The 71,160-nt window shown below is 45.7% G+C and overlaps 1 protein-coding gene, 2 long non-coding RNA genes and 6 other non-coding genes across 14 annotated transcripts in view; 8 read left to right on the forward strand and 1 right to left on the reverse strand.

Moving 5' to 3' along the window:
- Positions 1 to 17,451: 17,451 nt before the first annotated feature.
- KDM1A (lysine demethylase 1A) lies at positions 17,452 to 41,393 on the forward strand. Of its 4 annotated transcripts, none has more exons than XM_075603750.1 (20): positions 17,452 to 17,916; positions 24,770 to 24,844; positions 25,378 to 25,543; positions 27,252 to 27,385; positions 27,875 to 27,953; positions 28,046 to 28,138; positions 28,719 to 28,825; positions 29,604 to 29,685; positions 30,858 to 30,952; positions 31,887 to 32,029; positions 32,436 to 32,526; positions 32,798 to 32,932; positions 33,937 to 34,010; positions 36,436 to 36,547; positions 37,009 to 37,141; positions 37,744 to 37,931; positions 38,493 to 38,607; positions 39,086 to 39,213; positions 39,747 to 39,893; positions 40,695 to 41,393. In XM_075603750.1, exons 1-20 carry the CDS (start codon positions 17,587 to 17,589, stop codon positions 40,878 to 40,880), a joined length of 2,613 nt encoding a protein of 870 aa, XP_075459865.1. In that variant the 5' UTR covers positions 17,452 to 17,586; the 3' UTR covers positions 40,881 to 41,393. The 4 variants fall into 4 exon arrangements, with proteins under 4 accessions (XP_075459865.1, XP_075459867.1, XP_075459864.1 ...); XM_075603749.1 differs by having other exon boundaries at positions 17,454 to 17,916; positions 31,881 to 32,029; XM_075603752.1 differs by lacking the exon at positions 24,770 to 24,844.
- A 3,103-nt stretch (positions 41,394 to 44,496) lies between these two features.
- The window catches only part of LOC142496802 (uncharacterized), an 80,516-nt gene continuing 53,852 nt past the window's right edge, over positions 44,497 to 71,160 (reverse strand). For 2 of the 3 annotated variants that reach the window (XR_012802110.1, XR_012802113.1), the window contains exon 4: positions 70,346 to 70,460. This is a non-coding gene — a long non-coding RNA (uncharacterized LOC142496802). Of the gene's footprint in view, positions 45,101 to 70,345; positions 70,461 to 71,160 lie in introns of those variants that run through there. The other variant, XR_012802111.1, reaches the window with a different exon arrangement.
- Positions 60,189 to 67,563, forward strand: LOC142496800 (uncharacterized). The gene is made up of 7 exons (XR_012802109.1): positions 60,189 to 60,355; positions 61,162 to 61,190; positions 63,855 to 63,889; positions 64,679 to 64,737; positions 66,163 to 66,197; positions 66,624 to 66,667; positions 67,484 to 67,563. It is a non-coding gene; the product is annotated as an uncharacterized LOC142496800 (long non-coding RNA).
- Positions 60,422 to 60,563, forward strand: LOC142498240 (small nucleolar RNA SNORA16B/SNORA16A family). The gene has a single exon (XR_012802413.1). It is a non-coding gene; the product is annotated as a small nucleolar RNA SNORA16B/SNORA16A family (small nucleolar RNA).
- LOC142498241 (small nucleolar RNA SNORA16B/SNORA16A family) lies at positions 63,248 to 63,386 on the forward strand. The gene has a single exon (XR_012802414.1). It is a non-coding gene; the product is annotated as a small nucleolar RNA SNORA16B/SNORA16A family (small nucleolar RNA).
- On the forward strand, positions 64,397 to 64,533 carry LOC142498201 (small nucleolar RNA SNORA44). Its single transcript, XR_012802385.1, has one exon. It is a non-coding gene; the product is annotated as a small nucleolar RNA SNORA44 (small nucleolar RNA).
- Positions 66,024 to 66,093, forward strand: LOC142498210 (small nucleolar RNA SNORD99). Its single transcript, XR_012802393.1, has one exon. It is a non-coding gene; the product is annotated as a small nucleolar RNA SNORD99 (small nucleolar RNA).
- On the forward strand, positions 66,460 to 66,532 carry LOC142498207 (small nucleolar RNA SNORD65). Its single transcript, XR_012802390.1, has one exon. It is a non-coding gene; the product is annotated as a small nucleolar RNA SNORD65 (small nucleolar RNA).
- Positions 66,733 to 66,797, forward strand: LOC142498251 (small nucleolar RNA SNORD49). The gene has a single exon (XR_012802423.1). It is a non-coding gene; the product is annotated as a small nucleolar RNA SNORD49 (small nucleolar RNA).

Genomic DNA, 71,160 nt, shown 5'->3' on the forward strand with positions numbered 1-71,160 from the left:
GTCTGACAGCCGAGCAATGCAGCGTGGGTACGGTGCGTGTCTGACAGCCGAGCAATGCAGCATGGGTACGGTGCGTGTCTGACAGCCGAGCAATGCAGCGTGGGTAAGGTGCGTGTCTGACAGCCAAGCAATGCAGCGTGGGTACGGTGCGTGTCTGACAGCCAAGCAATGCAGCGTGGGTAAGGTGCGTGTCTGACAGCCAAGCAATGCAGCGTGGGTACGGTGCGTGTCTGACAGCCAAGCAATGCAGCGTGGGTACGGTGCGTGTCTGACAGCCGAGCAATGCAGCGTGGGTACGGTGCGTGTCTGACAGCCGAGCAATGCAGTGTGGGTAAGGTGCGTGTCTGACAGCCAAGTAATGCAGCGTGGGTAAGGTGCGTGTCTGACAGCCGAGCAATGCAGCGTGGGTAAGGTGCGTGTCTGACAGCCGAGCAATGCAGCGTGGGTAAGGTGCGTGTCTGACAGCCGAGCAATGCAGCGTGGGTAAGGTGCGTGTCTGACAGCCGAGCAATGCAGCGTGGGTAAGGTGCGTGTCTGACAGCCAAGCAATGCAGCGTGGGTAAGGTGCGTGTCTGACAGCCGAGCAATGCAGCGTGGGTACGGTGCGTGTCTGACAGCCAAGCAATGCAGCGTGGGTGCGGTGCGTGTCTGACAGCCGAGCAATGCAGCGTGGGTACGGTGAGTTGATGGGAACAGTCATTATACTGTTTACCAGGGGGGCACGGGATTTTTCTGGGGGGGCGCGGCAGTTGCAGAGGCCTCCGCGCTCTTCCCAAGGCATTTAAATTACATTGCGAGGGATTGCATGAGGCCTCTGCAATATCAACTTACCTTCACTCTGCCGGCGTCAGGACTCATCTCCATGGCAACGTGGGGCCATGTGACGTCACACGCGGCGTCAAATGATGCTGCGGGTCACGTGACATGACGTTACATCACCCCCGCCACGTCATTTGACGCCGCATCAAGGTAAGGAGGGGGTGCAAGCATCAAAGGAGGCAAGGCAGGGGGGCGCAGCAGCAAAAGTTTGCGCTCCCCTGCTGTACACCAAGGGTAGGCAACTCCAGTCCTCAAAGGCCAAGAACAGGTCAGGTTTTCAAGATATCCCTGCTTCAACACAGGTGGCTCAATCTTCGATATATATATATATATACAGCCTAACAGGGCTGGAACGCCCAGCAAATCACCCGCTCGGTGAAGCTCAGCTCCACTCCATCCTCACCCAATGACGTCGCAGCATCAAGTCTCTGCCCTGCGCGTTTCGTGGCCTGGCTCGGCAACTTCCTCAGGGGCATTAATGATGAAGGGAAGACAGGAACTAGATTACATCTGCAACAGTGTCCCAACATTCCCAACTGACTGCGCATGAGTGGCATGGGGATTTGAGACTCCCCCTATCACTCTTTTAATATTGGTATACTACATGTAAGGATCTAAACGACCATTAACTTAGATCATACCAAGCACTCTTTTATACTACATTAAGTACAGGTACCTTGGTCCGGAGCCACCAATTTGTGCTTTTTGTAGCACTATAGCCCCTCCAACGCACTTGATAGTTGGATATACCTCTAAGGGGATTGGTATCCTACACAGATTCCTTATCTAGATTTATCACACTAATGATTTGATTATCTTTGGTTCCTAACCATTAGTATTCGTCGCGCCTACGTTCTTTACCCCATTTATTTTAATTATTTACCATTAAAACTATATTTTTTTATTGTATCCACCACTACAATTTAGTATCTGTGTGCTCTCAGTATACCAGGGTTCTTTATTCTCTCTCCGTTCTCATCTCATATTACCCCGGAAGTAGCACCATACTTTACTACTTGGATTAGCTGAGCAGGGGTTCCATCCCCAATCCCGTCCATTCCCCTCTCCCTACAAACAGGAAGTCCACCAATGGGAGCAATCAATCCACACAATCAGTAAGAAAATGGAACCAGCCATCAGTCAATTAACCAACACCCATTAACCCAACAAATACATGCAGGTTTATATAAAAAGAAAAATACATTTCATATTAAAAATGCAATTAAAGAGATTGATGGTATGCAACTCACTCAACTATAATCAAAATCATGGGGGGGGAATGAGTTTAAAGAAAACAATAAAAAAAAAATTTATATGTAAAAAAACAAAATTCTCTATCTCTGCGCAGGTGAGGAGGTCCAGGGGGGACCCTGCTATATATATATATATATATATATATATATATATATATATATATATATATATATATATATATATATAATGTAGCAGGGTCCCCCCTGGCCCTCCTCACCTGCGCAGAGTAGCGGGTAACCCCGCATCATGTCAGGCAGTTGCAGGGGCGATCGCGGCTCCCGGCGGCATCAGTGACAGGACGTCGCCATCTTGTGCGCGTTTGCAGTCGCGGCGGCCATTACACCTAGCGCAGGAAAGTGTAGGGAGGCAGAAAGGTCGCGCAATGCCAGTTAGGGTGAACGGCGGCCATTACAGGTTTGCACAGGCTCCATGGAGAGTAGCAGCGGCCAATATAGTGCGCACACGCGGCCCCAATGTTAAAGAGGGCCATAAAGGACTACAATTCCCAGCAGCCTCTGGGGACTGCACTTTCACCTTGGTCACAGGCAGCCAGACAGCCAATAGAGCTTGCAACTTCTCCTGCTGGAGAAAGATACATTGTTGTGTGCAGAGTCAGGACGCAGACTGTGAAGCACATGAGTCAGTCAGACTTAGGAGACAGAGGGGGAAAGAAGGGGGGCAGAGAGCTGCGAGCTTCTGCCCTAGGCCAGAAATCCCAGGCTGGAACTGAGGCCCTGCTCCCCACTAGTGGGGGTGGGTGGTCACAGGGACAGGCCCTTAGGTAAGGACCCTGTGCCCCTTCAGCTGTGTGCTAGGCAGGGACCTAGTGACGGACCCTGTGCAGTTCTTTAGTGCAGGGACCCAGTGAAAGGGGTTTGCTGCATGTTCCTGTAGCTGTGTTGCTGATCCAGAGACTGTCCTTACGGTGGGACGTCCGGCGGGACCCCATCCCACGCAGAGGTACAGATCAGCGCTGGACCAAGCAGCGCCGGTAGACCCTTTGCGAAGACACCCAGGTGTAGAGACACCTGGGCAGGTATTTACAACCTTCCACACGTGCACCAACTTTAACTTGCTCCTCACATGTGACAGGCCTGTTCACACACTTGGGTGGGCTTGGACTCTTTGGACACGGGGTTGGGAAGGGGGTGTAAGGCCTCCTTCAGGGTGCAGGCTTCGGAGGGAGGGCGTGCTGACGTGCGAGCTGCCGTGGGACACAATGTATTCAAATTGAATACTGGTTGTCAGGGTAGCAGCTGCCCTGTCTCCGAAGTACGGAGTTGACGCTGGCTACAGTTTCAATAAACAATCCAAGTCGTTTTTTGAAGCTGCAGCAGCGTCACTGGGACCTCGGCAGCCAATGAAATCATTCTTGAGAATGATTTCATGACTGCAACTTGGATCCCTAACCTCAGGTCTGTAGCCCCGCCCCCTCCCCGCCTCCTCAACTCCTGAAACAGTCTGCTGGGAGGATGAACACACATCGCCCAGCAGACTGCCGCCCTCCCTCCCGAACGCCCGCTCTCCAACTCCTGCCTCCGGCACCCTGAACGAGGCCTAAGGGTATAGCCCAGTTAGTAGCCAGCTAGTGGCAGAGTGTGGTACATATATCTTGTTGTGTATTGCTGTTTTATGTGTTAAGTTATATTCTGCATATAGTAAAGACCATTGCTATTTTACATCCAGTGTATGTGTTCATTTGAATGTGTCCTGCGAGAAACAACTCCCGCTCTGCGGGGAGCCATCGCAGGTGGAGGCGCTGCACCATATAGTATTGTTCAGGAGGATACACCCCAGGCTCTCATTGGCGGAGGTTCAGGCCTCCTGTGAGCCTAACAGGTAAAGCACCACACTGGGTAATACATATAGATTCTCCTCATATGCACCCTATCTGCGATTGGGGGGGGGGGGAAGGAATATGGGTTACATATATAAAACGAGAAGAAGGATAAAGCAAAAATTGTGTATCATATATAAAGATTTTGCTGGAGAAATGTTTGCATTGCTGTTCAAAGAAGAGTTTCAGTGCACTCCAAGTAGGAAAACATGAGAGACAATAAACTGGTGACATTGTGTGATATAGGAGGGTTACATACGTGGTGCTAAAGATTGAATGGTGATGCAAATCCATGATTCCTATTCAATGTGCTGTATGCTGTCTGCTGCTTGCTCCTCCTAGCAAGAAATAAAGGCAGATGCCTTCACAGCACGTTAGACATAGGCCATTGAGATTAACAGGGCAGGCCCTTTTAGGACTAAAGTGTACTTCTGGGTAGTTCATTTATTTACCCAAATCTGACAGCAGTTATTTAGCATCACGACCATGCTCAACAGCCTGGGCCCAGGACAAGACGTTAGTCTGCTCTGTGTGTCAGTGTATGTGTGTGTATCTGAGTCAGTCTGCTTTGTGTATCAGTGTGTCAGTGTGTGTGTGTATCTGAGTCAGTCTGCTCTGTCAGTGTGTGTGTGTGTGTGTGTGTGTGTGTGTGTGTGTGTGTGTGTGTGTGTGTGTGTGTGTGTGTGTGTGTGTGTATCTGAGTCAGTCTGCTCTGTGTGTCAGTGTGTGTGTGTATCTGAGTCAGTCTACTCTGTGTGTCAGTGTGTATGTGTGTGTGTATCTGAGTCAGTCTGCTCTGTGTGTCAGTGTATGTGTGTGTGTGTGTGTGTGTGTGTGTGCATCTGAGTCAGTCTGCTCCGTGTGTATCAGTGTGTGTGCATCTGAGTCAGTCTGCTCTGTGTGTATCAGTGTGTGTATGTGTGTGTATCTGAGTCAGTGTGCTCTGTGTGTATCAGTGTGTGTGTATCTGAGTCAGTCTGCTCTGTGTGTATCAGTGTGTGTGTATCTGAGTCAGTCTGCTCCGTGTGTATCAGTGTGTGTGTATCTGAGTCAGTGTGCTCTGTGTGTATCAGTGTGTGTGTATCTGAGTCAGTCTGCTCTGTGTGTATCAGTGTGTGTGTATCTGAGTCAGTCTGCTCCGTGTGTATCAGTGTATGTATGTGTGCATCTGAATCAGTCTGCTCCGTGTGTATCAGTGTGTGTGTATCTGAGTCAGTCTGCTCCGTGTGTATCAGTGTATGTATGTGTGCATCTGAATCAGTCTGCTCCGTGTGTATCAGTGTGTGTGTATCTGAGTCAGTCTGCTCCGTGTGTATCAGTGTGTGTGTATCTGAGTCAGTCTGCTCCGTGTGTATCAGTGTGTGTGTATCTGAGTCAGTGTGCTCTGTGTGTATCAGTGTGTGTGTATCTGAGTCAGTCTGCTCTGTGTGTATCAGTGTGTGTGTATCTGAGTCAGTCTGCTCCGTGTGTATCAGTGTATGTATGTGTGCATCTGAATCAGTCTGCTCCGTGTGTATCAGTGTGTGTGTATCTGAGACAGTCTGCTCTGTGTGTATCAGTGTATGTATGTGTGCATCTGAATCAGTCTGCTCCGTGTGTATCAGTGTGTGTGTATCTGAGTCAGTCTGCTCTGTGTGTATCAGTGTATGTATGTGTGCATCTGAATCAGTCTGCTCCGTGTGTATCAGTGTGTGTGTATCTGAGACAGTCTGCTCTGTGTGTATCAGTGTATGTATGTGTGCATCTGAATCAGTCTGCTCCGTGTGTATCAGTGTGTGTGTATCTGAGTCAGTCTGCTCCGTGTGTATCAGTGTGTGTGTATCTGAGACAGTCTGCCCTTGGTGTATCAGTGTGTGTATGTATATATGAGCCAGTCTACTGTGTGTGTCAGTGTGATATCCTCAGTTAGCTTTCCTGGGTTTGTGACAATAATCCACAGATCTGGTTCACCAGTTTACTGTTGAATCCACATCAACAGCTTTTCAGCATAAACTCTGATATACAGGCATACCCCGCTTTAAGTACACTCACTTTAAGTACACTCGCGAGTAAGTACATATCGCCCAATAGGCAAACGGCAGCTCATGCATGCGCCTGTCAGCACGTCCTGAACAGCAATACCGTCTCCCTACCTGTACCGAAGCTGTGCGCAAGCGGGGAGACTATAACGCCTGTTACACATGCGTTATTTACATCAGTTATGCAAGTATATAACGATTGCAGTACAGTACATGCATCGATAAGTGGGAAAAGGTAGTGCTTCACTTTAAGTACATTTTCGCTTTACATACATGCTCCGGTCCCATTGCGTACGTTAATGCGGGGTATGCCTGTACTACTCAATTTAGGAAAGATCTACGTCTGCCATCTAGTGACAGAATATTATATAGCGCTTCATGTACTTATGGTCGTGCTCCATCTGTTCCTTTGCCAGTTATGGGTAATTCTTGGCACTCTTCGTGGAGTAAACACAGAGTCTTCTTGATTGCAATGATTAGATATATGCCCTGCACCCCCTTTGGCCAAGACGAGTTGACGCCCTCACTAACTGCCTTGTAATCCGATGTCCTCAGGATCGCAAGCAGTGGAAAACCTCCGCAAATGCAAGAACGTTGCAAGCTTTACCTTCTCCCAGCTTGACATTTAAAGAAGAAGCCAACGTACCATCCAAGTCTGAGGTTCCATCAGACACAGGGTAAACAAAAGATTAGACGAAAGTATCCTCTTTGTCAACACACGATTCTGAGCTCTCGGATTCCAGCAGACTTGGACAGTCCAGAGATACATTCGGACCACAGCCATCATTCAGTCAACTCAATTACAGTAAGGAAGAATGTTACAAACATGAAACGAGGTAGCTTCTTCCGCATCTGGTCTTCTTCTCAGTCCATAGCTGACCAGATATGACATTACTCTCTACAGGCCTGGAAATGGAGGATTATTCTTTGAAGTTATACCTCTTTTGCTATCAGATCTAAGATGTGTGTGAACATTCACCAGGTCGCCTACCCTAAAAGAAAGTTATTTTCGCCCTTGGTCATAATAGTACTGTTGGGTACGGTGGACCTTTTCCAATTGTGTCCCGACCAAGGCATAGGTGTCATCCAGAATTTAAGTAGCTGTGTCTAAACTGATTTACTGGGATACCATCTGCAAGGAAGTAACTTTTAATACTTGGGGAACAAAGACTTAAAGTTAGACTGCCATGTTTACAAGAGTCAAATGAGAATGCTGTGCCACACAGGCAGTATAACCCATATTCCTCTGGGAGGTAATGGATCTATGGCTGAGTGTTGTAACTTATTGCAGGAGAGGGAATCGGGCACTATATTCTCAGTCCCTTTTCTGTGGGTTACAGCAAAATCAAAACTTGAGCAGGAGTAAGCACCACCTCCCAAGTCTGCCAAACGGGTTAAACTTAGATAGGCGCCATTTAAGAGCACTATAATCAGTCAATAGCGTGAAGTTTGTCCCTTCAAGATACGACCAGAAATATTCCATGCTCCATATCACAACAAAGCCTTCACTTAGAATATCATGCCTCCAAAGTGGACAGCGTTCGACTACCATAAGCAATATTTAATTCCTTTGGCGTTTGTGGCGTGTTGAAAGAGTGCTGACTCTAGGCCACAGTCTGAAGCATTTGTATATAGTTCCATGTAGTAAAATAACAAAGGAGGAAGAGGGAGTAGGTGGTACGATACCTTTTTATTGGACCAACAAAGCTCCTTGTATTGACCCTGAATATATTTGTATGTAGTTATTATATCTCCTTTTAGGCGCCTCTTTCCTAATGTAAACATATCTAAATTAGCTAACATCTCCTCATAAATCCAATTTTACATCCCCTTTATCACTTTTGTGGCTCCTCTCTGCATTTGTTCTAGTTCCATAATGTTTTTTTTATGGAGTGGTGCCCAAAACTGTACTTCATATTCAAGAAGTGGTCTTACTAATGCTTTATACAGTGTCATAATAATGCTTACTTCCCTTCCATCCATTTCCCGTTTTATGCAAGATAGGATCTTAGTTCCCTTTGCAGCTACTGCCTGACCTTGGGCACTATTGCTAAGCCTGCTGCCTACAAGCACTCCTAAATCCTAACAATAGCAGATGATACTCGCCCTGCCTCAGCGGAATGATAGGTGGGTGCACTAGGGAGATGAGTACAAAGTAGAAAACAGAAATATCTCAACGTTCAACTCCTAAATCCTTCTCCATCAAGGATTGACCTAATTTTGCCCCTTTCTGTCATATTCTCTAGCCTGCTGTACCCATGCTTGGCCACCGGGACTGCTGCCACTCTCAATGTCTTGTTCTTGCCTGCAGTACCTATACTTGTCCACCGGGATTGCTGCTGCTAAACTAAGGAACATTCCAGACTCTGATACCTGACACACCTGCACCTGTGCTCCCTCTCAGCCTGCCTATATAAACCTCCCTTTCCTGTTCCTCCCTTGCCTCTGTTTCAAGTCAGACTCCTATGCACATGCCTCTGATCCTGATTTGTTCCTGTACCAGTCTCCTCGTTGCCGACCTCTGCTTGTTACCTGACTTCGCTATCTGCCGCCTGCCTCGGATCGCTGCTTGTGACCCCTACTACGCTCCTACTGTTCCGGCCACCGAGATCCTACCCGCCACAGGAGTCTCCCGTGACACTTGTATTTGTAACTCACATATTTATTCTTGTGTCCCAAATGCATAAACTGATATTTATCTGACATTTACCTGCCCAAGTTTCCAGTCACTAAAAAGATAACAGCAATTGGCACAACTGGGCCTTATCCTTAGCATCTATTTGATCTTAGTCAAGAGCCCCTTTAATATCCATCGCAAGATGATCACTGGTTAGTAAAATAGCTGGAAGAGATACCGTAACTATCCGTTCCGTATACAAGACGTATCGATTAACGGTGGTTATTGTGATAAATGGGGTGGAAAGAATTGTCTGATTTGACTTTTTGCGTACAACCCCATTCCAATCAGAATAGTTCTCCAGCCACATAACCTTACGAACAGTCACATACACCCTGCCGTGAAAATTCATGGGAACCTTGTACTTATACAGAAAGTCTCTGCCCAGCAACATAGGGACTACTAGGTTACGAGCGATCACTGCATCATGCAAAATCTGTATCCCGTGCCAGGTGAAGATCAAGGTAGTCATTTTATAAGGCCTACATTGTAGAAATGGTTGCCATTAGGAGTGGAGATCCCTTCTAAGGCAAATGTACCAGTCCAGGGCTAATGCAGTCACCACATCGCTGATAGCAGTAATCACTACATTTTGAGCATTAATCAAGACTTATAGATGTGGCCCCATAGCATTGTCCCCATTAGCCACTGACTATGGATCAAACTGAGATTGAATACAAGGAGTGTTCAGAACATTATCCATAGGCCTTCTTGCACATGGCAATGTCCCATGGGTTCCAGGTGATCCCTGATTTCTCAATGTTCAGGTCAGTGATGTGGGTTACATTCTGGACAAATTAGCTTTAACACATCGACCCTTCCACAACCACCTGAGTTTACCCCTTGCGGTATTCCCTTGCCCTGTACTGAGAAGGTGTGACTGCTTGTCCAAAAACTACAGTCTCATTGGTTCCCCCAAACTTGGCATATACTTCATAAGCTAAGAGAACCAGAACACAGAATCAGTAGCTCCAAATACTAAAGCAATATGAAAAAAAATGGAGAGCAATGTGTCGCAGGATAACATAAATCTGATAGATGTGCAGGTGAACTTTCCGACCAGATCACATACAAAAACTGGTACGGACTTATGATTTTCTCCGGTGTTGGGCCAGGATTGCTTGTAAAACTCAGCCTTCCTTGTTAGGTGGCAAGTATGCTTTTCTGTATAGGTTTAGGAATGTGTCACCATCTTTAAAATGGTCAAAGCAACATAGAACCACCACCTGGGATCTCCGTCCAAGAAATAAGGTATCCGAGTCAGCAACCAGAAGGTACTATTACCAAGCCTCTTTGTCAGGGTCTCCTAGACATCTTGCTCCTAGTCATAGTTCCTTTCTCTGTCCACCGGGTGTGCTGCTGGTTTCTGTCTGCTCTGGGGTTCTTCTGTCTGTCTGTCTCCTCTTGTTGCTCCTGTCCTTATAGTTCCTGTTTCATGTTCCTTCCTTGCCTTTGTTTTGTTGTCAGACTCCTTATGCCTATGCCCAAGCTTCTGCCTCTGCTTCTGTTCCGTGTTGGAGTCCCGTACATTATTAAAGGCGCTTGCTGGTAATCTGGCTAGTTCCTGTTTGTTCCCTATTCCCTGGTCTCAGTGCCTGTTCCCTAGTCAAAGTTCCTGCTCCCTAGTCTCAGTTCCTGCTCCCCGCCCTGCTCATGCCTTCTTGTGCTGAACCCTGCCTGTGACCACGACGATCCTGCTTGCTGCCTGTAACCGAACCCAGCCTGGGACCTCGACCACACAACTGCCATCTGCTTCCGACCTCTGCTTGTGACCCCGACCACGCTACCTGCCGCCTGCCTCTGACCTCAGCATGTGACCCCAACAGTCCTTGCCTTCCCTGTTGTTCCGACCACCGTGGTCCTACCCGCTCTAGGAGTCCCCCGTGACACTCTTGCAGTATTGCTGTAATGTCCCCTGTCATTTGGTCGCTGATGGAGGTCTATTATTATGACTAACTATTGTCTATCAGTCCTTGTAGTGTTTTGAAATATTATAGGATCAGCTGTGGGGGCCTTTGTAGGCCTACTAGTGTGCAATGACCTCAGGACATGTCTGGACAATGGAGTTTTAGGGCCCCATGTTAAATTGGGTAAGAAGCAAAATGTGACACTGTGTGCTCATTTGCATGTCAGTTTCCAGAATCCCTAGCTGCAGTGGAAGCCCTGTATGCTAAGAGATAATGAGGAAAAGCAAGGTTGCAGACCTGTCTGAGACATGTGAATGTGCTCACAAGTGATATTTTTATTTAGAGTCCCTATACCAGATGTAACATCCAGGTCTGCAATTTCTTGTGTTAGTTCATTGATTTTAGTCTGCAAGTTGTGCTGTCTGATCTGGTTTTAGTTACTGTGTGTCGCAGCTCCACGTTACTTTCACTTTCCAGGCACTGATTGGGGTACGCAGATATCTTGCCATTGCCCAAGATGTTAGGAACGCGGAAGTAATATTACCAGGAATTTTCACAGTGGAGCGTCACTGTGATTCCCTCATCTAGCTCTCTGGGATCTGAGACAATAATCCCCACAGATCTAGTTCACCCGTTGTAATTACAATATACATTTACACGGACAATGACAGTGTTATAACAATGACTATTTGTAAATGTAATTAATGTCCAGGGAAAGGAGCACTTGAGGTACTGTAGCTATACTGACACGGGTGTACATCAGATCAAGCCCAACGGCCACGAGAACTAGTACACATAAAAAAGATGTACTGCCAGTGGCGTAGCTAGACATGCGCGGGCCCCCGGGCAAAACAATTTTCAGGGCCCCATTAAATTAATACTGACTGCAATTTTTTTCTCCCTCCCCCCATCCTCTCCCTGATCCTCTCTCTCATCATCCCTCCTCCTCATCATCCCTCACCATCATCTCTCCCCGTCCTCATCATCTCTCCCCCTCCCCATTATAATCATCTCTCCCCCTCCTCTTCATCTCTCCCCCTCATCATCATCTCTCCCCCAGTCCCCTTCATCATCATCATCAGATCTCCCCCGGTCCCCCTCATTGTCATCAGATCTCCCCAGTCCACCTCATCGTCGTCATCAGATCTCCCCCGGTCCCCCTCATCGTCATCATCAGATCTCCCCAGTCTACCTCATCATCATCAGATCTCCCCAGTCTACCTCATCATCATCAGATCTCCCCAGTCCACCTCATCATCAGATCTTCCCCCCCCCCCTCCTCCTCCTCCATGCCTACCTGTGGTAATGGAGATAGGCGGGGGAGATGGTATGTGGCAGCGGGCCCCCGGTGTTAAGGGATAAGACGGTAGAAGAATCAGCACTTGCTACAGACGCAGAGCAAGACAGCACGAGGTGAGCACCTCTTCATGTCTTTCTCCCCCCCTCATGTCATTCTCTCTCCTCATCTTTCTCCCCCCATCATGTCTTTCTCTCTGCTCATCTTTCTCTCCCCTCTCATGTCTTTCTCTCTCCCCCCTCATGTCTTTCTCTCTCCCCATCATGTCTTTCTCTCTCCCGCTCATGTCTTTCTCTCTCCTCATCTTTCTCTCCCCCACCCTCATGTCTTTCTCTCTCCCCCTAATGTCTCTCTTTCTTCCTCATGTCTTTCTCTCCCCCCTCATGTCTCTCTCCCCCTCATGTCTTTCTCTCTCCTCATCTTTCTCTCTCCCCCTCACGTCTTTCTCTCTCCCTCTCACGTCTTTCTCTCTCCCTCTCATGTCTTTCTCCTCGTCATTCTCTCTCCCCTCATGTCTTTCTCTCTCCCCCCCCTCATGTCTTTCTCTCTCCTCCTCATGTCTCTCTCTCTCCCTCATGTCTTTCTCTCTCCTCATCTTTCTCTCTCTCCCACTCATGTCTTTCTCTATCCCCCTCTTTTATGTCTTTCTTCCCCCCCCCCCTCATGTCTCTCTCCCCACCCCCTCGTCTTCCTCTCCTCCTTCATATCTTTCTCTCTCTCCCCCCCTTCATGTCTTTCTCTCCCCCCCTTCATGTCTTTCTCTCTCCCCCCTCATGTCTTTCTCTCTTTCCCCTCATGCTGAAGCATGGATATCCATACAACCTGGCCTGTTGGTGGTCTTTGAGGACTGAGTTTGACACTCCTGCCCTAAACCCACTAGACCCGTACTGGTTGTCCCCCCTGTCGGCAGCCTAGGTGGTCCTTCTCAGACATGTCAACTCTCACTGATTTTACACTCATTTCTACCTTGTTAAAAAAATGAATGTTTTGCAGTTCTCCTGAAACACTGAACCCAAGCACATGGGCTTCTCACGTTTATCTGATGGCTTCATAATTACTTTGCAAAGAGAGATCAATTTACCTGGGACTTTGAGGAATGGGCTCATTACACATAAACACCATTAGATACGTGCCTCCCCACCCCCAGTGCCTCATTCAGCATAATCGTGCACATGTTAATACCGTATTTCCTCGATTGTAAGACGCCGTTGATTCTAAGATACACCATTGATTTTTTTTTTAAAATCGGTAAAAAAAGGTAACACTACATTAAATGTTTCATCTATCAGAGCTTTTTACAACCACGGTGTAACGCTTGCGCTGCCCACGAGCAAGACAGGACCCCGGTACTGAGTTGGGGAAGTATAGAACCACGCACCCACAGCAGCGGAAGCGTACCTGGCAGGCGGATTGTCAACGTAGCCGGGTCTGGGTTGGGGAGAGTGGGTTAGTCCTGATGCTTGCCAAGGTCTTGGGATGGAGAGGTTAGAGCTGTCAAAGTCCGTTAAGCCGTGGTCTGGGGTTGGAGAGGTCAGAATCGTGGAAGTCTGTATAGCCAAGATCTGGGGTTGGAGAGGTCAGAATCGTGGAAGTCCGTATAGCCGTGGTCTGAGTTGGAGAAGTCAGCAGAGTTGAGGATAAGCCGGGGTCAATATCCAGAGGGGTTCAGAAGTCAAGCCGGGTCGGTACTCGTAGAATCCAAAGTGCAAGAAACACAAGACGCAGGAGCTCAAGGCTACAACCAGTTATGCTCAGCAAAGCAGGAAGGGAAGTGCAGGGTATTTGTAGCTCACAGGAACCAGTAGCAAAGGAGGCGGAGCGGAGGCGCGGCCTCTGCGGAGGCAAGGATTGGCTGCAGGAGATAAGTGGGCTAGATGAGAACTTGCCACGCAGCTGGGGAGCGGTGCACGGTGTCACGTGAGAAGCGCGACGCGTCTGAGGCGAAGCTAAGCTCCGTGGCACACTAGAAGAGCTGCGCGTGCGCTCTGTAAGCAGAGCGGGGGTGCGCGAACGCACTGGTGCCAGAGCGGAGGTATGTGCTGTGACAGATAAGGAGGGAACACGTCGCAAAGGACATGTTCCCCGATTCTTACACGTGGCCATAAAAAGTATTCTCTTTGATTTGATTTTTAATTGTATAAAGTTACTAGAAATTTCATTAATATACTGCAGGACAGATACTGTATTTAAAGATGCCTCAGCCACCTTATACAATGTTTTGCTACAAATATAATAATATAGTTGTGGGAAAATACCTTGAAAGATGTGGAAAGGGATGCACTCCTTCCTATAGGAAATAATGCAACTACATACAGTACATACTGGATACATTTAAGTGTAGAGAGAATGGCACACCATTCTATTATACAATTAAAGCTTAAGTATTGTAAAAGGTAGATAGCAACTGACGCAGGTCCCGTGCGCACACCAGCCACCCCTTCCCCGGTCAGAGGGTCCCCGGGAGCTTAACAGCCGGCCATTTTAGAGGGAGAGGAGGAGTTCCGGTCCCGTTCACACGAGAGTCGGCGGGAAGGGGAGGAGGTTTAGCGGCCGTGGTCGGAGCTGCTGAACTGCTGCTTGACTGCCGAGCTGCTGCTGGGCGCTGGAAACCCTTGTAAGTGTAACACCCCTGTGACGGTATGGTTAGTTGGCCTCACATGATAAAGGTGAAGCCCGGCTGGCTGGCTGGCTCTAAAACCGTGTGTAACTGGCCGCTTATGTGAGCTCATATGGGCGGTACATTTTGTGTGGTGTAACCCCTTCCAGAGTAGAGCATAATCTCGGTGTGATCTGGGAGGGGGAAATCTGTGTTTATTGTGGGGGAACAGGGAATGTGAAATGTAAATACTTTAAAGCACTTTATTCCCTGTAAATTGTATTCCCCCAGCTAGCAAGTCAAGTACTGCGATTTATGTTTAATCATTTCTATGCAAGCAGATTCGGTAATTCAAGTAGCCGAGTTGCTTGCATAAAAATGCCGGATCCGGACAAAGGCTGGGAGTGGCTAGTTGTCAGGATATTTGGTGAGCAGGAAAGGGCGGACAATCGGGTCTGGGGATGGGCTCTCAGCGGGGTAGAGCCTTTGTTCCCCGCAGACTCTGAGGCGCCTACCTAGCGGGCGGTATAGGGCTGACTAGGGGAAGCCGTCGCCGGGACGGAGCCCGTAGGCGCGGTTTCCATTGGCGAGTTCGAATTTCCTGCTCGTCAGCAGACCCATCATCACGGGGCGGTCCTGAGTGCCTAAACTCGCCCTCTCCTCTGACTGGTGCAGCCGGGCGAGCACTGGGCTGGGGATTGGCTGCACCATCTCGATCCGTGCCCTAATTGGCCGGCAGCTCCTTCTCCATAGAAAAGATATCTAAGGTGCACTGCCGATCTGAGTACCAAACTAACTCTGGACTTTGACGGTGATCCAATTGGCGGGATTTTCAAAGCTGCTATTGAGAGAATAGCACTTTGAGGAACCAGGACGAGAAGCGGACAGGGTAAGCCTACCTGAAGCAGGCCCCTGCACCTAGTCGAGGCTAGTCTACGCCCTCCCCCCCAGGCCCCCAGTTGGTGAGTGTATTCTGTAATTCTGTATTTTGTATGTCTGCTGGCTTGCCAGAATAAACTCTGTTTATTCAACTTCTTTGTCCTGTCTGGGGATAGTGATCTCGGTGTTAAACGTTCTGGTCTCTCGTCACAACCCCTATCTACCGGCTACTAAAGATAGGGTGCACACAGATATAACACAGTCTCTGATGTTATTGACAGGGGTTTTAGACCTGCTCTCCTAGAGGTTAGCTCAGTGGTTTTACCTTTGGTCTCAGGGTCTCACCGTGGGTCCAGGACTGGGGTGTAGTCGAGTGGATCAATACAGGTAAAATAGAAAAGAGGCACCAGGAACTTTTAAAATAGTGATGGTCTTTATTGTGGTTCAGCATATATGGCATTCCTCCATAGAACAGATTTCAGCAGTAATCAGGACAGGTTTTCAATGAACATGGCATCCACCTTCGTAGCTATTCCCCCTCCAGACAGGAGTTCCATGCAGTCAATGTAGAATTGGATCCTCTCATTGAACATGGGGTCTGGATCCACCTCCCCCTCGCAAGAGTAGCCTCTCCTGGGCCTCAATGCAAGTACCCTACATTTCAGGAAACACATCCCTGTCTGTTGTAACAAGAAAGGAAAGCGTTCCGTTTTCTTCCTGCCTGAAGCATTGAATCAGCTGTGGGTGCATTCCCTGGAGTCCCCTTAAGATAAAAGGGATCCCCTATGCAGGGAACTCATATGGGGTCCCTGTCCTCCTGAATAGGCTAGCTGGAACCAGGACACACTCTCACCCCTGGGGTCTGGCCCCCCTGGGTAGAACTAAGAACCACCTCCAGGTGTCTGGCCCCATGGAGATGCTCAACCCCTCCCCCCCCCCTTGAGTAAGACAGGACTGCCTGTAATTTGGAGTCACATATTTATACTAGGGGAGTGGCCAACCCACCCCAGTAACTGGGCAAATCTGCCTGTAGCAAAGGCCACCCATTCTGCACGTGGCTCCATCATCTCCCAGACAGGAGGATGTGCCTGAATCTGTAACAATATAACATAACTGGGGATGTGATCTCACCTACCTAGCCTATTGACTAGTTAACCCTGGCACTGCCTGCAGCTTTACCAGGGCCGATATGCAGGGCAAGGGCAAAAAAATCTAGCAGGGTGCTACATTAGCATCCTCGCTGCGACTGCCCCAGCAGCCTCTTTTTTAAAAAAAAATTTAAACATCGATTCTAAGATGCATCCCAATTTCAGACGTGAAAATGGGGGGGAAAGGTGCGTTTTAGAATCGAGGAAATACGATATATGAATTTTGAATACCTTTAAGTTAATTCTGGACTATGTGACTGGAAAACAGACCCCCAAACATAGACCCTCTCATAACCCTCCCCTCTAGAAGCAAGGAGATTTTAATTGTGCACCAAGTCGATTTTGATGCAAAATGACAGAGCAGTTACACTACCCCACAATTAAAGGAGCAGGGCTGCCCCTGCTCTTTCTTTCTTAGGCCCTATTGTTTTTACACGGGGTGGAAATCGGGGGTCCTGAGTTAAACGCCACTATTTTCAGACACTATTTTCAGCTCGGGGGGGCTCGTCCAGTTTGCGCTATACATCCTGGTGGGTGAAGTTACAGTGTTTAAATCTACATTGGGGGGAGGGGGGGAATGGCTGCCAAATCTTGACCAATAGGAAGCTGCAACATCAGCGGCCGTGGCTTCCTATTGGACGGTCATTTAAATCCCCGTTAAAAAAAACAAAAAAAACAGGAAATAATACAGATAACTTCACCAGTAAGTATCTCCAGGGAATCCCCCATAGCTGAATATAGTGCGGGTCACCTTCAGCCTGGCAAGAACTGACCCTTTAAAATGACCTTTGACACTCCCAATCCCCCTAATCCTGGAGGTCAATGCCATACTCACCAGCAGAGGTCGCCCTCTCCCAACACCAACTGCGCATGCGCCACCTCTTGAGGATCCCCCCTGCTGGTTACGTGATTACCTCGCGCCGACCTCTCATCTAGCGCACACAATTCTCAATCCCTCCCCCCCCCCCCCCCCCTCTCTTCTACCTGGAGCGTCACGCGGGCACGTGCTAGGTGTTTTGTGTGCGCGTGCTGGCCGCGAGGCTGAGAGGCTGCGCGCGCACACCCTGCCCCCTCACAGCTCCGGCCGTTGGTGTGGCGCGTGACGCTGCATCCTCCGGTCCCTGGTATCGGGAGAGGCCGCGGCCTGCCCCTCAATGATCCGCTCCCTCATGCTGACCGGGAAGAAGTCCGAGGGCAGCGGGGGCAGCAATGGAAGTAGCAGCAGTAGTAGTAGTACCAGCAGCAGTATTAGTATTAGCTGCGCCCCGGGCGGTGAGAACGGGGCCGAGCCTCTGGCCCCAGCGGCCGGGACGGCCTCTCCCGACACCGGGGCCGCGTTATTAGAGAGAACCCCGCGGAAGAAAGAGCGGGCCTCTCCCGGGGCCGAGGCAGGCCCGGCCGCGCCCGGGATTTTAGGGGGCGGGGAGGGCGGCCAACCGGAGACCCCCGAGGGGCGGAGGACCAGCCGCAGGAAGAGGGCCAAGGTGAGGTCTACACACCCCGGGGGGAGGGGGGAGGGGTAGGTACGGGCTCCATATACCCCCAGGACCGTTTAACCCATTCACTACCAGCGGCCCTGCCGTGTACTGCAGAGCAGGAGCCCATTGTGCCTTTAAAAGTATAGCTATAGTGCTGTATACATGGTGTGTGTATACATTTATATATGTGTGTGTATGTATATTATATATATTTTTTGTGTTGTAGCGGTCTTGAATGACTGTCCTTTCCAGCAGCGCAGTGGTTAAACGAGAAGTCTGCGGATGGGTTTCCAGAAATAATCCTAATTTTTGTTATCTGAACTTTTTTTTTGTGACTGCGAAGACTGATCTAAACTGCGATTTTTAACATTTTGGAAGATCTGGATCTCTTAATCCCGGGGATAGGGGGAAATAAAGTGGCCGCGTGGGTCTTTACTTAAACGGCGATTATGACAAGGATAACATAAGAGGGCTATTTTTTTTTTTTTTTTGACTGCTGGTAACCCAAACTCTGTGGTGCCTCTTATTAAACCCACCAAGAGTTTGCCGTGTAAAGATCCCTGGCCCGAGTTAAATAACTTTTGATTTGAGTGACGAGCAGATAGTACGATTATATTCAAACTGACATTGTGCATTGTTCAACTAGCTGCAACCCCCAAAGGGGCTGTATTTTGATGCTCACCGAACATGAATCTGCTGTGCCACCATATAAACCTCACATAGCAGTGGAGGGGATGATAGAATTGGGGTCCAGTAGTAGCACACTTGGGTACCTTTTTATACTGATCACACGTGAAAGCTTTTGGTGCACATAGTCTGGCCACGTTAAAATCCTATCTTGCCCTAGTTGTAGCCGCTTTCATGACTCCAGCCTTGTGTCGGGGGAAAGAGGTGGTTTCATTGTGTGCCATCTGCTGCTGCTGCAAACAAAGGAACCATTAGGGAAGGCCCTGCTCAACCCTAACAGAAAAGGCCCCAGTGTGAAATCGCTACCGCAGTTTCCAGGGAGATGTAGCATTAGGGAATGTTCTATGAAAATCCATAATTAAAAAAAAAACGAAGTGCGTACTTCTAGAGGAGACTTCAAATACACATTTTGATCCTTTAATAATGTGAAGAAAATAAAAAGGAAAAATGGTCGCATGACCTATTTGCCACGCTGTTTTACAGTACAAGGGCTTTTGACTGGCGCCTGTAGAAGAACCCTCTGTAGTTTGAGAAACTGTGTACTGTAAGATACTTGGACCAATAAAGGGTATCATGCTACCTATTTTTTCCTTGGTTTTTCTTTTCACTGGTCAGAAGAAATTGGTAGCTGAAGGTTAAATGTACAATTTTTGTTTTGTAGGACAGATATTGCTTTTAACACAATACCTTTGCTAATATAGCATAGAACATGTCATGAACATGAGTGCTATATAAGAAAAGGGGGCTATTTGGAGCTTTTTCTTCTTGTATAACACTTGTAGTGTATGCAGCGCTGTACATAAGAATTTTTCTGGCACAATGAGTCCCTTCCCTGTAGAACTTACACTGTAATTGTGTTTCTTGAGGCACAGTGAACATGTCCAAGCTCGCAATGAGCGGACACTGGGATTCAGACCTGATTCACCTACTGCAAATACAGCGACATTACCAGGCGGTTACATCTTCACCTTTGACACAGTGCAACATTTCTGCTACGACTTCAAATGTCAGGAAGTTGGTTTGTTTATTGGATACTTGTCTTGGGTATATTGCCTAAGAGCATTAATGGTGCAAAGAGGAAAACTGTTCAATCACTCGCTTGTACATTTGCATTATTGGCACTTTCTAGTATCATGGACAGTAACAAACAGTCCCAATAACAATATTTAAAAAAATTGTCATCGCAATACAGAGATCTATTCAGTAGGAAAAAGACATTAACTGTTAATCATGTTTTCCATGATGGATGTTTAAAAATTGGTAATTTGGAAGGTATTCAGCTTCACATGTTAAATGTGTTTTTAAATTGCTTAATTATTTATTCCTGAACATTAGAGATGGGAAGGGACTAAGAGGGAAGGTGGTAAACACATGGCAATGTGATCTTCTTGGTAAGAGACGTGCAGCTATAACCAAGGAGGGGTGCCAAGATCCTGTTTACATTGGCAGTTCTGCCTTTTCCCCCTCGAAGCGTCCATGTCACCTGCTGTGCCTAAAATGTAGGTGACACCCACGGTAGGCTGATAGTAATAACGCAATACAAATTTTAAGTAGTGACTTATTTGTTGTTGCGATATTGCTATTCTATTAGAAATACTGCGCACCTCTATTTCCAAGTGATAATGGGTGTGGAATGGCATTGGAGAGAGTTGCTTGACTTGTGCATGATGGTAGGTTTTACAGTTCAATCTTTCTTTGCATTCCTTCCCCTACAATAGAATAATGCCAAAGCAGATCTAGCTGTTTCCATTAGTCTATGTGAGATATTTGAACCTGATGCATTCAAATTAGAAGCCCCTGTTATTAAACATGAAGTTGTCATGGACGTAAACGCCAACACACTGAGATTTTGGAACACGCAGACAGGTGATCTTAGTTCAAATGCTGTTTCTATCTCCTCAAGGGACATGCAGACCAAATTAAGCCAAAAACAGCACTTGCCTTTCTTAAAAATAAAATAAAAAAATGACCCAAGATGCTGTAACATTTTTGCTGCATTCTGAAAAGCTCCTAACAATAGCAACATGTCTCATCTTCTGTGATTATTTAGATTTTTTGCAGTTATGGTTTGGAAAGTAAATATCTTTCACTAAAACACAACCTATTTGATTTCAAGAAAACCTATTGAGTGCTTTAACTGGTGATGTGATATGTTGCTCAGTGGAATTTATGTTTAAATTTAATAATTTGTGTATCTATATTGTTAATCTCAGTTTGCTATCTGCCACCTAATAAATGTTACATATTAGTGGACCTATTTATTGTTACTGTTAACTGTTACTAAAATGTATATAATTCTATTACCAAGTGCCATTAATGCAAAGCTGCCGCATTTTTAGTAGGATCAATGGGGACAAATTTAGGGTAACGCATCAGTATATGGGACCTCTCGGCATGCTTGCACCTTTTGGTGTGCAGGATAATCCTGGGTGGACTGGACTATATAGTGGCTTTTATACACATGGCCTTAAAGCATGTGCTTATGGGTATCTGAGATCATCCTGGTATCCATTTACCTCATTTTGTGTTCTGTTGGAGATGACCTTGACACTAGCACCCCTGTGGCCATTATTACTTTTTCAGAATGATTTACTGTGTCAAAGGTGTGTAATCTCACATGGCCGTCCAAAACACAACTTTTTGTAACCTATTTTACAATCTAATATACTTCTGTAAACTAATCTAACCATGATAAAAGCAAATATTTGGTGTCTTATTTCTCTGTAAGTTAATTACAAATTGCGTTTCTTAAAGGCCTCTGAATGGGGGTAGTGATTGTCAATCAAGCGTTTTATACGTATAGGGTAAATAAGAGCCAATAAAGATAAATGGAGAGGGGGCTTTTCCTGTGCAAACTCTTGTTTAAGACTGTGACATCAGACATAAGGGAGGAGCCAGAGCAAATCTCCCAAGTCTCAGCTCACCATGTTTGCAAACTAAATACTTAAAGGTAGGGATGGGTGAAAGTGTCAAAATTCGAATCGCACATTAAAAAAAAAAAAAAAAAAAATGATTACCATCATTTTTCCTCTGTGTGAATATTATAAAACTCCTTCCCCTCCCCCTCTCCTTCCTTCTATTGCTTCCCCCTCTCCTTCCTTCTCCTACTCCCCCTCCCCCTCTCCCACCCCTCCTCCTCCCCCCTCTCTCTCTCCCACCCCTCCTCCCCCCTCTCTCTCTCCCACCCCTCCTCCTCCCCCCTCTCTCTCTCCCACCCCTCCTCCCCCCTCTCCCTCTCCCACCCCTCCTCCCCCCTCTCTCTCTCCCACCCCTCCTCCCCCCTCTCTCTCTCCCACCCCTCCTCCCCCCTCTCTCTCTCCCACCCCCCCTCCCCCCTCTCTCTCTCCCACCCCCCCTCCCCCCTCCCCCTCTCTCTCTCCCACCCCCCCTCCCCCCTCTCTCTCTCCCACCCCCCCTCCCCCCTCTCTCTCTCCCTCCCCCACCCCCCCTCCCCCCTCTCTCTCTCCCACCCAAACCCATATTTCAGGATGTGGAAGTTCTGGGTGAAGCAAATTTCATAATTGTAAACGCAGCCAATTCGAGTGTTGACCATAACATTTGCCCATCTCTACTTGAAGGCGTCAGATTTTGGTAAAGAAAAAAGGCATCAGTCATCCAGATGTAATCCCTTAAACATGTCACTGCCTTTAGTTCACTTTGGTCCTAGGAGGGATTGTTGTAACCAGTGCAACTGGACTTGCGTTCCCGCAGTGCCGTAATGGAAGATAACAGATGGAGAACATGTTATAATCGAGACTGTCAGTTGTCTGTTTTAGACCCTTTGGTTTCTCGGAGTATGAAGTTATTGTCCTGTGTGCATATGTGCTTGCAACCTAGCAACAGCTGCCCCCATGAAGTATATTTTACTTTCAGGATTGTTCTTGATCGTCTCGTACCCCAAGCAGAAATACCAGACCTTTCAGTTGCTTTATTTTATGATGTTTGTATGTAGAGTCCAATGTACAATAATCGCCTTACACTCAAAATGATGTACTGATGTAAGCAAAATGGCATTGCCCCAAATCATACATTGTGCTGGTATAGACATTGCATATCTAACTTGTGAGTCTCTATTGCTGCTAATGTCCCTAACCTAGTAACAAGGGGTGGGCAACTCCAGTCCTCAAGGGCCCCCAATGGGTCTGATTTTCAGGATATCCCTACTTCAGCACAGGTGGCTCAGTCAAAGACTGCACCAGCTGTGCTGAAGCAGGGATATCCTGAAAACCTGAACTGTTGCTGGCCATTGAGGATTGGAGTTGGCCACACCTGTAGTAACCCTAACCTTTTATCATTGCTCTAAGAAGATGCACTGCCTGCCTTTGCAATGCATAGTGTGTAGGAGAAGCAGGATCTTCACCCTTTTCTCTCCGTGAAAGTAAAAGGGCTGCTCTGTTGCGCAAGATAACCCATGTGCAACACTGCAATCAATGCCTCATTTATCTGCAATAACAGATACCCAGGGAGCCCTCCCAGGACCCTACTGAGTCTTTAATATTCCCCAAAGATTGCTCACTCTTAGTTAAGAGCAAAATCCATTTAACATGTTTCCATCTGCCTAACATAGTAGATTAGGTAAAAAAAAAAGACTTGTCCATTGAGTTAATTTTTTTTTCTTAAATTCTAACTGAGCGAGATACTCATGTTTAATGTTTGGATTTATGTTTTTAAAAGATTATTATTGTTTTATCAGTGTCAGGACCAAAATTAACCAGTAAAATGCTTAGCAGGTTCAATCTGGTTGATTGACACTTAAAAAAAATATTTACCAAATTTCAACACCTAGTTTAAAAATAAAATTAGTTTGTAAACACGCTGAGTGGAGACACGGGAGGGGTTTGATTTCCTCTGGCTGCTCCCTTCTGTCTGATGCTGCTGTGTTCAACGAGATTGCACAGGCAATGCCCCCTCTACCACCTTTATTGGCTGTATAATAAGGGATGGGTTGGATGAGGATTGATGAAGCTCCTGATAGTTCCACTCCCCCAGTTAGACACCTAGAAGAAAAGGATTATCTGCTAAATTTCAAAGAAACTAAATCTGCCAAATATTTGCTTTAAGCATGGTTACATTTGCTTTAAGACAGGCAATTGGATTGTTCAGTTATTTACAGAATTTTGTTTCTCTGGTCCGCTACCACATATTGAAGAACAAAACAAATGTGACGTGTTGCTTATCTTGTCACTTCCAGTGGATAGTTTTATATAAAAGCTGTCTGTTTTCCTCTTCGTGTTAAAGGTGCACTTCCTTTGAGATCCAAAATAAACCAATGGCAGTTGCGTGTTTAAGGAGTTACATCTAGGTGGTTGGCATATTTTCTATATTTTTTTTTTTTTGTCTTGCAAATGAAATGCTTGAGGATTTGGTCCCTGCAATTTGGTTTGTACACATGGAAGCTGAGACTTGGGAGGGGTTTGATTTCCTCTGGCAATTCTTCTGTGTGATATCACTGTGAGCTGAACTGGAGTTTGCACAGGCAAAGACCCTCTCTCCTCCCTCATCTTTATTGGCCTCTAACAAGGACAGGTTGAGTAAGCAATTGACCAGTACCCCTACCTTCATTCAGATGCCCTGATGACAAGAAAAGTCTTCTTGTAAAAGGAACCGAAACAAATTATTATTTGTTTAAGGAAGACCATTCAATTAAGTTGTCTTCAACAGTTATGTCTCCAACACCTGTGACATGCATCCATCACATACAGCTGTAGCGGACTTTTAAAGATGACATCTAAAAACATTTTGTAAACGCAATTTATCACGAAATTGGCTTCCTTAAACAAATGTAATCATGTGCAAAGCAAACATTTGGTTGGTTTGGTTTCTTTTAAATTTAAGAAAAATCTGATTATATATATATATATTTTTTAAATTGGGATTTTGGCTCATTGCAGTACGATCGGCAACTTCAGAGCTTGTTCATTAAGCCCTTTAATGTACTGATTGAAAATGCCCCCGACTTCATTACATTTTTCTCAGTTACTGTTGGACCTTTCTCATGTCCATTTTTAGGGACAGTCTCACTTAAACCTGTCATCTTTAAAGCAAACATTTTAACATTTCACTTTTTTTTTGTTTCTTTGGAAATGAACTTTTTTGTTTAAAAGAAAGCTCTGAAAGGGCCGTGTTAATTGTGTGTTTCCTCCAGCCTTAGTGTACTCTTTCCCTGTAACAGGACCAGTCAGGAGGCGGGGGGCTCTCTGCCTGTGCAAGGTCGTGCTCATCACAAAAAAGGAAGCGACTAAAGAAGGTTAAACTCCTCTCAAGCTTTAGCTTTAAAACGTTTTAATGTATTTACAAATGCATATAGGTGTCTGATTTTTGTAAAAACAAATGTCTGTACCATTGGTTTATCTTTATCCCAGGAGAGATGGCATCTTTAAGTTGGATAAACACATAGAAACACACTTTGACTGCAGATAAGAGTCACTTAGCACACATAGCTTTTCCATGTTCCTATCTGTGTCGTGTTAGTCTCTAACACCCCTGCTGGGAGGCTATTCCACTAATCTACTAATCCATCACCCTTCCTGTAAAGAAGTACTTCCTCACATTTCTCCCACCCCCCCATACACTCAAGCTTCAGAGCAGGGCCCCTTGTTCTAGCACATCTTTCCCCTGAAATATGCTTCCCCTCTTGTACCTTGTGAAACCCCTTAATATATTTGAAAGTTTCAATCAGTCCTTGTCCAAAGCTAAAATGACTAATAGGTTTTAATATTCTTTGTAAGCTGTGCTTTTTGCCACTATGCAGAATTGAGTCACAAGGTGGATCTCTTACAGGTGGAGTACAGAGAGATGGATGAAAGCCTTGCAAATCTCTCTGAAGATGAATATTATTCAGAAGAGGAGAGAAATGCAAAGGCTGAGAGGGAGAAAAAAGTTCCCCCGCCCCCTCCACAACCTCCTCCTGAGGAAGAAAATGATAGTGAACCCGAAGAACCATCTGGTAAGTTCCAGTACCTGCTTCCCTGCTGTTTGTTCAGTATGCTGTTACCATACGTCGGTGCAGGGGGGCTCAAGCCCCACCAGCAAGTCGGGCTTTTAGAATATCCCAGTCTCAGGCCAGGTGGCTTAATCGGAGGCTCGGTCGAAGACTGAACCTCTGAGCCGCTGGAGCTGGAATATCCTAAAAGGATGACTTGTTGGTGGGGCTTGAGGACTGGAGAGCACCCCTGCACCAGAGCTTTCCAACCTGTGATACTCAGGTCAAATCCATCCGTGGAGGGCCTGCCTAATGTTATGGGGGCTGGTCAGGCAGCAAAGTGCATTTCCCCCCTCAAAGTGTCTATCTGTGTGTGTATCTGTCTCTCTGTGTGTGTCTGTCTGTGTCTGTGTGCGTGTCTCTGTGTGCGTGTCTCTGTGTGCGTGTCTCTGTGTGCGTGTCTCTGTGTGCGTGTCTCTGTGTGCGTGTCTCTGTGTGCGTGTCTCTGTGTGCGTGTCTCTGTGTGCGTGTCTCTGTGTGCGTGTCTCTGTGTGCGTGTCTCTGTGTGCGTGTCTCTGTGTGCGTGTCTCTGTGTGCGTGTCTCTGTGTGCGTGTCTCTGTGTGCGTGTCTCTGTGTGCGTGTCTCTGTGTGCGTGTCTCTGTGTGCGTGTCTCTGTGTGCGTGTCTCTGTGTGCGTGTCTCTGTGTGCGTGTCTCTGTGTGCGTGTCTCTGTGTGCGTGTCTCTGTGTGCGTGTCTCTGTGTGCGTGTCTCTGTGTGCGTGTCTCTGTGTGCGTGTCCCTGTGTGCGTGTCCCTGTGTGCGTGTCCCTGTGTGCGTCTCTGTGTGCGTGTCTCTGTGTGCGTGTCTCTGTGTGCGTGTCTCTGTGTGCGTGTCTCTGTGTGCGTGTCTCTGTGTGCGTGTCTCTGTGTGCGTGTCTCTGTGTGCGTGTCTCTGTGTGCGTGTCTCTGTGTGCGTGTCTCTGTGTGCGTGTCTCTGTGTGCGTGTCTCTGTGTGCGTGTCTCTGTGTGCGTGTCTCTGTGTGCGTGTCTCTGTGTGCGTGTCCCTGTGTGCGTGTCTCTGTGTGCGTGTCTCTGTGTGCGTGTCCCTGTGTGCGTGTCCCTGTGTGCGTGTCCCTGTGTGCGTGTCTCTGTGTGCGTGTCTCTGTGTGCGTGTCTCTGTGTGCGTGTCTCTGTGTGCGTGTCTCTGTGTGCGTGTCTCTGTGTGCGTGTCTCTGTGTGCGTGCGTGCGCGTGCGTGCGTGCGCGTGCGTGCGTGTGCGTGCGTGCGTGCGTGTGCGTGTGTGTGCGTGTGTGTGTGTGGATATATAGATATATATGATATAGATATATTAAATACTTACATTTGGCAAGCATGTATACTATTTATACTATATTGTAAGTACTTACATTTTGATGTCCCTATTGAAACACGTACAATATTTGATTAACCGAGGGGTTCTTAATAGCACCCAACAGGTCAGGTTTTCAGGATATCCCTGCTTCAGCACAAGTGGGTCAGTCAGACAGCCTCTGAGCCACCTGTGCTGAAGCAGGGATATCCTGAAAACCTGACCTGCTGGGTGCTCTTGAGGACTGGAGTTGAGAACCCCTTCTCCTCCAAAGGTGCCAGCAACGCATTGCTGTGTAGTGAAGGGGTTATGAACGAACTTGAAGCCTCCCCACCTTTTATTTACTTCTTGTACCTTTTTTGATACCGTATTTTCTCTTTGTAAGGCGTGGAGGGTGCTGCTTTCCAGAGTCGGCTTCCGCATGACCGGATGACTTCGCAGGAGGCAGCCTGCTTCCCTGACATTATCAGTGGCCCGCAACCAACCCAGAAGGTTTTCCTTTATATCCGGAACCGTACAGTAAGCAGATCAATATAATCGTATCTTTCACACACTGCTGTTTACTACATTGGACAATACGGTCTTATTGTAGCAGTCCTTAGAATGGTTAACTACTGTCTTACTCCTGAGTGGGCAACGCCAGTCCACAAGGGCTACCAACAGATCAGGTTTTCAGGATATCTCTGCTTCAGCACAGTTGGTGCAGTCTTCGTCTGAGCCACTGATTGAGCCGCTTGTGCTGAAGCAGGAATATCCTGAAAACCTGACCTGGTGGCCCGCCCCTGGCATAGACTGTTTACACACAGACCATTCCCTTCTAAGAAGCTTTTTCAGAGCAATACGTTTTCCTTTTTGACATTACTTGGTTGAGTGAGAGGCACAATCAATGTGGGAAAAGGCATTTTAGTTTTGTGTTAGATAGCTTGTAGTAACCACTATATAGAATGCATGTACAATCTGTGATGGCTTTTAGACAAACTGAGGGTGCTCCTTGTTGTTTCAATTCAGTTGCAGTTGTGGTTGGACAACCCAAAAATTCAGCTGACATTTGAGGTGACTCTTCAGCAATTAGAAGCACCGTATAACAGTAAGTTGATTTTTCCTCTGTAGTGTAGTCGTTGTGTTAACATTTAGTTACATTAAGGTTTTTACTCTTGCACTTGTGTTTTTATTTTGTAGGTGATTCTGTGCTAGTTCACAGGATACACTGCTACCTAGAAAGGCATGGTTTAATCAACTTTGGTATCTACAAAAGATTGAAGCCGTTACCAAGTAAGTGCCAGTGCCTAGTAATACATCTGGAAACCAATGGAATGAGAATCTGCACGTGTCTAAAGAACACATCAATACAGCATGAATAGACTGATTTAGCATCATTAAAATTTGGATTTTATTATTTTTTATTTACTGGAAATAGTTTGGAAAACAAGGAGGCATTGATAAAACTACAAATTCAGGCTACAGTATCAATGCACAAAGCAAGGGAAGTTTACTTAATATATATATACTGATGTAGCGTCTGTGATGCTATGATGAGCAGTGATGCGGTTAGTGCTTTGTCAGGTTGGTGTGTTAATGGGGGGAAAAATGTGTGTATATATATGTATGTATGTATGTATGTGCTGTTTTTGCTTGTCTCTCCAAATGTTTCCAGAGTTCCTATTGACAATAAGAGCATACAGAGGTAATATAGCAATGCAGATAGGGTTTAATATATCCCTAATCACTTAACATTTCAGGTAATGCATTTTTTTGTTAAATGGTTTTCAACGTACAAGAAGTCTGGTATATTGAGGGGGGGGGGGTTGGGTCGCCTATTAATTGATGCACTTTATATTTTTTTGTTGTTTAGCCAAGAAAACAGGAAAGGTAATAATTATTGGATCAGGAGTCTCCGGCCTGGCCGCAGCGCGCCAGTTACAAAGCTTTGGGATGGATGTTACTCTTTTGGAGGCGAGGGTATGTGTTTAATTTGAGTAATGAGCAGAGTTCGGGTGTTCAATAAAACATAATCTGTTACACATGGGGTAATGTAACTTGCCTGCACCGGTTCATAGCGGAGATGGGGCGGGCACTTGTCAACTGTAGGGTGCCAGTGCAGGAAAGACGGTGGACGCTGAAGAATCTTTTTGGAGGCAGAGCGGTCGGGCCTCAATGCTTTGCAAAGACCTTTTGGCCAATTGTGTTTTTTGTTGTCCATGCCTTGAAAGTAATATATCACCCCAGTGATGGAAACTTTCAGCTTTTGGAAAGTATGTTTATGTACGTTATAATCAAAATTATAAAGCCATGATAGACAAAAAGAGATGGTAAATGTATGCTAGAAACCACGGAATTGTGCCTTGTAGACATGGGAAGTAAAAAATGTCTGTATTTATTTATAAAATATTTTACCAGGAAGTAATACATTGAGACTTACCTCTCGTTTTCAAGTATGTCCTGGGCACAGAGTTAAGACAAATAATACATGGTTACAAGTACAGTTACATAAATGAACAGGGTATACAGTATATACAAGACACCACAATTGCATAACAGAATAAGCTTCTCTAGGGTTGCAGACCTTGCGGATGATTCATCTGAAAACTCTTGATTTTAACATTTTTGCTGAGGGGCGTTTGCAATGTGTTAAAATAAAAGGATGCGGGGGACTTAACAATCAGTATTATGTGACGCATCAGAACTGGTATTAATATAAATCCATTTTGCTTATTTGAAAAAAAATATGAAAACCTAGGACCGGGTTGGAGGAAGAGTCGCTACATTCCGTAAAGGAAATTATGTTGCTGATTTAGGCGCGATGGTGGTCACTGGACTTGGTGAGTTTTACAAAACTATGGTACAGCTTTCATGTGCTCACTAACGAGGTACTTGAGGGGGAAGGATAATTATATTCTAAAGTGGCCATTTGGAAAATCTCCATTGACTTCAATGGTCGCTTTGGAATATAGGGACTAAGGCTATGGCCTCAATGCGCGCGACGGGGTGACTGGCAGCGCTGGTTCCCTGCATCAGTGTGAGATGATGGATACCAGGCAACTCGCGACACGGTGCACGGCCATGACGTCACGCGGCTGGTTTGTCCTCATTCGCTGAATCGCTGCTGTGACTTGGCCAATGCTCGACCGCCGCCCAAAAGACAAAAATCTTGTCTATATTCAGTATAGTAAGGAGCAAGTAGTGTACCGTTGACATTTGCTGCCAGGGGCCCCAGAAACACAGCGCACAAAAAGGTGAACATCTCCAGAGCATGGAGTGGGGTCTCCCAGAGCTAAACCAAACCCCTGATTTCTGAGATTTGTCCTTTATATGCTGGTGTTACTAGTCCAACGGGCCAATCTGCAATGTCATACGTGCATGACCAGCTTCCAACTGGACCACCCTGACAGCCATCTTTATTACTTTTGTTTTGCCAGAACCAAAAAAGCAAAATATCATATTGAATGGATGTCGTGTTTTTTTTATATATATATATATATATATTTTAACATCAAAAAAAACATGATGTTTTTACGTTGTGTCGCATAGCGATCTGACATGTGATTTGTGTGGGTCTGTCTTTTGTGTTTTTTATACTCTTTGTTAATAAAGTCCATTTCTATTTTTCATAATACAGCATTTGAGTGCACCTTTTTGACCCTACTCTCCCTCCTTTTTAGTTATATATATATATATAACTATGGCCAGAATGTATTCCAGTATGGGGTCCCTTGTGGTGATAAATCAATGTAATTTATCTGTATTTCCATCTATACTGTGAGAAGATTACTACTGGATATAATGCCTGGCTCACATTCTCCCTACAATACAGTTAGTAATCTAAGCAATGCTGCACTAATTTGCAAACATGTTAAGTGTAGTGGCTGAGTTAAAGGTAAGAGAATGACTTACACAATATGTATGCTATAAACGTTCTTTAAAAAAAGTATTCAAATACTGTTGTGTTTTACACTTGTAAAAGTGTTTTTTTTTTTTCATTTTTTTTTTTTAGGTGGGAATCCAATGGCTGTTATAAGTAAGCAAGTAAATATGGAACTAGCGAAGATCAAGCAAAAATGCCCACTTTATGAGGCTAATGGACAAGCTGTAAGTTTAAATAAAGACCTGCTTAATGCTTGTTCTGTCACATTAAAATGTTAGGGTGCATGGGATTTTTCTCCTGCCCAGCTGTTTTATCTACAAGTTGAGCTCTTGTGCAGCTTCGGGACACCTTATTAACATTTGTACACATGTAATTTGTAAGTACGTGTGTCACACTGGATTTGAAGATAGGATAAGTATCTGAGATGATGACATTTAAGATAGGTTGAACTCTGAACATGTTTGTTCTATAAAGTTATTCAAGCTTCATTCTGTGTTTACATGACCACACATTTTTTGTACATTTTTTTTCTCAATAGATGAGCTCAATACATTAAAGACTTTTCTGGTAATGTGGTTAGATCTCCACCCCATTTTAACACGGTCACATATCCGCTTTCCTGCGAAGATGTGTCTATAGTGTTCAACCTTTGTTAAATATGCATACTGTACATCTATTTGCATAATGTATTTGTATAAGGATCCAGAGAAGGGCAAGCGAAAACCCCAGTGCAACCTTTCCTAAATACATCTTGCCAGGGGAAAAATAAACACAATTCCTTCCCAAATCCAGAGAATAGCAATCGATTTGGTTCTCTGATCAATGCTCGACCGCTGTTTTTAACTTGTTTGCGCGCGTTTTTATTGACCATGCTACTAATGAGGATGCCACTGTAGTTCTGGCTAACTGGATTCACCCACCTATACATTTGAAACAATCTGGAACTGAGGAACTCTTGGAGAGAGTAACTGGTGCAGTATATTAGAAAACTCAAAGTAGATCTTTTTTTTCTTTTTTTTGCCAGCAGTGCTAATTGCTGCTCGGTGAATGAATTTGTAGTTTTTTCAGGCTACGTTTAATAGTGAAATAAAGGAATTTTTTGCTACCACGTCGGCTTAGTGCCTCAATTTTATATTTCTGTTAAACTTCGAGTTTCAGGTGCCGAAAGAGAAAGATGAAATGGTCGAGCAGGAGTTCAACCGCTTGCTGGAAGCGACCTCCTACCTCAGCCATCAACTGGACTTCAACATACTCAACAATAAACCTGTCTCTCTAGGGCAGGCTTTGGAGGTTGTAATACAGTAAGTTACATTTTTTAAACTTTATTGTATTTTTTTTTTAATAATCGATTGTATATTTTTTTTATTCTTGACTTAGACTTGGCAATAGAAGGTCATCTTGACTACTGCTTGTTTAAATGCAGTTAGGCCAATAAATGTCCAAACATTGTCTCTCTTGCTCTGCAGTACTTTGCTGGTTCTTCTGGTGGCGAATGGGTTAACTAAAAAATAAATATATATATTTGCGTGTGCAGTGCAAACAGCAGTTAAACAAGATTGGTGCATGTAAACAATTGGTGTGCTACACTTCAGGTTAAGGCCTGTTACACCTCCAGTGTACTTTTCAACAATTTTGTTTCTAATAACAAAGTTTCATTTACCAGATTAAGACCTTCTTACTTAAACTCTGCTTTAATCTTTTATCTAGGCTACAGGAAAAGCATGTGAAAGATGAACAGATTGAGCACTGGAAGAAAATAGTGAAAACTCAGGAAGAATTAAAAGAACTGCTTAATAAGGTTTGATTGCCTTTTTAGTTCTGCTTTCTTTTTTTTTTTTTTTTTTTTACACACTTTCTTCGTAATCCTACGTTGAATCGTATCTTTTATTTAAACCGGGTGTATGTATATGTGTGTATCAAACCTCTTCAGCCTTCGTTGATCCTCTGCTAGTTGATGGCCTGCCTGCCCTCCCCAATGATCTCTCATGTCTAAAGAATAGATTGGTAGCCATTTCTGCTGTTTCGTGGTTGTGTGTATAAATAACCGAAGCCTTCCTCCTTTTTAAAAGCTGGTTAATTTGAAAGAAAAGATCAAAGAACTTCATCAGCAGTACAAGGAGGCATCTGAGGTGAAACCACCACGAGATATCACTGCTGAGTTCCTTGTGAAGAGTAAGCACAGAGACCTGACTGCACTATGCAAGGTACATGTTCTACCTAATGTTTGTTCTTATCGCACTGGCAGTGTATATAATGTTGTACAGTAGATAGCATTTTTGCAGGCGCAAGGAGCCCCTCTCCAGAAGAGCTTACAATGGAATATTTTGGTGCCTGTTATGGGACATAGTCACTTATCCAAGGTCACATGGTGAGCTAACAGGATCGAACCAGGTTCCATGTGCTTTTAAGTGCAATTTTCTTACCACAAAGAGGCTCCTTAACAGTAGCTTATTAATTTCTGTGTTTGGTAGTGGAAACCAAAATAAGGTTTGTCACCAATATTATTCCACTTTGTTAAATGCAGATATTGGGTAATTTGGGTTAGTAAATCGAAACAGATTTGTCATCTTAATGCCTAAGGAACATGCACTGTGTCCAAATGCAAACCATATATTTTCAGGCAGGCTTTCTTTTAACTAGGGTACCCCAAACCCTCTGCGAGGAGACTTACATTCTTTTAACTGCAAAAATTGCCATACCCATTAGCCAATTTTCAGGCTGCTCTATTAATGTAATTTCTAATTCTTCCTGACTTCAGCTGTGCTGGGTACAATTTACCATCCTGTTCTCCATAAAATGTTTCATAAAATGCTTTGGTCTCTCCGTATCATGCATTTCCCATTGTCCCTTCAGTGCTTTTCTTGTGCGGTGTTAATATATTTGTTGGTCATTTGGCATCATAATTACAAACCAACCCACTTTTTATATGTTGATCCTAGCATTGCCCGTTTCATCACTATAGAGCTCAGAAAAAAATTGCAACGTCCCTCAATCATGTGGGGGTCATGGAGGCGTTAAACACGTAAAACCATTATTTAAAACACGGTTTTCACTTTAACCCTTTCAGTACCTTCATGGTCACAGACGCTGGCATGCCATTCGCTAGTATGATGTGGGGTCAATCATTCACTGCATTGTTTTCAAACGTGTGCTGCGGATACACACAGCATATATTGCATCACGAATTGCTTTTCTTTCTATCCATCAGGATTATGATCTGTTGGCAGAGTCCCAGGTGAAACTTGAGGAAAAATTGCAAGAACTTGAAGCAAATCCTCCAAGGTAAGAGACTTTAAACATTTTGGGATTTTATATATTTGTATTACCTTTATGTTTGTCTATACTTGAAGTAGTAGTAACGTTTGGCAATATACACACTTGATCATAGTATTTAGATAATAAAAAAAATGAAACATTGTTGTGTTACCTGTATTAGTCTGCTTTGAATGTCATTGATCATTTAGGGACATGGAATTTTATAACCCCATAGCTTTTAAAGAAGGTAGATCTGCCAGTTGTAACCATCTACCTCAATAAGATCACTTTGGCTTATTTGAGCCTTCCTCTTAATCCCCTTGCTACCCCTATCTGACGTTCGGCAATATGGGGCAGTATAATTGTTTTATTTTAGAAACACAATTTGTTACAACTGTTAAATAATTGGCAATTAGATTTTGTTATTTGACATTTATTCTGATTTATTTTTTCAAACTTGAGCAAACATTGATTGTGCTAATCATAATTATCACAAAATGTTTTCTATCGCTATCATGGGAAAATGTGTTATTGCCCAATCGTATGTGGTAGCACCTGATAATAATGCAGTTGCCCTATGCCTGTGAACGTATAACTGAGGCGACATTACACTTGTTGATCAAAATGTTGTAATTCTCTTGTACTCTGGGGGTGGGGGGTCAGTTACTTCCACTTGTAACAGAGTACATTCATTTGGTTGATAAAAGACATTGTCTATAGAGTTCAACCTTTTTGCATTTATTTGGCGAGATGATCCTCCTATATTTAGTGCTGTTGGTTCAGAGGTAGGCAAACAAACCCAATCATGTACAATGATGTCTCCTAACGGGAGGTGGGTCCTTCCTGACTCCAGTATTAGTATTCCGATTTCTCCCTGTATCAATGCTCTGCCTATGTTTTTAATGTATTCAGTACAGCATGTCTAGCCTTTTCTTAAAGTGATCTATTATATCTGCCATCTGTCTTTATGGGTGTTAAGCCCCATGTTGTCTCTACCCTTGCTGTAAATAACCCTTTTCTTTTGCTGGTGATATCTCCTTTACTTTAATATCCAGAGATGACCCCTTGTCCTTTGTACTGACCTTGAGATTAAACATTCCCTTCATTTCCTTGGATAGCCTATCCCTTAGTCACCTTTTCTAATTTAATCCACCCTAATTTGGATAGCCTCTTTGTAAATTATATTTTATATCCCCGTTATTAATGTATTGGCACCTCTCCTTCTCCCATAACTAAATCTCCTTTGGATTCCATTGTGGGTGACTAACAGAAGTAATTGCTGCAGTGGGTACCAAACCCACCCTTTTCACAATGTATGATATTGTACCGTTGCCACAGATAATTGTGTAAACAAAGATTTGGTCTCCCTATGTGTAAAGGCCTTCATGGAAAAACATACTGTGGAAATGGCCACATCATTTCTTCATAACAGATGCTTTATTTATCCTAAATTGATAAGTTGGAGTAGGTCTGATCTGACCGTTCTGAGTTTTATCATCTCCGCCTTTGAATAGCATTGCAATGCATGTAAAATAGGAAAGACACGCAACAGTTCTCCTCCTGCACATTAACCAGGCAATCCAAGTGTTTTTTTTTTTGTTTTTTTTAAACATTTTAATTTTTTACCCAGGATTGAAGCAGGGGGATCTCTGGAGCTGAACCCCCATTAATGACATCACCGGGACCCCCTGCTCCCAGAGATGCTTACCTCCGATGGGGTTGCAGGTAGCTCTCTGCTTTTAAAAGCTGTCACGTGGGCCAACAGGAAGCCGCTCTGGGTGATGTCACGGCTTCCCATTGGTCCACAGGGCGCATTAACTTTTTTTAAATGGCCATAATTTGAACTCTGCTACCCAGCCGAAGGGGCTGCCGGCTCCCCCTACTGAGGTAAGTATCTCTGGAAGTGGGGTGTTCCCAGAGCAGAAATTAGTGGGGTCAGTTTCAGAGAATCCTGTATAAAAAATAAAAGCTTGGATTGCCTCTTTAAAGCAGCATTTCAATGTCTGTGTTGCTCATTTTGCAAACCGGCCCTGTTTTAATTTCTGTAACATAATGCTGGAGATATCGGTTGCTGACAATTTGCCTCCCATGGATGATAAAATGGCTGCTGCCATTCACATGCATTAAGACATGCGGTTGCCATGATAACAGCTGGGGCCAGTGAAATACTAAAGAGATGAACTGCTGAAAACAAAGATTTAAAATAAGATTGGCACAACACGCACGATCGTGTCCTGTTGTGACAATTTTTGTTTTTGGGGGTTTCCTCCTTTTGAAAGTAATTACACTGAACGCTCTTATGGTTAATTTTTTTGGGGACGGGGAGCTGTACCTTTTACTTAACAATGCAGCAAGGACATCTTAAACAGATTTCTAATAAATACTTCAGATTTTGTGAGAACCTTGTGAATAATCTTAGCTGATCTATTACTTCACATTCTTTTCTTTTTAGTGATGTTTACTTGTCTTCTCGAGATCGACAGATACTAGATTGGCATTTTGCAAACTTAGAATTTGCTAACGCAACTCCTTTGTCTACACTTTCTCTCAAGCACTGGGATCAGGTAATCTTTCTGATGAAAGTCTGTTTTCATAGCATTATGTTTTTAAGAAGTGGGATGAGAAGATGGTAGTTTTAGTCCATAGTGTAGATGGGGAGGGGAAAAAAGAACAGAAACGAACAGTGATACCTTTAATGACTAACTCAGGGATGCTCCTCACTCCAGTCAGTGACAACACTTCCTCCCCTCAACAGGTTAGGTTTTCCGGATATCCCAGCTTCAGTGCGGGTGGCTTAATCAGTGACTCGGCCAAAGACTGAGCCACCTATGCTCAAGCAGGGTCTGATTGAGCCACCTGTGGAGCTGGGATATACTCAAACCTAACCTGTTTGGGGGGGGGGGGGGTCACTAACTGATAGAGTGCAAGCTTCCAGGACCACTCGGGTCCCTTCAGGCTAATTGGGGTGTATATGTCGGTTACGCCTTTTCTATGTTCATAATCCTGTGTAATATATTTTTCTCAGGATGATGATTTTGAATTCACCGGCAGTCATTTGACGGTGCGGAATGGGTATTCATGTGTTCCCGTCGCATTAGCAGAAGGCCTGGACATCAAATTAAACACTGCAGTGCGTCAAGTACGCTACACCGCTTCTGGTATGATTCAAGTCTCTGCCGAACAGTGGCCTCAAATGCATGAAACAAGTCTCTCACTGTTACTATAGTTAGTTATTTTTTATTTTACGGCCTGAATACAATAAGCAGGTTTCTGGGGGAGACTGCAGAACGTGGACTCACCTAGAGGGAATTGGAGTGCCAGACCCAATGACTTCGTAGCTACATCTCAAGGGCACCCAAAGTGTTCATTGAAATATTTCCTTTTGAGTCTTAATTTCTTGTGCAGAGGGGAAAGGAGCGGCTCAGTGAGTAAAGACACTGACTCTGTAAACAATGCCAGTGAGTTAGAATCAGGGAAACTAGATCAATTCCTGATGTGACCTTGGGCAAGTCACTTTATCGCCCTGTGCCTCAGGCACCAAAAACATAGATTGTAAGGTTATCTGAGCAGGAACGGTGTCTAACAATACTATGTGCTGCGTACCGCGCTCTATACTGGCGTTGAGTCCCATTGGGAGGAAAGCGCAATATGAAAGTTATTAAATATTTGTTAAATTGTCAGGCATCTAGAAAATGACGTACCTAATGCCGCCATTTTTATATTCTAAGGAATATTTTTTTTGGTGCCCCTTTTCCTACAGGATGTGAGGTCATAGCTGTGAACACTCGCTCCACAAGTCAGACTTTCATTTATAAATGCGATGCTGTCCTGTGCACGCTTCCTCTCGGCGTATTAAAGCAGCAGCCTCCTGCTGTGCAGTTTGTCCCTCCTCTCCCAGAGTGGAAGACGTCTGCTGTTCAGAGAATGGGGTTTGGTAATCTGAACAAGGTAACGTCTCCGTGTGACCCGAGCAGCTGCAGCCAGCGCGTAGGCAAAAAAAATATTATATTGCTCATCGTAGTGTTACATGTTCTAGGGCAGGGGTGCTCAATGTCAGCCCCCCATAACAGGTCAGGTGTTCAGGATATCCCAGTTTCAGCACACGTGGCTCAATCAGAATCTTATCAACCAATAAGCCTGATTTGAGCCACCTGTGCTGAAGCAGGAATATCCTAAAAACCACACCTGTTGGGGGAGCTTGCGGACTGGAGTTGAGCCCCCTGTTCTAGAGAAGACCATGTCCTGTGTCTATCTGGCCAAAAACGGTCCACAATCCCCAATGTATGTCACCTCGGTAAGATCCAGGGAGGTAGAATATTTGTGCAAATTGTTTCAATAAAAGTAGTTTGTTTTTTAATAATATAGCAGGACTTTAAAAGGGTATGTACACTTATATTTTGAGAAGTGACACTTAAAATGGTATCGTGCCTTTTTTTTAAAAATAAATAAACCGGCTACGTTGTGATAGATTACAACTAATATCATGACACTCGTGGATTCTTTTTGTAGGTGGTGCTCTGTTTTGATAGAGTATTTTGGGATCCAAGTGTAAATTTATTTGGTCATGTCGGAAGCACCACTGCAAGCAGAGGGGAGCTTTTCCTGTTCTGGAATCTGTACAAAGGTATGATTTATTTATACAAGATGTATTTCAGTCCATACACACTGACACTCTGCTGTTCGACCAATTTAATAACGTGCCATTTTGTAGCTTGCAAATAGAAACTCCCAGCTCCAGGAACACGCTGATGGCCGATATATGTAACTTGTACAAGATCACCTGTCCGGGAGAAGAATATGGCCACCGGGGACAGCCAATAGAAAGCTGCAGAGTCAGATGAAATCGCTGCTTTCTATTGGGTAACCCATCTAGCCATCTTGGATTTTTTTTTTTCATTCTACCAGGGCACCCTGAAGCCTGGGGTAAAACAGTTAGGTCAATGTCCGACAAAGGAACAAAAACAATTGAGAGATTTAGATTGCTGTTTTAAGGAACTGTGGGCTATATTTATCATGCAGTGCTGGGCCAAAGGAAAAGTTTATATACCTTACTTTACATGAATATGTATGTTTTCACTGAATTGTCATTCTTTTCATGCCAGCTCCAATATTGCTGGCCTTGGTAGCTGGAGAAGCTGCAGGGATCATGGAAAACATCAGTGACGATGTTATAGTTGGCCGTTGCTTGGCAATCCTCAAAGGGATATTTGGCAGTAGTGCTGTTCCACAGGTATGTCTCACAGGGCAACTTACTGAGGTCTTCACAATAGCAAAGGATTAACCTCCAATAAGTTCCTACCTGTCTTTGGGTCTACACCACGGGTGGGCATCTCCAGCCCTCATTCCACAAATAGGTCGGGTTTTAAGAATATTGTGCTTCAGCACAGGTGACTGAGCCACTGATTGACCCACCTCTGCTGAAGCAGGGATATCCTTAAAACCTGACCTGTCGTTCGCCGTTGAGGGCTGGAGTTGGCCACCCCTGCTTTCTACTGTTGTACGTACGTAGTCCTATTCAGTATTGCATTATGGAGACACATTTGCTTTTGCCTGCAATTGGAAAGCCATAAAATGCCTGGATGGTTCACAGCCTGCCACGATGCAGGAGAGTTCTTAATGGTAAGTCCCGCGGCACATTGTGTTAATGAGACTTGGGTCAGCATTTCATGCCCTGAGGTTTAAGTCCTAGAACATTCTGTGATCGTGGAGATGAAAGTGCTGAATCGTATATCTGTGTGTGACGTTGGTTCTCTATTTCCGTAGCCAAAAGAGACTGTAGTCAGCCGGTGGCGTGCCGATCCGTGGGCCCGGGGATCTTACTCTTATGTAGCAGCAGGATCCTCCGGAAACGATTACGATTTGATGGCTCAACCGATCACTCCAGGGCCAGCCATTCCTGGGGCACCACAGGTGAGTTACAACGGGAGGTGATGGCAATGGCCTAGGACAGCTGTGATTTTAGAATTTAATTTAATTTTACTTCTAAATGTAACACTGTGTAGAGCTTTTTAAACCTCCTAGGTCTCAATAGGGGACACAGTAGACCTGAAGCTCTTGGTCAGGACTCAACCGCTATTAGTGATTTGAGCTGCTTGGTGCAAGCAAGATATTTTGTGTAGGATCGTGAACTTCTCTTCCAAATATAACGGTTAATACGAGTGACAGCCCTATTAGAAAGACTTGTGAATATCGTACATAATTCAGGTTTACAGTTTGAATAGGCACGGTTTACTTGACTACAAAATGGACCCCTACACTAAAGATAGATACTCCTTAACTAACGCCCCCTGTTAATTTTATTTTACCCTATGCCTTTTCTCCATAAATGTATTTCCTCTTCCGGTCTTCCTTTATTTTTTTATCTGTTAGACTATTATAACTTACAATGCCAAGGTTATTTCTACCTGTAGAGTAGATTTATAGCTTTTGGCGCACACTGTATGCTTAAGAATCGTGTTTCTAGACGTTTAAAATGCTCAGTGATTTGATTTGTTGTGGGTTCGTTGTCTTATACTGTTTGGATATACTTGCATACTGTCCTCCGAGGAGGTGTCGCTTATTCCATGTCCGTGCAGTGTTTTAAATTGTTTTTTTATTTTGTGTAAAATTGCACACAAAAAAAATTACTTATTAAAAAGGTTTAAAAAAAACAAACAAAAAAAACACATTATCAGCCTGTAATAGTTTATTTTCCCGTCCTTTTTCTTTTAGCCTGTTCCACGTTTGTTCTTTGCCGGAGAACATACAATTCGTAACTACCCTGCAACAGTTCATGGCGCTCTTCTCAGCGGATTGAGAGAGGCCGGGCGCATTGCAGACCAGTTTCTTGGTGTCATTTATAACCTACCTCGTCAAGCTACCCCTGGAGTTCCAGCCCAGGCCGCACCGACCATGTAGTTATATGCAAAGGACACCCCGTCAGGGTGCTGGGCAAAACTGAACTGAACAACATCTTTCTTGCATAAAAACACGTTCAATTCTGGAAACTGTATTTTCATGGACTGGTTTACATTATACCAACCAGAAAAGGAGTGTGCCCTGGACTGTCTTACCCACCTACAACAGGAGTGGCCAACACCAGTCTTCAAAGGCCAACCAACACGTCAGCTCTTCAGGACAAATGGCTCAATCAGTGGCTCAGTTGAAGACTGAGCCACTGATTGAGCCCCCTGTGCTGAAGCAGGGTTATCCTGAAAATCTGACATGTTGGTTGGCCACCCTGATCTACAAGCATTAATGGATTATTACTTAAACATGTGTTGCCTTCTACAGCAGAACCATGATATCTTCATGGCGTGGGGACTCTCGTTAGACCAAGTCACAATTCCTCACTCCTAGCCGTAGTATCTATTTTTGCATCATTAAATTTGCCTCCTGATGTTTAAATAAACATTACCTTGGCATGGATAAGTGATTCTGCGTCTTTATTTGTTATTAAAGTATGACTTTAGTTGTGCATTACTGATGTAGTAGTGAATTGCAAAGTAATTATGTCCGTCAAGTACTTTTATTTTAAAGAATAAAATTCTTTATGAAAATGGTTCCCAAACTGATTTTTTAATTTTTTTTATTTCCCCCCCCCCCCCCCCACATAATCATTCTGGATTTGACTGTGCGGTGTAGAACAAATAAGACGCATGCACAACAAATGTTTTTTGAGAGATTTGCTCAAAATATAAGGTTCACAGTTTTCCAAAATGCGTTCATGCGCCCCCCCCCCCCCCCCCCCCCACATTGGAAGTTGAAATGAAAGAGATTTTCCGGATAACACCATTATCCTGGGAACGTGTATCCATCTGAAGTATAAAAAAAACATGCATATAAAGCTCATTCAAGGACCTATCTCATAAACGTATCCACAAATTTAGCTTGACAGCCATGTGATGTATTTGGTAATTATAAACCAGGTTCACTGGCATATCTGAAATAATTGCACATTTTTATTAATGAAGTGGTGTTTTTTTTTTTAACTGCCCCATTTTCTGTGGTTTATTTTAGGAGACCTGATGGAGACCTTATTCTATCAGTATCTCAATCAGTATTTCTCTCTAAGCTCTTTTACTTACCACAGACCCTAAAAATATTGCCCCTAGGTTCTGATCCCACCATGGACCAATGTATACTAATGATATATTTAAGGTGTTCAACATGGAGAGCTGAGAATTGGGAGGGGTTTGATTTTTTCTTTTGGGTGCTCCCTTTTGTGTGAAATCACTGTGTGTAACAAGTTTGCACAAGCAAAGCCACCTCTTCTCCCATTCTCTCTTAATTATTAGTTCTTTGAGGACGGGGTGGGTTAATCCGGATCGGCTTGCAAAAGTGCGTGTACAGCCTCTTTCCTTCGCCGTAGTGTAGCGGTGCTGAAGGGAGCTCACCTGGAGGGGTCCTTGCACGATAGTCAAGCCCGGCTTCTGTGATCGCCACCTGGGTGAGCTCCGCTGCACCTGCTCCACAGGGGGGTTTTAGGGTAGAGCTCGGGGCCTGGTGCAGTTGCACGGATTGGCTCCCACATCAAGCCGCGCCACCCACCTAGTTGACAAACTGCCACATTCAGAGGGTCCCTAAGAAATGCAATTTCTGTTCATTCAAACCTTGGCTTTTAGCATCTTTGTTTATAAACCCAATTGAACTCTAATTTGTTACAAATGGTGTTTTTTGTTTTTGACTGGCTTATGTGGTATTGCACCTGTGCCAAAAGAGATTAACTTATCTTGTGGCTGCCTTTTAAACTGGACCTTCCAACCCGCCAGCCTTTTCTGATGCTTCCTGCTCTTTCGTCATTGCCGTGTAGCTGTGCTTCAATAGCAAGGCAGGTCATACCATCAGCACAAAAATAGGCAATGTTTCTACATGAGAAACTTGTAGTATGAAGTATTAATAAACACATGACTGGTCTTGGTATCCAGAAAAGATGCTCTCCATCCCCCCACCCGAAGCAGAGCTGCAGTTGTCGGCGAAGCCGTCTTATCCTGAGCTTCTCTGGGTTCTTTTCAAGTCTAATAATGTCACTAAATGAGATGGGATTAGCAGTCATACATTTAGGTTTTGAGCTCATGTTTTAAGAATAAATTCGTTTACAAAAAAATTGGTAAGCAGGAAAAACAATACAGGTGAAAACTGACATTCTCCTGGACAGTACGGCGGAGAAATCTTTTACAAAATAAAGAATAAACATGCTGCTTTCCTATTAGAAACATTACAGTTCTATTCTACATTGGGCTCAGATCCGTGCGTCAGAAACAGATGCTAAATCCAAGACTTGAGCTGTGAAACTCGTGGATCAATCCTTTAAGAACCGAGTACTATGTAAAATTTGTAGTGACAACTGCGTTCCAGTGTTTGATCACACAAATGATGGAGAAAAGAACTCAGGCTAATAAGACATAACATCCTCTGTGGGGCCAAAAGATCCCTGAGGTAGGGGCAAGCAATAAACCCCCATAGTACCTCCAATGGGGATGGTCCCCGTCAAACTGTTAAAAGTACTTACATATTGCACTGGTCCTTTGGATTCCTGGTAGACATGCAGCCAAGTAGATATGGATAGCTGTAGAGAAAAGAGGAAACTGGCGCACAGTCCAATGAAGTGGGTCCCAGGATAACAAAAATAAATATTTATTGATGTGAAAACATCCAACAAACAGAGGAGAGCAACCTCCTACGCGTTTCAAACAGTAGTTCTTTGTCAAGGAGTATTAGAACCGAGTACTAATCTGGCGTAGTATGTATATTCTGCTAGTGTTGTGTATTGCGGTCTCCCTGGGGACTGCTGGCCAAGCTTGCGCTTGATAAGTCTTAATTATTGTATATCACAATTAATAAAATGCTTTATATTCCATGGAGAACCACTCTCATGCACCATTATGTGAGTGATTACACTGGCTACCCATACCCTACAGTCAAATTGAACACATTTGTGCTCGCCTCCAAAATGATGCATAACACCGCTCCTCTGTACATCTTTAACCTAATTTCCAAGTACACTCACGCAGTTTCCGCTCTGTTTCGCTACATCCCTTTTACTGCCGCTCACTCCCGTGTTGCACCCAAATTCTGAAACTGTATCATGCACAATCGGATTCAGGGCCGCCGACAGACTGCCTGTGGCCCAGGACTAGCGCTTCGACTGGAGCATCCCATGTGTCGGCAGCCACCTCTCACTCCTTCCCCCTTCCTTCTCACTCTCCATCCAACTTCCTTCTCTTCTCACTCCCCCACCTCCATCTTCCACCCCCTCTCTCCTCTCACACTCTACCTCCCCCCCCCCCAGCCTCCACTCAATCCCCCACTCAACCCCCGGACACACACCCACACCTCTTCACTTACAAAATACAATATCCCTCCAGCCACAAAATGCAAAACCCCTCAACCACACACAAAATTCTCCTTTCTCTCTCCCCCCCCCCCCCCACATACACAATACAATAAGCCGCCCCCCCTCCTTGCTGGTGATCTGAGGCCCCAGCTGCTGTGGGCCGCTCCCCCACCAGTGCAAGCCAGAAGCTGGGCCTGCCCGGAAGTCGTACCCAGCTTTCAGCGTGCACCAGCAAAAGACAGACGGGCCCCCTGCAGCCGCCAGCCTGAGACACTTCTGCCGTCTCTCCCCCTCTGTCGGGGGCCCTGGTCAAACTCTCCCCTGCCATATATACATTTAAAAGTTCATTAAGAGGCGCTTTTTCAGAGACCAATCCAACAGTCTCCTGACTTCTTTTACTTAATCCTAGAACTCGGCGTCTTCATGTTGATGGCAAAACCCTTGCTAAGAAGCTCACAGTTTCTTGTTTCTCCCATCCTTCTTAGATTGTAAACTCGTTGGGGCAGGGACCTCCTCCTTATTGTTTGTCTTAACATATATGCACTGTACACTTCTGTCATACAATGTTGTTGCCCTTCCTCCTATAATGCACTGATGTTGGTGCCGGACAAATTGAAGATAATAATTAAAAAAAAAAGATGTGCACATACTGTATACACCTCGGGGGTTGTGCATCGAATTTGAGCAAAGGAAATGTCACCAGCAGCAAAACATAATGTTTACAAAGGGGTGAGGGGTGTGGTTCTCCGAGGACCAAAGTTAACGGCAGTGGCACATTTAACAGGGTAAATGTGAATGACACCTTTAAAAAAAACAACAAAAAACAAGAATAAGTTACATAGTAGATGAGGTTGAAAAAAGACGTATGTCCATCAAGTTCAACCTATGCTAAATTAAGACGACCGGTACCTTATCCTATATTTGTATGTATAGTATTTTGATCCAGAGGAAGGCAAACAAAAAACCCCAGTGACATATCACCTACTGTATTTCCTCGATTGTAAGGCCTCGGACATGGTGCCGCAAACCGCGCGGACGCGAACAGACTGCCTTAAGGCAGTGATCGCGTCCATGCGGCGGGCGGAAGCGGGAGGGGGCGCGTGTTGCGCAAGAAATCAGTTCAAACTGATTTATTGGTGCGACAAGCCGGTCACGTGAACGGTTCACCCAATGAGGGCGAACCAGCTCCATGACGCCCCTCAGCACCCCCCCCATGGCCTGTCAAGTATGGCGAGGGAAAGCACCCGCTTTCCCGCAGCCTCCGCACGGGAGAAGTCTCTATGTCCGAGGCCTAAGACGCACCATCAATTTAGCACTTACAATCGAAGGGGGAAAAAAGTGTTATTTGGCCCCCTCACTTACCAGGTATATCGGCGGCAGCAGGAGAGGTCCGTCAGCGGAGGAAAGAAGTTGGCGGCAGCAGGAGAGATCCATTGGCGGTGGCGGCAAGAGAGGTCCGTGTTAGTGAAGGGATGAAGTTAAGACTGCGGGTGTGCGGCGGCAGCAGCGCCCGCAGGAGAAGACCATCAGACCGGAGCAGGAGAAGAGCGGCATAGGAGAACGGCTGGGGAGGAGCGCACGGTAACACCGGAAAGTCCGGCAACGGAAGTTTACCGATGTCTGACTTCCAGTGTTATAGCGCGCTCCTCCCTTCACTAACATGGACCTCTCCTGCCGCCGCCAACTTCATTCCTCCACTGACGGACCTCTCCTGCTGCCGCCGGTAAACCTGGTAAGTGAGAAGGAGGGGGACAAACAACACTTTATTTATTTTTTTAAAACATCAATTCTAAGACTCACCCAGATTTCAGACATGTGAAAATTCAGAAAAAAGGTGTGTCTTAAAATCAAGGAGATACGGCAATAATATTTCATATGGGGAAAAATACATTCCTTCCTGACTCCAAATATTCATCGTCCCCATGTTTACTTATTTGGTATATCCCTGTATACTTTTCCTTTCTACAAAGATGTCCAACTTTTTTTTTTTTTTTTTTTTAAAGATATCTATTGTATCTGCCATCACAGTCTCCATGGGTAATGAATTCCACATTGTAACTGCCCTTACTGTAAATAACCCTTTCCTTTCTTGCTGGTGAAATCTCCTTTCCTCCAACCTTAAGGGATGGCCCATGTCCTTTGCACTGCCCGTGGGATGAATAGTTCCAAACAGATGTCCTTATCCTGGGGTTGTCTTCTGATTTACAGTCTCACGTTAATGACATTGTTTAATAGGAGTACAATATTCCGTGCTTATTTATTTAGTTATGATTTCTTCACTTACAATAAGGTTTTTTTCCCCCTCCAATGTTTTTTTATGCCCAAAACCCCAATGAACCTTGCGATCTTAATGTGGAGACCCCCTGCTTGAGAAAGCTTTACGAGAGAAGCTCAGGATAAGATGGTTTCTCTGATAAGTCATCTCTTTCTTTTCTCTGCATGGAAAATATCCATGTGCTTCTGGCTGGGGTGCAACAAGCGGGAATGAACAGCAGAGGTCGCCGTGTGGACACTTTAATTCAGGCTTTGGGGCCTTCATAAAGATCAATTCAAATAAAATAAAAAATTCCCATGTAGAAAGTAAGGCTAAGTCCAAGCTGCCGCAGACTGTGTGGAGGCGTCTGCGCACGGCGCGATCACATTGCCTTAAGGCAGTGATCGCGCCCATAGCTCGTGCGCGGGCGACAGCAGGAAACAGACGAAACTGATTTCTCGGTGCGACAGGCAGGTCACGTGAGCGGTTCGCCCTCAGCTCTGTGACATCACTGACGCGCCCCTAGACACGCCCCCCGACAGCGCGTCTAGCATGTCCGAAAAATGCACCCGCTTCACGCGGCTGACGTCACGGACGCACACGCCTCTGCGTGGGCGAAAGCTGCATGGACTTTGTCTAAGGATAGGGACCTGCTTTAAACGAATACAAAACATTTTTTTTGTAAGATACTGTAAACAAAAAAAATCTAACTTTCCAGCGCGCTCAATGCCGCCCCCCCCCCCTCGCGTAAATGACAGGACACCCAGCGCTCTTGCTTGGAGCGCTCTTCAAACATGTGCCCGCTCAGCGCCAGTGGGGACTCAGCCTAAGAAACCAACCTCATTCCACCCCTCCTCTTCTCACCCCCCCCCCCACCTCCTCTCTCTCCCCATTTTCCCCTCTTCTCTCTCTCCTTCCCCTATCTCTCTCCCTCCCTCCCTTTTCTTTAATACCTTAGGATGTCTCCAGCTCTTTCCGCCTCTTCGTTTCTCCAGCATTCTTACTTTCTCCAGCTGACTTCCTCCCGTTCATTCTTCGTCTGCTCTCTGTGTAACCTTTATAGCCATGTGACCACCTGCGGATTTCCCATTAGGCCCGGGCCTAGAGAGCGGCAGAAATGTCCGTCCCCATATGCATTTGCCGCGCTCTCGGGCCGAATGGGAAGGCCCTAACATGTGTCGGCCGCCTCCTTACCTGCCGCCCTGCTTCTCCTTCTGAACCGCAGCGGCAAATGATGCTGCGGACGTCCCTAACGTGACGCCATGGCATCTCGTTTCCATGGCAACGTGACGGTGGAGCGTCAAATAACGTCGCGTTACCTTGGCAACGTGACACCGTGTGCCGTCGGTTCAGAAGGACGAGGGGGGGGCGTGCAGGTAAGGAGGCGGCCGCAACAGCGTAAGTCTTAGCAAAATTTGTAATTTTCGCGCTTGCCGGAGCGCAGGGCCAGTCACGTGAGCGGTTTGCCCAATGAGGGCGAACCAGCTCCGTGACGTCATTGGCCCGCCCCCGACACACCCCCGGACGGCGCGCGGTCTAAGGCCAGGGAAAGCACGCGCTTTCCCTCAGCCTCCGCGCGCCTCAGCACGCAATCACTAACCATGGACGCAGCCTAAGCAAGTCAGCCACTGGCTGCTGTACCTGGTAGGATATGTATCTGGCACGTGACATAATACTAATGACATTATAATGCACATAGCCTGGTGGCAGATAAGGAGAGTCACATACAGTGTCGGATTTAAAACACCACCGGCCCTAGGCACAGCTGTTGCTAAAGCCGCTCTCATTGCGGCTGCAGGGGCTCAGTGCCGAGCGTAAGCGCGCCTCAGCACGGGTCATTATGCGCTGACCATGTCCGAGGCCTTAGAGAAATTGTAATAACTCATAGAATTAAAAAAAAGATTGTATCCAATTTCCAAACATAGATAAAAACCTGCTCCTTGATTTCAGGAACCGCCATTCAAAATGTGGTGACGATAAGGGGTGTACAAATACATAGAGAACAGACAGACAACTTTCCGATATATATGGTAGATTGACCTTCATGGCTTTATAACAGGCCCCCTTGATACCCTAGACAGGTCAGGTTTTAAGGATATCACTGCTTGAGCCAACTGTGCTGAAGCAGGGATATCCGTAAAGCCTGACCTATTAGTGGCCCTTGAGGACTGGAGTTGGCCACCCCTCCCCCAGACCGTCACTGGCTGCTTTAAGCCCTGCAGAAGCGACTGCGGGAGAGACAGAAACATCGCCATTTTCACTCACTGCCTGTACAATAAAGTAATGATGAGCAGATATAGAAAGGAATATGTGTAATTATTACTACATTGCGCTGAAGATTCTTGCAATTGGCGACACGCGGTATGAAGTACCAATACTCCTTTTTTCTTTACAAACAGGGAGTAAATCAACTTTTTTTTAAAATGTACAAACCCATCGTTTTCTTTCTTTCATTTCTACAAAAAAAGGGTTATTTTAGAAAGGATCGCTCGAGTCCTGTTCTTAGAGCATACAGGCATACCCGCTTTAACATACGCAATGGGACCGGAGCATATATGTAAAGTGAAAATGTACTTAAAGTGAAGCACGACCTTTTTTCCACTTTACAGTGCATGTACTGTACTGCAAACATCATATATGTGCATAACTGATGTAAATAACGCATTTGTAAACAAAATAAATACAGTAGGCTTTATTGAAAGAAATTTTTTAATGTCAGCTGATTTTTTTTTCTTACTAGTGCTGGCAGATGCAAAATGGATGAACAGATAATTAGGTAAAAATTATGTAGGAAGGATGAAAGAGAGGGCATATCTTCTACTGTTATATCATATGAGAGGAAAAAGGACCCAGTCTTCCAGCACTCTGTCACAACAAATGTAGAATTATAAAATTAAAATACTTTATTGATAACCAAGAATAAAAAATAGGGTGTTAAAATTTAATTAAACGGTGTGTTATAACAGCACTTGACTGTATCCTTCATAACCCATCCAAGGTGAGGTGGGTAGATATTAGTGATAAGATCCCTAATAGATATTCGGGATCAAGGCGCTATCTGTTATAGCTTCCTAAGAGATATAGGAGAGGGGTCTATTAGAACTCACTTAGAGGTTAATCTCAATATTAGTGTATCAGTGCATGTGTTACGCACTCAAGTGACACACCAATGATATAAGCGTGTTATGGCATAGTAAGCGACAGGTTAGACCATATCTACCCCTGCTTGAAATAGCGCTGCTTGCTTTAATAATATCGCTAACATTAAAGGTGCTAGGTCTATGGTGGAATCGTTTTGTGCCCACAAATGAATTAAAGCGCAGGCTAATAAGCAAATAAAAGGTAAGGTATAATTCCGTTGGCATTAATAAGGTGTGTATTTGATATACCATGGATACCTATACTGCAGAAAAGTAATTGATGCAGACCACCATATGTGCTGCTGATATGTCGTAGGATTTATGGGTGTGCTCTTAATCCACAGGGCTCACATATATTGTCAGTTAAGTATGGCTGCATCAATAATGAGCTTGATGGTGCAGTGTGATTACCAGTCATGCGTTAGCCATCATGTTTGAATCCACATAAATACACCTAATGCATGTTCACAGTCACTAATCCCAGGACTGGGTGATATGGTGCATAAAGGAGGCGGCTAACGTTGAAGCAACCTCCACTATAATTGTGGTGGCTAGAGCTGGTATCAACACTGTAAACTGCTCAAAAGTAAGTCTGCTAGTATCCTGTGAGTATACTGCCAAAATGCCAACAGTGTCAACCGGTAGAACAAGCGGGTGTATGTGGGGTTACTGATGGGATGAAAATCACACTGTAAGATCACCCCAACCCCCTTGTTAACCCTTGATGACAGATAAATACCTAATACCAGTTTGTGGGGGGGGGCCGGTCTATCTGTGAATCGCATGGTCCCCTATATCGGCGCTGATCTTGGTTATATCAGCGCTGATATGCTCGAGGAACTGCCTGTCTGTGAGTGAATAGACCCTGTGAGGTAGTAGGATCCCGCGGTACAGTGACACAGCGCGATCCTAAGAGAACATACACGCCGGGGGAAACCGCAAGTCTGACAACGCGGATCAATATCCATCAGCTGTTGTGTTTCAAATCAACCGGTTTCCCGCGTGTGCAGGAGAGAAAATGCCGACGCGCGCGTTTCACGTAGTGAACGCTTCTTCAGGGCACGTAGGGGGAGGTCCCTGCGTGTAGAGGTATGTTTATATAGCCAAGATGTAATTGCCTGTTTCCTCACTTAACCCCTTCATTGCTGCTGCATGGCGGATTTGATATCCCACTACCATTAGTGCACTGTGTGTGGCCTGCATACTCGTAACTGCCTTAATGCCAGATTCAGAGTGCCCACTAATTTGTTGCAATAGTGTCTATTCAATTACAACATTACATTGGGCTGAATAACTATGGCTCCAATACTGTTTATATATGTGATGTGTTGCTGTTGCAACTACTCACATAGGCTAGGGCAGGGTTTCCCAAACTTTTTTTTCCGTGACCCGGTTATTTTTTGAACTTCTCCTTCGTGACCCACTAAAAATTTTATCGCCTATACTGGCCTATAGGGCCTGCACAGACACACACAGCCACTGATACACACACACACAGCCACTGATACACACACACACAGCCACTGACAGACACGCAGCCACTGACACACACACTGATACATACACACAGCCTCTGATACACACACACGCAGCCACTGACACACACACGCAGCCACTGACACAAACACGCAGCCACTGACACACACACACGCAGCCACTGACACACACACACGCAGCCACTGACACACACACACACGCAGCCACTGACACACACGCAGCCACACAGATACACACGCAGCCACACAGATACACACACACACACACACTCGCTCTCCCCTATACCCACACACACTCGCTCTCCCCTATACCCACACAGACACAAACAGTGAATTACAGGCAACGACGGATGTGAGTGACTGGAGAGGGGGCCAGGGGCACTTGGGTGGGTGGGAGGGAGGGGGCCAGGGGCACTTGGGTGGGTGGGAGGGAGGGGGCCAGGGGCACTTGGGTGGGTGGGAGGGAGGGGGCCAGGGGCACTTGGGTGGGTGGGAGGGAGGGGGCCAGGGGCACTTGGGTGGGAGGGAGGGAGGGGGCCAGGGGCACTTGGGTGGGAGGGAGGGAGGGGGCCAGGGGCACTTGGGTGGGAGGGAGGGAGGGGGCCAGGGGCACTTGGGTGGGAGGGAGGGGGCCAGGGGCACTTGGGTGGGAGGGAGGGGGCCAGGGGCACTTGGGTGGGAGGGGGACCAGGGGCACCTGGGTGGGTGGGAGGGGGACATGGGGCACTTGGGTGGGTGGGAGGGGGACCAGGGGCACTTGGGTGGGTGGGAGGGGGACCAGGGGCACTTGGGTTGGAGGCAGTGACTGGGTGGGGTGACTTACCTTGCCGCCGGACGCTTTCCCCTGCTGCCCCCGATATCCCCTGCTGCCCGGGACGGGAGGTGGGCTTGGGGGGACGGGAGGTGGGCTCGGGAGGGGGTGCCACGGGAGGTGAGCTCGGGAAGCTGGCTGCGGGGGGAAGCTGGCCGCGGGGGGAAGCGGGCCGCAGTAGGAGCTTGAACTTCCCCCTCCGTCCCACGTAACGTGCGGGACGCAGAGGAGCTGGTACTTCCTCCTCCGTCCCACGTTGGGAGCGGGGGGGGAGGAAGGGAGCAGGCCCTGCTTGCCCTGCGCAAGCGCGCGGGACCGCAGGGGGAAATCGCCGGCATTTTTTTAAAATTGAGCAGGGGGGACGGGAGACACCGCGCGGCCAGCCTCGCTGCGACCCGGCAATTTTGGTGCCGTGGCCCGGTGCCGGGTCGCGACCCACCGTTTGGGAAACGCTGGGCTAGGGGATTAGTGTTGTAAGCTTTAATATTCATGGTTGAAAGTGATGGTTGATCACTAATAGTAAGGGTATATCTATGAATCTAGATAGTACCTTAAATGCTAATACACTATATTCCATTGATTGAATAAAATGAAAAATAAAGTAATGTAAGCACACCGTGTCGTTGTTTCATTGAATGTATGAGATTTATTCTGATGATTGATGGCTGATACAGGGGAGAGGGGGGGGGGGTGGCTAGATATAGGGCATGTGGGAATTATATGAAAGGGCTAAACACAAACCCCTCATTGAGTCCAAGTGGGCTTAGTGTTCCCAAGGTATAAATCCACCTGGACTCGATCTTTAATAGTTCGTTGTCCCAATCCCCGCGTCTAATTCCTGGAGAAAATTGGTCTATCCCCATGAAGCTCATGGCTTTGAGATCCCCACACATCACATATATAAACAGTATTGGAGCCATAGTTATTCAGCCCAATGTAATGTTGTAATGTTGGCTATATAAACATACCTCTACACGCAGGGACCTCCCCCTACGTGCCCTGAAGAAGCGTTCACTACGTGAAACGCGCGCGTCGGCATTTTCTCTCCTGCACACGCGGGAAACCGGTTGATTTGAAACACAACAGCTGATGGATATTGATCCGCGTTGTCAGACTTGCGGTTTCCCCCGGCGTGTATGTTCTCTTAGGATCGCGCTGTGTCACTGTACCGCGGGATCCTACTACCTCACAGGGTCTATTCACTCACAGACAGGCAGTTCCTCGAGCATATCAGCGCTGATATAACCAAGATCAGCGCCGATATAGGGGACCATGCGATTCACAGATAGACCGGCCCCCCCCACAAACTGGTATTAGGTATTTATCTGTCATCAAGGGTTAACAAGGGGGTTGGGGTGATCTTACAGTGTGATTTTCATCCCATCAGTAACCCCACATACACCCGCTTGTTCTACCGGTTGACACTGTTGGCATTTTGGCAGTATACTCACAGGATACTAGCAGACTTACTTTTGAGCAGTTTACAGTGTTGATACCAGCTCTAGCCACCACAATTATAGTGGAGGTTGCTTCAACGTTAGCCGCCTCCTTTATGCACCATATCACCCAGTCCTGGGATTAGTGACTGTGAACATGCATTAGGTGTATTTATGTGGATTCAAACATGATGGCTAACGCATGACTGGTAATCACACTGCACCATCAAGCTCATTATTGATGCAGCCATACTTAACTGACAATATATGTGAGCCCTGTGGATTAAGAGCACACCCATAAATCCTACGACATATCAGCAGCACATATGGTGGTCTGCATCAATTACTTTTCTGCAGTATAGGTATCCATGGTATATCAAATACACACCTTATTAATGCCAACGGAATTATACCTTACCTTTTATTTGCTTATTAGCCTGCGCTTTAATTCATTTGTGGGCACAAAACGATTCCACCATAGACCTAGCACCTTTAATGTTAGCGATATTATTAAAGCAAGCAGCGCTATTTCAAGCAGGGGTAGATATGGTCTAACCTGTCGCTTACTATGCCATAACACGCTTATATCATTGGTGTGTCACTTGAGTGCGTAACACATGCACTGATACACTAATATTGAGATTAACCTCTAAGTGAGTTCTAATAGACCCCTCTCCTATATCTCTTAGGAAGCTATAACAGATAGCGCCTTGATCCCGAATATCTATTAGGGATCTTATCACTAATATCTACCCACCTCACCTTGGATGGGTTATGAAGGATACAGTCAAGTGCTGTTATAACACACCGTTTAATTAAATTTTAACACCCTATTTTTTATTCTTGGTTATCAATAAAGTATTTTAATTTTATAATTCTACATTTGTTGTGACAGAGTGCTGGAAGACTGGGTCCTTTTTCCTCTCATATGATATAATTAGTCTCCATCCAGTCAGCACCTCACTGTGGTTAGCATAAGCTGTGCGGGTTTTTTCTGTGTGTATATATCATCTACTGTACAGTATTTTTACTGTAACACAAAACAAAAAGATATAAACAGCACTCAAAATTGGAATAACAAATAACTAAATGCCAGGTGCAGCAGGAACAAGGAGAACCCTAATTCCAACAAGAAAAAAAAAAAAAAAAAAAGTATAAAAGCGCCGAATGGGTTGTTATTTGAATATGGGCACTGGAGCAAGATAAAATAGAAAAAATCACAAAATCAAAAACAAAAACAAAAAAAGGCATGTGACATGAACCAGTCCGGTGCAAATGAGTGTTAGCTGATGTTACATTGAAATAAAAGGAATTAAAGTAATCACAACCCGATGGTGGGTGCAGCTTCTGATGATAGGGAACCCCCAGTCCCTAGTGTGGGCGTAACAACAAGAAAGAAAAAAGTGAGAAGCGCAGACAGTAGGGGTTGTGATTAAGCTAAAATTCTTTAATAAATGAACTAGTCACAGGAAAAAAATCCCTCTAGGACAACAATGTGAAATAAATACATAAATGGTGATTGAAAGTAGTGCTGATGGAATGGATATGCGGTACCAGTAAATCAGTCTCCAGGGGATTGAAAACGGGAGTTACCCGATAGACAGTCTTGGTCCTTTAGATAGTGCACTGCCCGGGCAGGTATTGGTGAAGAGGGGTACCCCAGGGTTGAGACAGTATTGGAAAAGCTCACCCTTTGGATGATGCAGATCCTTGGCGGTCCTGCTGTCCCTCAGATCACGGAAACCGCTCCGGTGCACACAGCATAGATGTGCTGTAACTCGCGATACCACGCAGCCCTCCGGGTGTCCGGGTCTGATGTCACTTCCGGCTGTGACGCACAGACCCTACTTCCCCCTATAGCAGTAACCAAATATCAACCAATGTTCCAGCATTCACTGACTACCAAAAAATTGTCAACCAGGACATAAGCCAAAACTGAGAATAATTTAATGCATACACAAGATAACAATAACTTGGAGAGATGTCACACAAACGAATAATAGCACTCTAGGATATACGTGGTATGGGGAAAGAACACGGGGTAAGGGTGAGAGAGACAATAAGACAGGGTGTGGGGGAAAAACAATGGGGGGAGGGTAAATTAAGGGGGCAACGTTTAGAAGTGGATACCCCTTCTTCAGGCCTTTATCCCTCTTTCCCCAACCAATAATCAACCAAATCCCACAATCAAAGATAATGTGATGCTCAGCAAAACAGAGCAACAGCTCAATGTAGCTAGAGTCCAGAACCAGCAAGAGTTCCAATCCACTGAACAGCAAACAGAAAATCAAACCATATGATCCTTGGCAGCAACACATTCTCTCTAATTCCTGCTGTGTGGGACTGTTATGTAGATTAAGTAGAGTCATCAAGGGCTAGACGCTTTCTTGCGGGCGATTTCGATGGACTACTTGAAGTAGAAATAATAATAGGAGTAGGGTTTGGGGCTGATGTCGATGCTCGAGGTGGACTTTCAGTGGATGTTGATGGTCTGGGAGATTGACTGGCTGCTGTTGATCTTTTAGGAAAGTAGGTGTCTAAGGAGGTTTGAAGTGTAGCTCTTTTCTTTTCTCTGTATATTTCTTTGTAACAGGCATAGCCCCCCGAAATGATTGCATTGACTTTGGAACTTCTTTCAAAGTCCTTGTCATGCTTTTCAAAAAGAGCCATGGCGCTATCAAGATGACGGAAAGCTTCAAAGAGAATTTTTGAAGATAGGCCTTCAGGCTGTTCGATGGTCTCAACCTCATCCTGCACATCATCTTCTTCTCTCTCCTCTTCAAGTTCCAGAAGATCTTCATTGCTGAGGGGCTCAGAATGGGACGCCAGAAGTTCAGCAACATCTTCTGCCTCCACTTCCAGCTCTAACTGCCTTGCCATCTCTACAATATTTTCTGTAACATTATCTTCAGAATCAGAATCGTCAAAGCCTTCAAAATCGTCAACTAAGTGTGGGCATAATTTTTTCCAGGCCCCTTTCATTGTTGTTTCCTTTATGTCTTTCCAAGCATCTCTTACGGTTTTGATGCAATCCAAGATATTGTAGCTTTTCCAGAATTTCTTTAGGACTTCTTTCCCTGTTCCCTCTTCACTGTCTATTGCAGCAATACACTTGCTGAATGTTCTTTTTAAGTAGTTCAGCTTGAAGGTGGCTATAACACATTGGTCCATGGGCTGCAGTAGTGAGGTGGTATTCGGTGGTAGGAATTCCACTAGAATGTTAGGGTTCAGCTCATTTAACGATCGAGGGTGGCCAGGAGCATTGTCTACAAATTCTGAAAGGGATATTGTTGTCGATGCAATAGGCTTTCACCTCGGGTACAAAGCAGGTGTCAAACCAGTCTTCGAAAAGGGCTGCAGTCACCCATGCTTTTCTATTAGACCTCCAATGCACTGGAAGTCTATATTTAACATAGTTCTTTAAAGCGCTAGGGTTTTGCCAACGATAAATTCGCATAGGTTTTAGCTTTAAGGTACCAGAAGCATTGCCACCTAACAGAAGGGTTATTCTATCTTTAGCTGCTTTGTAGGCAGGCATTGTTTTCTCCTCTCTTGCGATGAAGGTTCTTGCAGGCATCTTCTTCCAGAACAGACCAGTCTCATCCACATTAAAAATTTGATCTTTTAGGTAGCATTCGTCATCAATTATTTTGGCAAGGTCACGTGGATAGCTTTCTGCAGCCTCAGTATCTGCAGTCGCTGCCTCTCCTTGCACTTTGATGTTATGTATGTTAGCCCTCTTCTTGAACCTATCAAACCATCCACGGCTTGCAACAAATTCTGCATCCTTCGCTGCCTCACCTTTCTTAGCCTTCAGGTCATTGAATAGGCTTAAGGCTTTACTTTGAATAATTGCCTGGTTTATAGGAACATTGCGTGCCGTCTGATTTTCTATCCAAATTATTAAGAGTCTCTCCATGTCGGCAACAACGCTATCCCTTTTTCTAATTGTTGTTGTGTTAATTGGCGTAGCACTCTTAATTTCTGCAATGATTTTGTCTTTACTCTTCGTGACAGTATTAACTGTCGTACGATGGAAGCCTAGCCTTCGGCCGATCTCAGCTTGAGAAACACCTTCATCATACATTTTAATAATTTTAAGCTTCATATCTAAAGTAATCGATTTACGAGTTTTCTTTGCATCTGCCATTACGTGGAATAAAATATACTGTACAGGGAAAAAAACTGATTACCACTTGGCAAGCTTGCAGCCTAGGTGGAATTATGAGGTGTTATAAATCCTGATTGTGCTTACCAAAATAGAAGAAAGGGCATGAGGGTGGGGTGCATTTATTTCACTTGACTTTTTATTTGTGAGTTTGGTGTCTTACAGTACAGGAACTGCTGTTTCCCTATTGGCTGAGGTGAATTGGTGAGTCATAACTATGGTGGTCTGTAGGGGCAGCCTCAGCGCAACGAATGGGAGCAAGAAAGGAGGGGAGCAAGCAAGGAGGGGAGAGGAGCGCACGCAGGACAGTACTGCATGGCCCTCCCCCTCCCATCTGTCCCCATTCCTCCTCCCCTCTGCACTCCCGAGTTGAGTCTGTGCCATCCCCTGCTCCCCCCCCCCCCCTGCTCCTCCCCCCTACAATTCTTCTCCGTTGGAGGAGACAGAAGGAGGGGGAGTCAATTAAGAGGTGCGCGCGCCGCCGCAGCCGTGCGCGCGCCGCCCCCTGCACTCCCCCCTCCTTCCTCCACTTCTGCTCCGTTGGAGGAGACAGAAGGAGGGGGAGCATATTAAGAGGTGCGCACGCAGCCACAGCAGTGCACGCGCGCTGCCCCCTGCACTCCCCCCTCCTCTCCCGCTCCGTAAGGCCTCGGTCCCGCTGCGCTCGTTGGCGCGGGCGGCGGGTCGCGAGTTCCCCACCAGCAGGGGAATCCTCGCGAGCCGGTCCCGGTCCCCACTGGCTGCACAGCTGACTACACGCTGTAGCGCGTCAGCCGCTGGAGACACCAGAGAATGGTGTTTCCTAGCGTTGACGCGTGACGTGTGTGGCTGTGAGCCAATGGGGAGGGGAGGCTTCGGGAGGAGGAGAGGCTTCGGGGAGCGGGGAGGAGTGTGGAGTGAAAGCAGGTGAGTGCCTTTCTCTGTGTGTGTGTCTGAGTGCGTGCCTGTCTGTGTGTGTATGTGTCTGAGTGCGTGAGTGCCTGTCTGTGTGTGTGTGTGCCCGAGTGCCTGCCTCTGTCTGTGTGTGTGTGTGTGTATGAGTGCGTGAGTGCCTGCCTGTGTGTGCGCGCGTGTGTGTGTGTATGAGTGCGTGAGTGCCTGCCTGTGTGTGTGTGTGCGCGTGTATGAATGAGTGCCTGCGTGTGTGTGTTTAAACTTACCTTCCAGCTCCAGCCCGAGTCCGTGGAGGGAGGGGGGGGGAGAGTAGCGGGTCCCTCCGCTCAAGCCACGCCCCCCCTCCCTGTCAAACCGCGCCCCCCCTCCCTGTCAAACCGCCCACCTCCCGATCAAACCTCCCACCTCCCGATCAAACCTCCCACCTCCCGCCCACCTCCCGCTCCGGCTCCCGCTCCCTACAGACCGCAGATCGCGGTCTGTGTATCTCAGCGCACCGCCTGTCAGCAGCGCAGGTGCGCTGACTCTGGGAGCGGGGCCTTAGCCTAAGAGAAGACTGAAGGAGCTTCAAGGAGGTGAGTTAATGCAGAGGTGCGCACGCCGCCGCAAGCGCCCCGCCCCCTGGTGTCCGTACTCGCGAAGCACTGAGTACGTACACAGGGGTATGGTGCAGTTTAAAAAAAGTGTACGTACTTGCGAGTGTACGTAAAACGGGTGTATGTAAAACGGGGTATGCCTGTACATAGTGTACGAACGCAGAGCAAAGAACTTCACTCTCCTCCTTAACAGGTTTAGAGTCAGACACTGATATAATCCCACATACAGGCAGCACTCGCTTTACAACGAATGGCTTATCCAACGCTATGCAATGCATACCTATATTCATTTTTACAACGCCAAAACGGCTTATCCAACGCTCTTACGACACTTTGCAAAGTTGTTTGTGTATAATATATTATATATAATACAGTATAGACACTATATAATTTGTGTGTGTGCTGCTTATATCTTATTGCCTGCGTAAAATATTTGGTGTATTTTAGTGTTAAAAATGCCTTCAGGAACGGAACCTTTCATTTAAACAGTGTTCCTATGGGAAAATGGGAAAATGCTTTACAACGTTTCGCTATCCAACGCCATTTTGAGTAACGCATTGTGTCGGATAACCAAGGACTGCCTGTACTGTACTTTTTAAATGCACCATGTGCTATGTATTTTTATATTGCGATCTTTGCTGTATTTTATTGAGACCTCCTGGAAAATAAGGGGTTAAAATGTACAATGCTTCCCGTTTGAGAAATACTTGGCAAATCAAAATACTCTTGTGCTGCTCGAGGGGCCAGCAACGCACAATTTGGAGCCCAGTTTATATTTTTTTTAAATAGCCTTTATTAGAACTCTCAGCATATGCATTGCTTCCAAAGAGATGGTAGCCATTTTGTTCTATCCCATCATATCAATGCAGCTGTTACTGTAGTTTGACATCACAGCAATAATGGTTGCAGTCAGTATACAGAACATTACATATTTCATATTATGGCATACTAACCAAAAAAAACCGCGTTTTTAAATAATTAGGCTTTGCACACGTTGAAGTGGACTACAACTCCCAGCATGCCTTGGGTCACCAAGCACTGTCAGGCCAATCAGCGCGGGGGCTATTGGGAGGTGTTCGGTATAAAGGTAGCTGCAGGCAGTTTGTTCGGTCTCTTTCCCAATCCCTTTGCACAGCAATGGTAGCTTTTCGGGGAGAAGACACCGGGCGCGGCTCAATCCGTCTCCATCCGCCCTCAGCGATGCCTCCCCGCTGCCGGAGACCCAGGCAGCCGCTGCGAGGCTCCTCCATAGACGTTATTCGGTGATTATTTGTTTATATTTATGTAGTATTTTCCGGTTATGACTTTCTCCCTTACCCCCCCGTGTCTCAGGCCCTGATCGAAGCCGTGTTAGTAGATTTTGTGTAACTAACTCGGTCAAACAGAGGCCCAGATTAAGGCTTTCCTCCGACGGTCGCTGCTCGGGCTGTTTTGTGCCGGTGATCAGCAACATAGAGAGGAAATACAGCGCTACTCCGGGGTTATGGAGCACGTGATCGTCCCCATGTAAATACCCTGATCTCCCATACACTCCCTATAGTGTGTGTGTGTAGATATAGTACATGTCCTGGTCGCTTTTGTGTATAGAGATGCATGGAGGAGCTTTGCTGTCTATATGGAAGCCTGCAGGGGGGGAGGGGGCACTTAACCCTATGGGTACCTGCTTAGTAGGAAACCAGTCCATGGATGCATCTTCGATGCCTACACTTTTGGGGCAGGGGCATGTCACCCCAGGGGGTATTTCAAAACAACTAAGTGGTTAGCTGGGTGGCACACTTTTTTTGGGGGGGGGGGGGGGGGGGTGGATTGGTGTCTTCTTGGCTGCAGGCATAACACCGCCTCACACAATCTGTTTTCCCGGTGATATTTTGCCGTTTATTTGGGGGGTAAAGGGTGGAATATTTGGTCCATTAATTAAAATCCAAATACTTGTTGTTGGCCGCAGAGTTCAATGTGACTGTTTAACCCCATGAGTGCCAGAGATGAGCCCGTGGCCCCCAGGCGGGTTATATTTGTGCTGGTAGCTAGAAATATCTGCGGTATCATATCTAATGTCTTTGCTTTGCAGACCCAGTTGAATGCTGCAGCGTGGAACATGTAAGTATCTGATTCCCATAGCAGACCCCCTTTGCAGTGTAGATGCCATGTCCTTAGCTGGGGCGGGATTGCCAGGAGCTGTGTGCTCAGTAATACACAAACCTTAATGGTGGCCTTTCTTCTGGACTATAAGCGTCACTGGGCCCTGATTCCCCTAAACCCAGCACAGTTTTAATTTGTCTTTGTCACGTGGCTGCTTCTTGAGAAAAATCCTTAATTTTATTTTTCTAACAATCTTAAAGCCGGAGTGACCAACTCCAATCCTCAAGGGCCACAAACGGGTCAGGTAGTCTGTATATCCCTGCTTCAGCACAGCTGGCTCGGTCAACAATTGAGCCACCTGTGCTGAAGCGGGTATATATCCTGATTACCTGACCTGTTGGTGGCCCTTGAGGACTGGAGTTGGTCTCCTCGGGGTTAAAGTAATGCGCCCAGGTTACTGAAGTCTTCACTGTATTACATATTGGGGCCAATTTACCAGTAGATGGCGAGGCTTCCCGACATGGCATTTTAGATATAGATGGTAACATGTTACTTGTCTGAGTGCTGCCATTGTACATTGTACATTGACCACTGGCTATTAATCACGGAGTATGAAGTTGCACCTGCATTATACTGTGGGTTTGTGCATTAAATATAGCTGGCTCCCAAGCAGTTTAAGGCTTCGGCCCCAGTGACTGCGCTGCACACGAGGCTGGCAGCGCATCAGCCGAATTCCCCGCTCTGCCGTGAGCTGGGGGGGGGGGGGGGAGTGACTGGTCACGGCCATGATGTCACCCAGCAGGTTCACCCTCATTGGCTGAACCGCTGGGGGTGTGGCTTAGCACAGTCACTAGGTGTAATCACAATTTTAATGTGAGTCTTGAAAAACGCACCGCTCGGTGGGCCCCCTTGAGGGGGTGGCTCTTGTCCCCGCTGCAGTTGCCAGTGGGGACACAGCCTAAGGCTGGGGCCCTGCTGGCGCTCAAAGCATTCATGGCGGGTGTCTTGTGTCTGCGCGGGGGGGAGGGGGCGGCATTGCCGAATATTGAGCAAGCGGGAAAGTATAACATTTTTATTTACGTATGCGCATCGCGTGTGCGGGGACACGCATATGTATGTCACCTCGCCAAGGGGCCTTAGGCTGAGGGCATGGTCAGCACTGAGCCGCGCTCACATTTACCAGTGAGCCCCCGCAGCTGCAATGAGCGGCTTTAGCAGGGGCTCGCTTCTGCGTGCGGAGGAGAAAGTAAGATTTAAATTTGCGCGCTTAGGGCCGGTCACGTGAGAGGTTCGTCCAATGACGTCACTGGCCCGCCCCCAGACACGCCCATGGACGGCGTGCGGACTAAGGCCAGGGAAAGCAACCGCTTTTCCTCCGCCTTTGCACGGCTGAAGTCACTATGGGCTCAGCCTAAGGCTGTGCCTATAGTGCCGTCGTTGGCGACACGGCGGGTGCCGTCGCCACCGGCGAAGGTTATGTTTCGGCGGGATTCTGGCAACTTGATTTGTTCAAGAGCCGTGACGCGGCAGCCCTTGAAAAATCAGATTTTGACAGCTTCGCCGGCCCTATGCGCTGCTTAAGGGGGGGGCCGCGCTCCTCTGCGTGAGGCTAGTCTGCAAAATCAGGAGCGATTGCATAAACTAGCAGACGAGCCAGCATGTGCCATCGGGAGGCGGGGCACTGACATCACTGGGCCAACAGCCCGCAAAGTGACACTGCTTCGCTCTGGTGGTTTTCAGCTGACAGCACGCTCAGAAACAGGTTCTGCTGTTGGCTGAAAATTCCTGCGGATTCTCGCGGGAGCACCCTCAAGACATCCTCATTGAGGATGACAGGGCTCATCGGGCAGCGTCCGTGCGGCTCAGCGCTGACTCCTTCTATGGACTCGGCCTAATGCAGCAGACAAAAGATATAGTGTCCATGTGATAAAGTTGGTAGGATGTCATTACCAGAATCCTAGTCTGTAGCTCAAGCACCGATGTGACAATGGGTAGAATGACCTGTTTGGGGATCTGTGAGAGACCAGGCTGGGGTAGACTAATGCATATTGGCTATTTCACTCTGTGTAACTTCATATGGCTCTAATCCAAGCCATGACAGCCCAACCTTGTAGCTGTTGTGGATAGTGCTGAGCCAAGAGTATTATTTCCTCGACGGTCGCTACTCATGTTATAACTGGTACTTGATCAGCAACATTTCAGGAAATGACATGTTAACTTGAGTATTGCAACCAACTCAACGAGGTCCTCCTAGGACCAAAGTGACGTGGTTAATGGCAGATACCCGTTTGGTGTCACATCTGGTGGATGTGTTTTTCTCTATAGCATTATTCGCTTATCTATAAGGGAGTTTCCACAGGAAATGAAACCCTTCCCAAGCTGTGAGATGAGGCATCGGGGGGGGATTTAACTTCCTCTAGCTGTTCTCTTGTCACTTTATGAGCCCTCTCCCCCGGTCTTTCTTGGTCAATGATATGGGTGAAGAAAACACTTGATTGACAGTCAAATGCAGCTGGCAATTTCCAGAGAAGCAGAATCTTTGCTTTTAGCAGGTGTACATTTTGTTTAAGGAAGCCAATACCATTACCTTCTTTACACTTTTTTTTTTTTTTTTTGCCCGCTAAATGGGATTGCATCTTTTTGTTATCCCTTCTACAATAACCTTGTTGTGATCTCTTCTAGGTGAGAATGTATGGATCCCATCCAAGACATTAAAGGTATGTGCTATGAAAAAAATATAGTTTATTCTGTAGGCTTCCAACATTGTTATAAAGACTGAGTGGCAAGGCAGTCTAGCAAACTGGTTTATGGACAGAGTTGCAGACATCCAATGCACACTACTTTCTTTAGTAGAAGTGGGCTGGTCAATAACATTACGACAAATCAATGAGCTTCACTGGTTGTAATTAAGACCATTGGTCTTGGGGCCAGAACTGCTCTAGCTGCACTATTAGCTGGGTAATGTAACCTTACAAGTGCTTATACACTGGAAGGACCCTTTGTTAGTTTGTTTCTATTCATCCTTTCTAACCCCTGCACCAAATTCTACTTGACATTGTAGTTTTGCAATTGCTCTATTGGAACAATATTGTATGGGCATGTACAAAAAATGCCATGCAGTATAGACACCAATGGGTCCAACAGACTAGGATCTGTTAGTAACTGTACATCTTGTCCTCACCCTGATTTCTATGGGGTCAGCGCTGTAATCCTGTGCCCACTCCCCGCATGGAAACCGAGGGCTGCAGCTCACCCCATAGCCGCAGAATCTCCAACATCATGCAAGAGAAAATCCGAGGGGCTTTGACAGGGCGGGTCTACTTTCAGGTTCCCGCATCTGTCACTCAACCCTCCTACAAGACCCTGCATTTAACCTCTGCACTGCCAGAGGAGTGTTGCACTATTCTGCATGGTTTATATTAACCTAATTGTTACATCTAGCTTAAATCCCTTTTTAAATCTACATTTAGGCTTTTTCAGTGTTTCATAGTGACTTCTTTTAACAGGTCCTGTGATGTCATCGTGTCTTGTGAAGTACCAGCAGTATCCTCCTGCTGCGTTGAAGGTAATTTTGTGCTGTGAATTCCCTTGATCCCTCATGATTCCTTTCCCATCATATCTAGTTAACGATCTCGTTTTCAAAATAGGAGGGAGACCAGACTGACTCTACTTGTAAAACAAAAAGAACTCTGGTGCTAACTCGTATAAAGGACTAAATCAGAAAGAAAAGATAATAACACTATTACTGTAACTACGAATGTAGCTGCCCTCCCCTTACACAAGGGAGAATGAGGACTAGAATGTAGATCCCAGTCTGCTGCAACCCCTATAGGATCTATCCAGACCCTTAGTACATACAGAAAAAACACCTAAGGGGGAGCAAGGGATTAGATGGTTAATAATAATAATAAATATGAATATATATGCAATCTTGACCAGTGGGGGTAGGGAAAATAGCACAAATATATAATCTTACTACTCACACGGCCATGTGTAAGTAAATACACAACAGAGGTATCTTTGCTTTTGACTTTTCTGTGGAAATCCTTGTCCAGATGGTCCTCGGATCCTCCCAGTAACATACACAATGTGTAGGGAGCATTAGACGAAATACTTTCACAATATAGCAGGGCGATCAGCCAGGGGAGGTTTAGAGGGAATAATGCTAATGGCACAATACTCACACGGGCATGTGTAAGTACATACACAACGAGGGGTTTCTGTTCCTTTAAGATGTATGAGATGTGTTCAATAGTGGATACAAGTGCATTTATTCACACGCATGCGCATTATTCACTCTAAACCTCCCCTGGCTGATCCCCCTGCTATATTGCAAAAGTATTTCGTCTAATCTTTTGTTCCCTAAACATTGTGTGTTATTGGGAGGATCTGAGGACCACCTGAACAAGGATTTCCATAGAAAAGACAAGCATAGATACCTCTGAGGCTCTCCTTGCCCTGTTGGTATTTTGCTGTAATAGATGAGGGTATCAAACACTTAGTCCTGTGTGGCTGTATGAGCATTGGAATGTCTCAGAGCGGTCGTATATGTCCTTATGTGAGGTCTGCCATTGCATGGGGATTCAACTTGCCTAATTGATAAGTTTTGGATAGGTGTGTTTAAGGGCTTTCATTGCACTGTACTGACTAAAATGGAACTTAATCTTCCTGCTTCCTTCTGCAATCTTATTTCTACTGCAATAGTCGCAGCGCAGATCTGGCTTCAGGTATAGATGAGCAATGCTTGGCTTATTTTAATTTGGATGTGGTTGACTGCAACGGCTTTGGGTGTTTACGGTGACCTCCTTTTGGGGCTGGTAGATCAAGAGGATTGTCTTAATGTTCTGTTTGGCTGGACTATGATGACTCTTTATCAGGAGACTGCTGGATGACTCTTGCGGATATGGGACTGAGTCCAGCTTAACCCTTTGGCGAGAGATCTACAGCGTTGATACTATGCCATGCTCTAAAGCCCTCCTTTTTCTTGCAGGCAGCACATGGAAGGCAGCTCTTCAGAGCCTCCAGGTGAGTGGCTTGAAACAGGTCCATTAAGGAAGAGGGGGAGGGCACGAGACAATGGGGAAAGGCTGTACTAGATTTAAAAGTATCATGACTCTTTATCACTTGTGGTGCATAACGCAATCTTGTACAGATGGCATGTCCTATACTTGTACAGTAGGCATGGTCCTGCCTTTAGTTTAGACTACATTGGTGACATACAATTTACATTTACAACACTGTCTAGTGTTCACTGATCTGCTGCAGTTAAGTCTGTGATGGAGGATGTCTATGATGAATTAAAACTGAATATAGCTGGAATTACCGGCAGAATGCTTTTGTTGAGAAGGGTTTTTCTGAAGACATCCTAGTTTTAGAACCTATAACTTCCTGGTAGAGTCATGCAAAGCATGTAGTGCTGATCTCCTTTTGATTTTAGTATGTTTCTTGCAGGGTCACAAGTAAAATGAACGTTGCTGATTGGCACTCTGGAGATGGTGAGTTGAATATTGTACCCCTTCTCCACCCATGTCGTATTGCACACCTACTTTACTCAAGACTGTAACATGATGAGACCTAGGAAGTGCCGTCAGATGCGAAAACTGACGATAAAATTCCACTCTGATTTACAGCCTGCCTGATCCTGCTGATGGGTGTGACCCAATGCTTCCAACATTCACCCATCATAGCATGAGCCATTCCTTGCCTGTCACCCTCATCTCTGCACTTTTAAGTGGGATCTCAAGCCAACATCCATTAACACTAGAGTTGGGTTCTTAAACCGCAGGGTGCTGTCTTTACAGCGGGCATTTATGAATAACAAATGCATTTGCAAACTGCTGTGACCATCTTCTACATCTGAAGGCTTTTCACTGCAGTGACAATCATTTGACTGGCATAGCAAAAGATAAAAACATTACTCTGAACCTCAAAGATTGCTAGTATCCTAAACCTATGACCATTAAACTGGGTAAATGCCAATCTCTGCCAGAGTGGTCTATCAACAGGTGAAAGGTTAAATGGTCCTTGAACCTGTAACCCTCAAGCCAAACCCATGTGACCTGGCCGTTATCACAAATGGGCTCCTGGAAGTCACATTTTAAATGACCCACTCGCCACTTCCAGAAGGGAATCCTTGCACCTGTAATAAAGAAACTTCCTGCAGATACCACCAGATTAAGGCAGTATAGCTGGTCTGGGATGAGCCTTTCTATTATTGTGGACTGTTTGGATGAAATATGGGACAAGTTTCCCCCTATAGCTCTTACAACGGTCTCATATCAACATTGACATGTTTCTCTTTTGTCTTTCAGTACCGGAGGCGTTTCAAGCTGCATTTGTATAATTGGTCTGCAAGACCTGTCTATTTAAATAAAGTATTTTATATTTATAATGTTTCTGTATTATTGGTGACAACACCCTAAAGGTGCACTTTGCTGCTTTTACCGTTTGTGTTCAGTTATATAGTGACTGCATTCTCCACCCTTGTCCTGTTTGCCCCGGTTCCTGCATAATTTGATGCATGCCTGTGAAGGGAGGTTCTGTCTCTCAGGACAGATTCTAGCTAGCTCCAGGTCAATGCAAACTGCCTCACTCCATCTAACCAATGATCCAGCTGAACATAAATGTAGGGATACCAACCTGAGGGGCTTGTGGCCGCTGTACCCCCTGCTAAAGAGTGCAGCTGCTTTAGAGCTTCTGGAACATTAAAAGCATCTTTAGTTGTTTGTCTGAAGCAATTTTACTACCTACAACACCCTCCTGAATTACACATGGCATAAAACTGAATGCACGTTTATAACTTGGGCCTGTATTTCCGTGGTGTTCACTTGCCTGCAAACTGTCCAGGATTGTAGGAACAATGCCAGTACTGTTGCTCTTTCTCCCTTTCTCTCAATTCCCACACATTCACACACACTTAGTGCCATGAACAGAAACTGATAAGACAAGGAGTTCTGGGGCTCCCTGACAAAGTTATCTGCCTCCCCCACCCTAAGGCTGAGTCCAGGGTCAGTGCTGAGCCACACGCTCGCTTACCAGTGAGCCTCTGCAGCCGCAATGAGAGCGGCTTTAGCGGGCTCGTGCACGCTTCCGGAAGCGTAGGTCTTAGAATTTTTTTTAACTTCAAGCACTCACGGGAGCGCAGGGCCGGTCACAAGAGCGGTTTGCCCAATGAGGGCGAATCAGCTCCGTGACATCACTGGCCCGCCCCCGGATGGCGTGCGAACCAGAGCCAGGGAAAGCACCCGCTTTCCCTCAGCGCGCCTCCGCACGGCTGCTGCAACCCTGGAAGCAGCCTAACTCAGAAGGAGACTCCCACCATATCAATACTGTGGGTGATACAGCTAGTCAGCTCTCTAGTGTTGTAACTATTACTTTGAAGCCACCACTGACGGGTGAGTAAATTCAGGCAGCATTAATGGGGTAGTGTCTGTCATATTGTTCACAGTCACACCCTGTCATTAGTACTGTAGGAGACGGGACTGCCTGCACACAAGGGAGAGCAGCCAGAGGCAATTGAACACTGAAGTCAGAGCTCCACGTGTTTACAAATAATCTTTAAAAAAAAAAAACTAGTTTAAGTTAAATGTGAGTTAGAGGGGGAGAAGACCTTAATTGCCCAGGTGTAACCCCTTTTATACATTTTGCTGTCATCACTACACTTTGATGACGTTCTCCCAAGACATACAACGTCTTTAAAAACGTTCTCCCAAGACATACAAATTCTCAGGTGTGGGTTACATAGGCAACCCTAATGTCCGTGTCCCGGAGACATATAGAGGACATGATCTGCCGTCTGAGCCTTGATATTCTGCTGCAATCTAAGGCTATGGCCCGGCAGCTGCGATCAGTCTGAGCGCAGGAGAGTCGGGGGCATATCTCCCATTGTCCGCGTCCCGCCACGTGATGTCAGCGGTTTGCGCAGCCACTAGGGCCTGCCCTTATAGAGGGCTGTGCTGTGGGGCACGTGCACTGCCGGGACTACCGGGGACTCTGCCTAACGAGCCCTAAGACCGAGCTTATACACAGAGTGCGAGCTCCATCTGGGCCGCACTGCTGCAGCGCAGGAGATGTGCTCATTGTGTTGCAGGCGTGTGGTGGATGCTTCTTGAAGTTGGTTTGCCCTCATCGGCTGTACCAGCTCACATGATGCTATATCACACGGCAGTCACTTTTGAAATTGGACATTTTACTTGTTTTTTTATTAAAGTTTTGGTTTTTATACTTGGCTCATTTCGCCTATGATTAACCAAGGAGGACTGCGTTCTATAAGCGAGGCTTGGATTTTCTCTGAGTGTCCACACTCACATATGGCCATGTGAGTGATTTTCATTTATATCTCTCCACATTGTCACTGATCAGTGACATACACCCACTGCTGTTTTCCCCGAGATCACCTATAGCACCAGTGATTCATGAAGCAAGCCACAGGCTAAAGCCACCATTATTGTGATGTGTTTACACTCACACATGGCCGTGTGAGTGATTTTGTTATGTTTCCATTTATCCTGCTACCCTTCTTTCCACCTTTTCCTATCTAGTGTATTGGCCACTAATTTTGTATTTTGTTTTCTTCTGGTTTGCGCTCGCCCCGTTGTGTTTTCCTACAGTGTGAGGATCCTGGGAGATCCGTTGCCGGCTGAGCAGCAGCAAAGACCTGCGGCTAGTATTGCATTATTATTATTTTATGTGTACCATTGCCGCCTACAGACGTCCATTTTAGACTCCCACAAGGTTTTGGGTATCATTGTTATAAATTGTTAGGAGCGCCCCAGTTTTCTTGTATACTAACTGTATAATGCAGCATTATATGGGCATACTGTATGGCATCTACATTACGGATACTAATAAGTACCCTATTCCGCTATGGTCCATAGTGCAGGCATCTAGACATTCTCCGTGATATTTCCACATAGTGTGTGTGTGTGTATATATGTATATGTATATGTATATATATATATATATATATATATATATATGTATGTAACAAACAACAAAGAAAAAAGCTGCGCCTCTAAGGAACATATACAATGAATATATATATATATGCTATGACAATATGATGTAAATATAGATAAATACCTTAATTATATAAGCAATATATACACATATGTAGTATTGTGGACCTATAATAATATAAGGCCCACAAAAACATGAACAATATTATATAAAAAAAAAAATGCAAAAAAAGGATAAACCAGTCCTCAAATAGTCCAATGAATGGTATAGGTGCTGGTATGCAGGGTCTGCGGCAGCTCTCAATATGGACCAACCACGTCCACAAGATATCTAAAAAGGAAAAAAGAGGAGAGAGCGCACGCCCATAGCGTATAAAAGTTTTAATGAGGGGGAAGGGGGAGAGAGGGGGGTAAAAAACGCACTTACAAAAATGCAATAAAATCAAGCATATGTGATATATATAATCACCACCATCCGGTTTTTCTGTAGACTCTTGGGGCAGTCCCAGGCTCCGTTGGCAATGGAGCACAGTCCCAGCAAATTCACAAGGCAGGTGTGCTGTACAATAGTCCAAGAAAGAGGTCCCGTAATAGTGGTGCCTATAGCACTCGCGCCTGGATCAATACGCTCCAGCGCTTCGTGTAGACTCCAATGTCTGTGCGTCTGACGTCACGACGCTCCCTGACGCGTTTCGTCAGTCACGGCTAACTTTCTCAAAGGGATTTCATGAGAGGGGGAGGTCCGGTATTATATATACGCAACCTCATGATGGTAATTAAAAGAAGTAACCTCCCCTACTCAGCTGCAATCGTTTTTTGTGCTGCTACACACTTATACACACACATTTACATGTAATACAGATAATTAACCCTAAAAGGATTGGAGGAGATAGTTGGAGTAAAAGCAAAATGTAAAAACAAAATTTACACTCTGAATACCAGTCTAAATCCCAATTCATTTTAGATGAATGGCACATATTGTACAAAAATACTTATATATACCAGATCACTATATAAAAACCATAAATGTA

This window comes from Ascaphus truei, chromosome 6 (genome assembly GCF_040206685.1).
Source record: "Ascaphus truei isolate aAscTru1 chromosome 6, aAscTru1.hap1, whole genome shotgun sequence".
Classification (NCBI taxonomy): Eukaryota; Metazoa; Chordata; class Amphibia; order Anura; family Ascaphidae; genus Ascaphus; species Ascaphus truei.

Coding starts and splice junctions, on each gene's coding strand:
- KDM1A (XM_075603749.1), top strand. CDS start 17,587: ATGATCCGCTCCCTCATGCTGACCGGGAAGAAGTCCGAGGGCAGCGGG. Junction 28,139..28,718: donor AAGATTGAAGCCGTTACCAA/GTAAGTGCCAGT, acceptor TTTGTTGTTTAG/CCAAGAAAACAGGAAAGGTA. Junction 36,548..37,008: donor CTCTCAAGCACTGGGATCAG/GTAATCTTTCTG, acceptor TATTTTTCTCAG/GATGATGATTTTGAATTCAC.